A 72,089-nucleotide genomic window follows, 5' to 3' on the forward strand; every position below is an offset into this window, starting at 1 on the left:
TACAGTTGATGCCTCTTAGAATCACTGAGTTTGCAGATTTAATGGAAAGAGCTAAGATGATTGAACAAATTCTCGGAAGGGATAAAAAGTCTAAAGTTGCTCATTCGACTGAAAAACATCCCGGAATGGTTAGTTCAAGTCCGCAGCCTAAGTGGTCAAAGGAATCACGAGGTAATTGGAGATTTAGTTCTCGATCGGAAAGAAGTGATCGAGGTTGGAAAAGATAGACTACTGTGTCTACTGGCAGTATCCGAAGTCCAGTTCAGAATACTGAAATTCCAATATGTGAGCATTGTGGAAACCGGCACAAAGGGGAATGTAGAAAGTTGACTGGAGGTTGTTTCTGTTGTGGAGCTACCGATCACTTTATTAAAGATTACCCAAAGATATCTGGAACAACACCGACAGTAGTGCAAAGATCTGAATTTGCTTCTAGAGGCCGGGGATCAGGCCGAAGTAGTTCTTTTGCTAGAGGTGGTACTAGAAGAACTAGTGAGAGTGCTACACAACAATCTGAAGCTAGAGCTCCAGCTCGAGCGTATGTTGTGAGGACTCGAGAAGAGAAAGATGCTCACGATGTGGTGACAGGTATATTCTTATTGAATTCAGCACCCGTTTATGCTTTAATAGACCCTGGGTCATCACATTCATATGTTAATACGAAAGTAGTTGAGACAAAAAAATTAGAGTTTGAATTGTCTAAAGTTATGATAGAAGTGTCTAGTCCACTGGGACAAACTACTTTAGTGAACCATATATGTCAAAGATGTTCGTTAATGATTCAAGATAGAATATTCCCTGTTGATCTATTGATTATGCCATTTGGCGACTTTGATGTTATTTTGGGAATGGACTGGTTATCAGAACATGGAGTGATTTTAGACTGTTATAAGAAGAAGTTTATTGTTCAGAATGAAAGTGAAGATAGAATTGAAGTAAATGGTATTCGGACTAGTGGATCAATTCGTATTGTTTCGGCCATTAAAGCTAGCAAGCTTCTTCATCGAGGTTGTAATGCTTTCTTAGCATGTGATTAATTCAGATTCAGTTGAAAGTCAGTGTAGTAAAATTCGGACTGTATGTGAATTTTTTGATGTATTCCGTGAGGAATTACCTAGATTACCCCCTGAGCGAGAAGTAGAATTTGTGATTGAAGTCTACCCAGGTACAGATCCGGTATCGATACCTCCGTACCGTATGGCACCTACTGAGCTAAAGGAATTAAAAGTACAGTTACAAGACTTATTGGACAGAGGTTTTATACGACCTAGTACATCACCATGGGGAGCTCCAATGTTATTTATTAAGAAGAAAGATGGGTCGATGCGGTTGTGCATTGATTATCGACAACTCAACAAATTGACTGTCAAGAACAAGTATCCACTTCCCCGAATAGATGATTTGTTTGATCAACAGAAAGGAGCTTCCGTATTTTTAAAGATTGATCTGAGGTCGGGATAGTATCAGCTGAAAGTAAAAGAGTGCAACATATTGAAGACGGCATTCCGTACGAGGTATGGGCATTATGAATTCTTAGTAATGCCATTTGGACTGACAAATGCCCCTGCTGCTTTTATGGATCTTATGAATCAGATTTTTCAGCCATACTTGGATCAGTTCGTAGTAGTTTTTATCGACGATATTTTGGTGTATTCCAAGTCAGAAAAAGATCATGAGCAACATCTCCAGATTGTTTTGCAAATACTACAAGAAAAGCAATTGTACGGAAAATTGAGCAAGTGTGAATTCTGGTTATCAGAAGTTGTGTTTCTTGGTCATGTCGTATCAGCGGATGGAATTAGAGAGGATCCAAAGAAGATTGAAGCAGTTATTCAGTGGAAAGTTCCTGAGAATGTATCAGAGGTACGAAGTTTTCTCGGATTGGCTGGTTACTATCGAAGATTCGTCAACGGATTTTCAAAGATAGCCTTACCGATGACCAAGCTACTACAGAAGAATATTCCATTTGTTTGGAATGAGAAATGTTAGAAAAGTTTTGAAGCATTAAAACGAATGTTAACAGAGGCACCGGTGTTGACTTTACCAGAATCAGAAAGAGATTTTGTAGTGTACAGTGATGCTTCATTGAGTGGACTAGGATGTGTACTGATGCAGAACGGGAAAGTCATTGCTTATGCTTCACGGCAACTGAAACCACATGAACGCAACTATCCAACTCATGATTTAGAATTAGCAGCTGTAATTTTTGCCTTGAAGATTTGGAGGTACTATCTTTATGGTGAAAAGTGCTATGTTTATACGGATCATAAAAGTTTGAAGTATCTGCTTTCGCAAAAAGAATTGAATCTGAGACAAAGGCATTGGATAGAGCTTCTAAAAGACTATGATTGTGTCATAGACTATCATCTAGGGAAGGCTAATGTAGTAGCCGATGCACTGAGTAGAAAAGCTGCGATTAAATTACGAGCAATGTTTGCATAACTTAGTATCACTGAAGATGGAAGCCTTTTGACTGAATTAAGAATAAAGCCAGTAATGTTTGATCGAATCAGATCAGCACAGTTAGAAGATGATAAGTTGTTAAAGAAAAGAGAGATGATTCAGAATGGTACAACAGAAAATTTTAGCATTGATGGAAATGGCTATCTAAGATTTCAGAATCGACTTTGCATTCCGAATAATTCTGAGTTGAAAGAGTTAATTCTTCAAGAAGCTCATAATAGTCTATTTGCATTTCATCCTGGAGGTATGAAAATGTATCGTGATTTGCGTGAATTGTATTGGTGGTCGGGAATGAAAAAGGATATAACTGAATATGTGGCAAAGTGTTTGACTTGTCAACGAGTGAAGGCAGAACATCAAGTTCCATCGGGATTACTTCAACCTATCAATATTCCTGAATGGAAATGGGACCGAATAATGATGGACTTTGTGACGGGATTACCGATGTCTACAAGCAAAAAGAATGCTATTTGGGGTTTATGTTCAGGAAATCATTAGATTACATGGTATTCCAAAATCAATAATTTCTGACAGAGATCCAAGGTTTACGTCAAGGTTTTGGAAGCAATTACATGAATCTTTCGGTACTCGACTTCATTTTAGTGCAGCTTTTCATCCACAGACTGATGGTCAATCTGAACGGGTAATACAAATTTTAGAAGATATGCTTCGAGCCTGTATGATTGATTTTGAGTCTAACTGGGAATATTATTTGTCATTAGCCGAATTTGTATATAATAATAGTTTCCAGTCAAGTATATAGATGGCACCGTATGAGGCTTTGTATGGACGAAGATGCCGATCACCCGTATGTTGGACAGAACTGAATGAGAAGAAGATGATTGGACCTGAATTGGTTCAAGAAACAGAAAGTACAGTTAAGAAAATTCGGGAATGATTGAAAACTGCTTTTTATAGACAGAAATCGTATGCAGATTTGAAACGACGAGATATTGAATACCTAGTCAGGGATAAAGTATTTTTAAAGGTTTCACCTTGGAAGAAAATTCTAAGATTTGGTCAAAAAGGAAAATTAAGTCCTCGTTTTATTGGGCCTTACGAAGTTATTGAGAGAATTGGACCAGTAGCGTATCGATTGGCCTTACCTCCTGAACTACAGAAAATGCACGATGTCTTCCATGTTTCTATGCTAAGAAGATATCGATCAGATCCTTCACATGTTATTACTACTGAGAATGTAGAGATTCGACCTGACTTATCGTATGAAGAAGAACCAGTTGAGATTCTAGCACGAGAGGTCAAAGAATTACGTAATAAACGTATTCCTTTAGTAAAAGTGCTATGGCGAAGTCACAGTGTTGAAGAAGCTACGTGGGAACCGGAAGAAACGATGAGATCTCAATATCCCCATCTCTTTTCAGGGAAATTTCGAGGACAAAATTTATTAAGGGGGAGAGAATTGTAATGAACCGAAAGTTACGGTATCGGAAATTGAGTCTTGAGTACTGTTTCCGTGAAATTAATTCATGAATATTTATTAGAAATATTTATGAATTATAGTTGAATGGTTATTTAGTGTTTAATTAAGTGAAGTAGCTTGAATTTAGTTTAAAGGACTAAATTGCATACGGTATAAAAGTTTAATTATAGATTAAAGATTAATAAAGGAACTAATCTAGCAATTAGACCCTAAGTGATATGTGTGTGTTAATATTGAATAACATGTGTAATAGTTGGTAAAGATATTAAATGTGTTAAAGTAGTTTTTCTTATAGATTAAGTTATTTTATTAGAATAATATTATATTATTAATATTAGTATATTGAATATAGATTTATGAGTAAGTTAAAAAAAAAAGAGAAAGAAAGAAAGATAGAAAAGTTACAGAGAGCAAACGTGAGAAAGAAAGAAGGAAAGAAAGAAAGAAATAGAAAAGGAAAATTTGAGGATTAAGGCCCTAAAGTTTAATTGGTAAGTTGTTTTAGCTCATTTTCTTATGATTTTTATGTTTATGGATGCCTAATTCAAAGTTCTACATGTATGAGGTTAAAATGAAGAAAAATAGAAAATTTTTAGATATTGATTTAGTTGAACAAATTGAGGTTTTATGGGTTAAATTGATAGAAATTGAAGTTAGAAGTGAAAATTGAGTGATTTATTAAAAGAATTCTAAGTTAAGTTTAAATAGGGATTAAGTTGAATAGAGCTCAAAATTTATGTTTTATAATGAATTTTATGAGTTAGAAATTGTTAATGAGTTGATTAAAAGAGAATATGAAGCTTAAGTTAAAGAAAAAAAGATTAGTAATGGAAAAAGGACGAAATTGGAATTTTTGTAAAAGTTTGATAGAAAGTGAAAATGTGTTTTATGAATTAGTATATTGATGATTTTTAATTATATGATTGTTAGTAGGAAACGTAGCACCGGGTACGTCATCAAAGAAGGGAAAAGAGAAAGTGAACGAAGATATCGATTAAATTCGATAAATAGTGGTTTGTATTTCTATAAACCGAGCTTAATCGTTATTGCTATATTTGATATTTATATTGTATGAAAATGTGAATGAGGTAAGTATTTTTACCATATTGAAATGAATGTGATTTTGAATACCCTATTAGCAGTGTCGGGCTAGTCGGATATAGTTGACATGTCATAGGAATTGGAAGTATTGGGATATTCCGACATTGAGTCGATGAGACACTATGTGTCGACTACTGTTAAAGTTCCGGATTTTTTCCGATGAAGTACTTTGTGTACTATAATGTTAAAGTTCCGGATTTGTTCCGATGAAGCACTATTTGCTTATCCCGGAGTGTGGGTTGGATCCGTGTATCCGTCAGTGTCCGAGTTATGTTAGTAAGGGTAAATAAAATAAAGATTATTAAAGTACTGATTGATATTGAATAATAGCAATAATGTGTTTGAATTACCATGTTTTAAAGTTGATTAAGCTATTGTTTATAGAAATACCACTGAGAGTATTCTCAGCGTACGGTTTGTTTCCGTGCGCAGGCTAGGTACAAAAGTATAAGGACTCAGCATACAAGCCGATCCCCGAACTCAAATTGGTGAAGTTTCTATCTTTTTGGAAAATGGCATTGTACCTAGGATGTCTTTTGGTCATTTTGAAAGTATCTAAGTTGTTAAGTGATATTTTGGTATGTTTTGTAAATGTTACCAAAACCTTAAGTATGGTATGTTTTGATATGTTAGTGATGAGTAATAAGAGGAATTGTTGGTAAATGTTGTAGAGAGAAGAAATGAAGATGTTATAAACTTAGTTATCAACATTTTTTACTAAAGCAGATTTGGACAGTAGCGGTAGTCCAACTTTGAAAATATACCAAAAATTGTATAAAGTGAATTAGATAATGAATAAAATTTTTAATTGAATCTTAATGAATCTATTTTATATGGAAGTAACAAAATAGGTAAAAGAGTTGTACTTTATGAGATATTTGCGTTTTGGTGAAACAGGGTTAGAACAATTTTTGGATTCTCTATTCTAAATTTAGAAATTCACCATAAATTGTGTATTAAGAATTAGGACTCAAACTTTATTTGTATGGATTCCTTATTGAGTCTATTTTTAATTGAAACAAATGGCATAGTCATTGCATTTCTTTACAGGAAGAAATTTGATTCATAGTGCACAAGGGTCAGAGTAGCTGAACCCTGAAATAGGGGAGACTTCTTTTAATAATCTGTACTAATTGGCCTGACCAAAAATTCTAGAAAAAAATTAGTAAGTAGATATATGAGTCTAGTTTCAGGGAAAATTTACAGAATTGGATTTCAAGTTTTGTAACTCGAGATATGATTTTTTTAGCGACCGTGACGCAGTTGGATAGTTTACTACGAAAACTGTTTAAGTGCTAAGATAAGTTTTGTAATGTCTCCTGCTTGACTCCGGCAACGGTCTCAGGTAGGGGGACGTTACAGTAATGGATCTTAAACGAGCTGTAGCGGACGACATAGAAAGTAACGCGCCAATTCCCGCTCAAGGAGCAGCGCCTATTGAATCTAGACCTGTGATGAGTAGTCATGGGGGTGAGGCTAAAGAAGCCTTCTTTAAGATATTAAATGAGTGGTTCACACAGTATATACATATGAACCCGACTATTCCGTAACCTCCACCCCCAACTGATTCCAGTAGTTCCTCAAGGTACCAATTTTCTGCGATTGAATAAACTACCTGTTGATAGAATACAGAAACACGGGGCTGAGGAATTTAGTGCTACTGCTAATGATGACCCTGAAAAGGTTGAATTTTGGCTTGAGAACATGATTCAGGTGTTCGATGAATTGTCCTGCACACCTGAAGAATGTATGAAGTGTGTGGTATCATTGCTGAGAGATACTACGTATTAGTGGTGGAATACTTTGATATCTGTAGTTCCGCCAGAGTGAGTAACTTGAGATTTCTTCCAAGTTGAATTTAGAAAGAAATATATTAGTCAAAGATTTATCGATTAGAAGAGAAAAGAATTCCTTGAATTGAAGTAGGGTCGTATGTCGATCACTGAATATGAAAGAGAGTTTGTACAACTCAGCAAATATGCCTGTGAATGTGTATCATCTGAAGCTATAATGTGTAAACGATTCGAGGATGAATTGAATGAAGAAATCAGAATGTTGGTGGGAATTCTTGAGCTAAAAGAGTTTGTTATTTTGTTTGATCGAGCCTGTAAGGCCGAAGATCTGTGTAAAGAGAAAAGAAAAGCTGATTCTGAGGCTAGAGAGTCTAGAAAAAATTTACGGGTAAATTACATCAATTAGCATCAAAGAAATTTAAAGAATATCACCCTCATTCTATAACTTCTGCGGGAATTTCTATCAAAGATAGAAATGCAAGACAATCAAGTTCAAAACCTCAGGCAACATCTGTGGCCAGTGATAGAAGTGTCAGAAATGATGTATCTGAATGTAAACATTGCAATAAGCGACATTACGGTGAATACAGATTAGTGAGTGGAGCTTGTTTTAAATGTGGATCTTTGGATCATTTTCTCCATGATTTTCCAGAAAAGTTCATAGCTGAAAGAGAACAACCAGTGAAAATAAGTAACACGACTGCTAGAGGGAGACCGCCCCGAAACACCAAAAATGTGAGTGGTAATCGAGGTGCTACGAGAGATTCGACTATGAGATCCGAGGCACGAGCACCTGCCAGGGCTTATGCTATACGTGTACGAGAAGAAGCATCATCACCTAACGTTATCACCGATACTTTTTCTCTTTTTGATACTAATATAGTTGCATTGATAGATCCTGGACAACCCATTTATATATCTGTATGAATTTAGTATTTAAAAAGAGTTTACATGTCGAGTCTACATAATTTGTAATTAAAGTATCGACTCCCTTAGGAAAGTTTGTTTTAGTTGATAAAATTTGTAAGAATTGTCCTTTGATGATCCGAGGTTACTGTTTTTGGGCTTATTTGATGCTTCTACCATTTGATGAGTTTAATGTGATTCTGGGTATGGACTGGCTGACTATGCACGATGCAGTTGTGAATTGTAGACAGAAGATAATAGAATTGAAATGTCAAAATGGTGAGATTCTTTGGATTAATTTTAATGATTCGAATGGATCACCTATTGTAATATGGTCTATGTTAGCTCAGAAATACTTGAGAAAAGGCTATGATGCATATCTTGCATATATAATCAAAGATTGAATCCGTACCAGTTGTTTGTGAGTTCTCGGATGTATTTCCAGAAGAATTACTGGGATTACCATCGATCAGAGAAGTTGAATTTAGTATTGAGTTCATACCGAGAACAACTCCGATATCAATAGCTCCGTACAGAATGGCTCCAACAGAATTAAAAGAGTTGAAAGCTCAGTTGCAAAAATTGACAGACAAAGGTTTTGTACAACCGAGTTATTCTCCTTGGGGTGCACTAGTACTATTTGTGAAAAAGAAAGATGGCTCAATGTGTATGTGTATCGACTATAGACAGTTGAATAAAGTGACTATAAAGAAAAAATACCCTCTACCACGAATTGATGACTTATTTGATCAGTTGAAAGGGGCTACATTATTTTTGAAGATTGATGTGAGATCGGGTTACTACCAGTTACGAGTTAAAGAGTCGGATGTTTCAAAAACTACTTTCAGAACGAGGTATGGTCATTATGAATTCCTTGTTATGCCTTTCGGTTTAACTAATGCTCCTGCCATTTTTATGGACTTGATGAATCGTACATTCAAACCGTATTTAGACAGATTTGTTGTGGTATTTGTTGATGATATTCTGATCTATTTACAAGATGAATTTGAGCATACCGAGCATTTGAGAATTGTGTTTCAAACTCTACATTATAAGAAGTTTTTTGCAAAATTCAGTAAATGTGTATTCTGGCTTAAAGAAGTTAAATTCTTGGGGCATATTGTTTCAGCCGATGGTATTAGAGTTGATTCGAGCAAGATTTCTGCTATTGCTGACTGGAAACCTCCAAGAAACTATCTGAATTCCGTAGCTTTTTGGGCTTAGCGGGCTATTATCGAAGATTTGTGAAAGGCTTCTCATTAGTTGTGACACCGATGACTCGACTACGACAAAAAGATGTTATGTTTGAATGGTCAGAAAAATGTCAGCAGAGTTTTGAGCAGTTGAAAGCATTGTGAACTGAAGCACCAGTTTTGGTTCAACCTGAATCGGGTAAGGAATTCGTAATTTATAGTGATGCATCACTAAACGGATTGGGCTGTGTTTTGATACAACAGTGAAAAGTTATAGCTTATACTTCTCGACAGTTGAAACTGTATGAAAAGAATTATCCGATGCATGATTTAGAATTGGCTGCGATTGTATTTGCATTAAAAATTTGGCAACACTATTTATACGGTGAAACATGCCACATTTATATGGATCATAAGAGCTTGAAATATCTAATATCACAGAAACATCTAAATTTGAGGCAATGAAGATCACTTGAGTTATTAAAAGATTATGATTTTGTGATTGATTATCACTTGGGAAAAGCTAATGTAGTTACTGATGCTTTGAGCTGAAAATCATTGTTTGCATTACGAGCCACTCAGTTGATGATATGTAATGATGGATCTATTTTATCTGAATTGAAAGCTAAACCGGTATTTCTGCAACAAATATGTGAAGCTCAGAGAAATGAAAGTGGATTGTAAGCTAAACGAATTCAATATGAGTCTATTTCTAATTCAGAATTTCATATTAGAATTTATGATTGTTTAATGTTCCGAAAATAGAATTTGTGTACCGAAAAATACAGGGCTTATTCAAAAAATTTTGCATGAAGCACACAGTAGTCGCTTTTCTGTTCATCCGGGTAGTACCAAGATGTATAATGATTTGAAATAGTAGTATTGGTGGTCAGGAATGAAACGAGATATATCGGAGTTTGCATCGAAATGTTTGATTTTTCAACAAGTGAAAGCTGAACATCAAGTACCATCTGGTTTACTACAGCCTGTATTGATTCCTGAATGAAAATGGGATAGAGTCACTATAGACTTCGTATCGGGACTGCCCCTAACTCCAAAAAAGAAAGATGTTATATGGGTTTTCGTTGATCGACTAATAAAATCTGCTCATTTCATACCGGTAAGTATAGATTACTCTTTGGATAGACTAGCTAAATTGTACTTATTTGAGATCGTATGATTACATGGTGTACTACTGTCTATTATCTCTGATAGAGATCCGAGATTTACATTAAGATTCTGGAAGAAATTACAAGAAGCTTTTGGAACAAAATTGAATTTTAGCATAGCTTTTCATCCCCAGACGGATGGTCAATACAGATGCTTGAAGATATGTTGTGTTGTTGCATTCTCGAGTTTGAAGGTAACTGGGAGAAATACTTGCCTTTGATTGAATTTGCATATAACAACAGTTTTTAAACAAGTATAAAAATGGCACCGTATGAAGCTTTAAATGGTCACAAATTTTGAACACTGTTATACTGGATTGAATTGGGTGAGAAAAAGATTCACGGGTTGAATTAATCAGAGTAACAGAAGAAAAAGTAAAAACGATTTGTGATAGTTTAAAAGCAGTTTCAGATCGACAGAAATCTTATGCAGATTTGAAACGTAGTGAGATTGAATTTCAAGTCAGAGACAAAGTGTTTCTAAAAGTGTCAACGTAGAGAAAGGTTCTTCGGTTCGGTCGTAAAGGAAAGTTAAGCCCGAGATTTATTGGGCCGTATAATATTGTTGAAAGAATAGAGCCTGTAGCATATCGACAATCGTTACCATCTGAGCTAGAAAAGATACATAATTTTTTTCATGTTTCGATGCTGCGTCGGTATAGATCGGAACCGTCACATGTGATTTCTCCCGTTGATGTTGAGATACAGTTTGATTTATCGTATAACGAAGAACCGATCAGGATTCTGACTCGGGAGATTAAAGAATTGAGGAATAAACATATAGCTCTTGTCAAAGTTCTTTAGAATAAACACAGAATTGAGGAAGCTACATGAGAACCCGAGGAAGCTATGCGAAAATAGTACCCTAACACCTCTTTATCGGTAAGATTTTCGGGGATGAAAATCCCTTGGGGGAGAGTTGTAACAGCCCGTTTTTAGGTTAAATCGGAACAGTGATTTTGAGACCACAAATCTGAAGTCAAAATATTTATTTTATTATTTAATAAGGTCTGCAACATGATATATAAATTTTGTGGAAGTTTCTTAAAGAAATTTTACCGTTTAAATGCTTAATTCGGTAAAAAGGACTAAATCGCGTAACGCGTAAAAGTAGAGTTCTATTGTTTAAAAGTATTATATGACTATAGCTTAAAATATGGGAGTCCTTGCATGTCAATTTGGCCAATATAACGGTTAGTGGAAGTTGTTAGCTTAGTATTTTTGAAATTATTAAAGTTTATTAAGGTTAATTTGGTAATTGGATAATAAATGGTTTAATAAACAAAACTAAAGTTCATTTTAAATTATCATCATCTTCCTTGGCCGACTCTAGCAAGGAGAAAAGAGGAAATTCTAGGTTTTACATTCGGCCAAGCTTGAGAGAGCAATTAAGGTACGATTTTGACTCGATTTTTAATGATTTCTATGTTTTTGAGCTCGTTACAGCTTAATCTAGCTAGCCCGTACCTTCGTTTTTGAAACTGTTATAGATTTTGAGATATGCCATTATTGAATACTTAGGTATTTTGAAGGTTCTTTTTAGATTATTGATGGTTGTTAATAGTTATACAAGTTTTATAAAGTGATTATTGACAAAAATGAGAATTAGGGATTAAATTGTAAAAGATAGAATTGTTGTGGTTGAAAAAGTGAATAAAATGTAAATATGGTCTTTTATGTGATTATGTTAAATTCGACTATACATGGGTTAAGGGTAAATTGCATAAATTTGCCATTTTGTGTAAAAATGATTAAATTGCAAAGTAGTCAAAAGTCTAGGGTAAATTTGTAATTTGGCCAAAAATGAATGTTTTAGGCCAATTTGAGTTGAATGAAAATTAAATGAGTTAATTTGATGTCATATAGATCAAGATAAGCAAATATTGGAATTAGATCGGGGGAAACAAAAAATAGAGAGTAAATGCTAGTTTTTATCTGAGCAACCCGAGGTAAGTTTGTATAATTAGAATTGAACTTTCCTATACTTGCAATGGTTGAATTGAATGTATATAATTGAATTATTTGAGATATGATTGTATTGATGATATATCGAATCTGTTACTGAGCCTTTATTGAACTATGTGAATTCATTGGATAACAAGTGGCGTACTAGAATTATCGAAATGGTCGAGCTCCTGCATTTTTTGCGAACTCACCATAGCTCGTATGAGCTTACTATTTTAGCTCGCAAAAGCTTATTGTTCAGCTCAATAGAGCTTACCGTTTTCAGCTCAATAGAGCTTACTGTTATCAACTCATGAAGAGCTTACTGGCCATGTCTCGAAAGAGCGTGTATGATGATGAATTGACGAATTTTTGGCATTGTTCACTCGATTATCCTTTGAAGTTCTAATAGATTCAACGAGCCTAAATAATGTTATATGAACAAGTTATGGATTATGTATTAGTTAAAAGACTAACATGTGATGATATTGTGTGATTAAGATGCTTATATTGAATGGTTGGCATTATATTGTTGCTTTGATTACTTTAAATGGTAAGTTTAATTCTGAATTATACGGGCTTACTAAGCTTAGAAGCTTACTCTGTTTCTGTTTCTATGTCTCATAGAGGTTCATTAGCTCGCTCGTTCCAGACAAGTCGGAGTTGCACGTCATACTATCCAAATTTCCATTTGGTATTTTGAACTTATGAACTTATGTAAATATGGCATATATAGGCTATTTTGATAGTAAAAGTTATGTTTAAAGTATTTGATGAGTCAAAAGGAGTTGAACTTGAGGCAACGTTGGTGGCTAGAGTTTATGAAAGATTATGAGCTGTTGAAAGATTATGAGCTGATGATTGATTATCACCCAGCAAAAGCAAATGTTGTCGTGTCACACCCAAATTTTTTTCAAGACCTAGATTTAAAGGAATTTTGGAAGTTAATTGAGCAAATTTTTCGGGTAAATAATTAGATTTTAATTCTAGTTTGGTTAAGATGAAACCAGCTAGTTCCAAAGTGAGAGACATAATAATTATCGATGATTGGCTAAAAGAGATTGAGAGACTGTGCATAGGAGTTATATATATATATAGGTGTAAAGAGAACATTCTTGCAAAAGGAAATCCTCCCCAATTCTGTCTACAAAATTTCTTTTTACTTGTGTTGTCTTCTTCGGTTATTCCGAAGGAGAGAATGACATAGGAGAGCTCTGCATGAAGTTGGTTTTGTGATAATCAAAGTTTAAAAGTAGAGAAATCGAGAAACTGGTAAGCTTTTCAACTTTTCTGTACTAAAAAAATTGAGAAAAGAATGAAGGCTAGGACTTCTAATAAGTTTCGATCAACCTGGTTCTAGGTTTAAAGTTGAATACCTTTGGATTAATTTATATTGGGTTCGCGTTCTAGGCTTAATTTTTATTCTACATGAGCCCAATATGGTATTAATTATCTCTTATTATTTTATTATTTTATTATTACAATTTTTTTTTGTAATTATTAAGTATTTTAAGTTATTTAGGAGTTTTATATTAACAAGAATGTCTTGTTTAAAACTACTTCTTATTTAGATTAATTAGAGCTTTAGTATACTTTAGAGTTTTATTTGGATGTACTTTGTTAGCCTATATAAAGGCTTCTTCATTGTTCATTAAAGACACAATTGTTTTCATTAATAAAGTTTTCAACTCTAGGAGTTTGTTTCTTTGAGCAAGATTTCTTTCTTGTGAATTTTAGAAGTAGTTTTCTTCTCGATTTTCTTCAATGAGTAGTGGGAATTAATTTTTCACCCTTCAATTTGCTAAGGATTATTTCTTGGAGGGTTTATTAGAGCCATTAATTAAGTTTGTTGGGATTTATATCTCAAAGGGTTTAATCGGACATTTATCCTTCTATCCATCATAGTCGTTGATTTATCGTTCCATCTTTTACTTTTAAATTTCGTCTATTTATTTATTTATTTATATATTACCATTTTTATTTGTTCTTTGTCCTCAAATTTTCTTCTTTTACTTTTCAAGTTGAACAACTTGAATACGATCTTTCTTTTGCTTCCTCAGCCTTCATTCCATAACTTCATCAAATATTTTGTCATCAAGTCTCTATTCTAAACTAAGTTCGTAGCACCCAGGGTAAGTCTCTATCTTGTTAGGATTGATTGTCTAGAAAGTCGGGTTTGCTTGCATGTGTGAATTCTGAAAGTTCTATCTTCTTAGTAATCTATGTGTTTATTTATATTGCGAACCAGCCAGACCATCTACCAGCAAGGATAAAGGCAAGGCCAAGCTTGTTTAGTTTTTCATTTTTTCGGTGAATGGTTAAGAATTGCCATAAGTATGCTAACTAATATGTTTTTCAGTTTGAATGTTTAACGGTTCGTATCTTGTGTGTGAAATGTGATGGTTTTCAAGAACTTTGTTTTTCAAACAAGTTCCAAGAGTAAGTTTTCTACAAAACTCTATTTTCAAGAGACATTTTTAAGTTATATTTTAAAGATATGTTTTATGTGAGCTCCTAAGTTAGCCTATGTTTTAAGTTATGTTTTTAAATTACAGTTTTACAAACTGTGTTTTCGCGAGCTTCTTGTACGAGCTCTATATGAATAAGTGTTTTCAAGAAAGCTCTTTATGTGAGCTTTATATGATAAGCTTCTGTGCGTGCTCATTAGCAAGTCTTTACATTGAATATAATGGCATGCCAGAGGATTGTGAGTAGTCACCATAAGTTTTCAGTGGTTTGGGCGTCTAAGCCCTAGGACATGTGGACAGATAAGGGAATGTCGAGCTGTGCTCCATTCAAAGGGACATGTTGGTGTATAGGTGAGTGCATTGCTTTGCGCTGCACTTATGAGACATGTCAAGGACTCTTTGAGTCATTCTAAGGTGTTAGAAAGAGATCTGCATATCCAACAGATTCTAACAAGTGTGTTAAGTGAGAGAACATATCTTATGTATCTTGGCCATTCTGATAAGACAAGTATGTGGGCATGTTTCATGCTATACAAGTTTTGTTTATGAGCTAAGTTTTCAAGTATGATTTTTCTACAAGCACAATTGAATTGTTTTTACAAACTTATATGTTTTAATGACAAGCAGGCAAAATGACGATTTGGGTCTCGCATCTTTAGGGTGAACCCAACTTGTGACATGAGTTTTAGACTAAGTCTTCTTTCTATTTTAAACTCTGTATTTTTAGCATAATCTATCGATTTTCTTCTAGACCGAGATTGAAAGGAATTTTGGAAGTTAATTGAGCAAAGAAGAGAGTTAGCGGACTCTATTGGGAACTTTTGGAAAGTTTTGTGTCTGTAGGGCAAATAATTAGATTTAAATTCTAGTTTGGTTAGGATGGAACCAACTAGTTCCAAAGTGGAAGATATAATAATTACCGATGGTTGGCTAAAATAGATTGGGAGACCATGTATAGGAGTTATATATATATAAGTGTAAAGAGAACATTCTTGCAAAAAGAAATCCTCCCCAATTCTGTATACAAAATATCTTTTTACTTGTGCTATCTTCGTCAATTATTCCGAAGGAGATGAGGACATAGGAGAACTTTGCTGGAGTTGATTTCGTCAGAATTAAAGCTGAAAAGTAAAGAAATCGAGAAACTGGTAAGCTTTTCAACTTTTTTTGTGCTTGAAAATTTGAGAAAAGAATGAGGGCTAGGACTCTTAATAAGTTTTTGTAAAACGAGTTTTAGGTTTAAGGTTGAATATCTTCGGATTAATTTATAATTGATTGTCATCCTTAGCTACTAGGATGAAGATGACTCTGGTGGTTAGATGAGTTAAGCTGACTAGGATCAAGGAAGCAAGTTGTATAACTCCCCAAACTTGGCCCGATGAATTAGAACCGAATCTCGAGTGCTACCACAATAATACAAAGTAATTAAGCCTAATTATTCAAACTACAAACGTTTACAACTACTAAATTTCAAACTTTTTAATAAAATACAAAAGTGTAAATAATGAGGAAATTCAAATGGTATACATAGAGAATTTACTTACAATTAGGATTGAACTGATGCTCCAGTTATAGTTATCCCCCATAGAAATTACTATAAAATGTATCAACTCAGACTTGATCCCTTCATCAAATTTGCGCTATATGCATAATAGCCTAATACGTCACTCCTTCGATGTAGTCTTGGCGTCGTCCCTCCAAGCAAAACCCTTAAAAATCCACTTGAAACATAACACACAAAGATAAGTTCGAAGGGACTTAGTGAGGCAAAGACCATTTACTTGAATCATACTTGTGCGTTGCATCTAATGTTATCATACTTGCACATCACATCTAATGTTTCAAGAACCATCTTATTGCTCTTATTCTTCATATCATCTCAAACAAAATTTCCCTCCATTTCTGTTTCTTTATTCATGTTCGTTACCATGCCTTATTTTAAGACTATTTCTTTCTCTTCAGTGCCTTTGAGACCTTACCTGCATTCTCCATTGACTAAGCCATAATGTCCTCAACTTCAGGAAGACATCCATACACAGATGATCAATATTTCCTTTCAGGCATATCATGTTTACATTCATTTTCAGAATACATCCTCATTACCTCGCTATGTCTTTTAAAATTTTCATCTCTATACAAATCTTAATCATATCGAGTACCTTACAATAATACTCAAAGATACATTTCATACTTACTAATCCCACTGCTTGCAGTTAGAAATAATAAGAAATACATCGATTACTTTGTATAGAGTCAATCTAAAGAGTGTCCTTTATGGTTCATCATTGGAAGCCCTTCCAGATTACGCCATAGGAGTAGCCCATCCTGTGTGCGCCATAAAAACCTTCGTTGTAGAATTCACCATAAAGGTTGTTTCTTCACAATTTGTCGCAGGGGCATTTCTTTCATACATTACTACTAAGACTTTAATTTCAGAGATTACCTTTCATAGTGTTTTTCCAAATTCCACCAAAAATTCCATTCTTTCAGAGTTCGTCATACATTCCATTTCTTTCAACCAAGGTCCGCCACATAGGTGTTTCCTTCAGAAGGTTACCACAAGGTGCATTCTTTAGAGTGCGCCACAAAGGAATCCTTTACAAGATTTTCCATGAAGACTTCCATTTCTTAAATTGCCAAAAAGGTTTCCATCTCTTAGATCGCCCCAAAAGCTTTCATCTATCAAATCACCACAAAGGCTTCTATTTTTCTGGTATTTTTACGATAGGGATTCGCCTAGACTCACATTTTGTGAGGTTTGCCCCTCATCATTCTAGGTTCAATAGAGAACCCCATTAGGTAATAACCTTCCTTTGGTTTTTCCCATATGATGTCATAGCCCACCAATTATGGTATTACACGATATGGTGTCATAACCATGGTCTTTTCCTTTAGAGATAGTGTTTAAAGTCCCGATGAACCCTTTTAGATGACTCCACCATAGTGAACAAACACACTCACTTAACAGACCTTTCATACATTAGCACTAGACTTAACACCCATCTCATTTAACACATTCCAGACATATTCATACAATCATATTATCAATTTCAGGTTTTTTATCACATACTTTATACTTGTCAGATACTACACGAATTGCACAAAGAAGCCTCGTTTAACATTCATAACACATACCATCATCCTATCATACTTTCCTAACTTCAAATTCGTAGTGTGACTACTTTTTACTTTCTACAAAAACATCTCAAATAATACTATGCATGCAAAAGTCAACTTAGGGACTCACTTGACAAAAATGTGTAGTAGCTTGAGTTCCAGATCAAGTGTAATAGCCTGATTTTGGGGATAGTCGAAATAGTGGAATCAAGACCACAAATTTGGAGTCAAGTAAATTATTTTATTATTATTTTGGAGTCATAGCATGTTTATTATAGTACATGAAAAATTTGGTGAGCTAATTTTAACGTTTGTGTGCACAATTGTGAAAAAGGACTAAATCGCATAAAGTGCAAAAGTCTTAAATTGATAGCTAAGGGTGTTAAATAGCTAGAGAACCAAAATTGGGGGTCTTTAAAGGGCAATTAGCCCCTTAAAAGAAAGCATAGCCGGCCATAGGAGACAAATTAAAGAGAAAGTCAAAATTAGGTGAAGATTAGGTCACCAATTTTGACTAGTTGTCTTTTTAATAAAACAAAAAGGAAAAGCTATCATTTTTCTCTCTTCTTAGACAAAAATATCAGCCATTTTAGGGGTTTGAAAGTTTAAAAAATTTTAGTAACTTTGAGCCCTCTCAAATCAAGAATTGCCAAATCCAAACCTAGACCGGGGGAAAACCAAGCAAGTCAACTAAATCGACTCGTCGTATACGTTTTGTAATTTGAGGTAAGTTGTATATAAATAATACAACTACATTACTAATGTATGTGTTGAATTGTATTTGAATTAATATAGCATGAATTGCTTGATTTTGGAATTGAGATAGCATGATGATAATAGAGATAGTAGAATTCCCGTTTGAACCTAGGAAATAAATCGGATATTCATGCCGTGACATATGGGTTATTGTTGGCTAGTGTAAGACATGTCTAGGACATGCATTGGCCACATTATGAGATCCAGTGTAAGACCATGTCTAGGACATGGCATCGGCATTGAGACGAGAGCTAGTCTAAGACATGTCTGGGACATGCATCGGCTATGAGATGATGGTCAGTGTAAGATCATGTCTGGGACATGGCATCGACTTGATATATAAGCCAGTGTAAGACCATGTTTGGGACATGGCATCGGCACCTTACCCACATCTGAGGCTTAATGAATATCCGTTAGTGTTCCAAATGGTTCAACAATGAACGTTATGTTCTAAGCTAATGAGGAAAGTATAACAGTGAATGTTAGTGTTCCAAACAAGTATCCTTTGCCAAGGATAGATGATTTCTTCGATCAGTTGAAGGGAGCCACAGTGTTCTCTAAGATAGACTTGAGGACTGATTATTATCAGTTGAGAGTTAAAGAGCAAGATGTATCGAATACTGCTTTTCGGACGAGATACAGGCATTATGAGTTCCTCGTCATGCCCTTTGGTTTGACTAATGCCCCGGTGGTGTTTATGGATTTGATGAACTGTATTTTCTAACTGTATCTAGATAAGTTTGTCATTGTCATTTTCGATGACATATTGATTTATTCGCGTGATGAGAGTGAACACGGAGAGCATTTGATAACTGTGTTACAGACTTTGAGAGATAAGCAACTTTACGCCAAGTTCAGCAAGAGTGAATTTTGGCTTAAAGAGGTTGGATTTTTAGGGTATAATGTGTCGGATGCCGGGATCTGAGTTGACCTAAGCAAGATCTCGGCTATTGTAGAGTGGAAACCAACGAGGAATGTGACTGAGGTCCGAAGCATTTTGGGTTTAGCCGGATATTATAGACGGTTTGTAAATAGATTCTCTATGATAGCTACGTCGATAAGAAGGCTACTGCAAAAGGATGTCAAGTTTGAATGGACAGAAAAGTGCCAGCAGAGTTTCAAAAAATTAAAGGCTTGTTGACCAAAGCCCTAGTGTTAGTGCAACCGGAGTCGGGCAAAGAGTTTGTGGTATATAGCGACGCCTTCTTAAATGGTTTGGGGTGTGTGCTTATGCAAGAAGGTAAGGTCATAGCTTACACTTCAAGGAAACTAAAGCCACATGAGAAAAATTACTCGACGCATGAGTTAGAGTTGGTTGCCATCGTATTCATGTTGAAATTTTGGAGACACCATCTGTATGGCGAGAAATGTCAAGTATTCACTGACCATAAGAGCTTAAAGTACTTGATGACTCAAAAGGAATTGAATTTGGGGCAACGATGATGGTTAGAGCTAATAAAGGATTACGAGTTGATTATCGACTACCACCCGGAAAAAGCGAACGTGGTCGCCGATGCATTGAGTAGAAAATCATTATTTGTGCTGAGAGCAATGAATGTCAGTATGGCTTGGTCTGATGATGGTTCAGTTCTAATAGAGTTGAGAGCTAGACCGATGTTTCTTTAAGAGATCTGAGAAGCTCAAAAAGGTGATGAGAAATTGCAAACCAAGAGAACTTAAGGTGAGTCGGGAATTGAATCAGATTTTCGTATTAGTACCGATGGATGTATAAGGTTCAAAGACAGAGTTTGTGTACCCAAGAACAATGAGCTTATTCAAAAGATTCTGAGAGAGGCACATAGTGGTTGTTTGTTCGTCTACCCGGGCAGTATGAAAATGTACAATGACCTCAAAAAAATGTATTGGTGGTCGGACATGAAAAGAGACATTTCAGAGTTTGTGTCTAAGTGCCTAGTGTGTCAACAAGTGAAGGCTGAACACCAAGTACCTTCGGGTCTATTTCAGCCTATCATGGTCCTCAAGTGGAAGTGGGATCGGATCACTATAGATTTTATGATGGATTTGCTGGTAACCCCGAAAAAAAAGATGTTGTTTGGGTTGTTGTGGATAGGCTAACCAAGTCAGCACATTTTATACCGATATGTACTGACTACTCCCTTGAGAGATTAGTCGACTTGTACGTTTCTGAGATTGTGAGGCTTCATGGAGTGCCATTGTCAATTATCTCATATCAAGACCCAAGGTTTCCCTCGAGGTTTTGGGAAAAGTTACAAGAGGAATTGGGAACAAAGTTGAGTTTTAGCACAGCTTTCCATCCGCAAACCGACGGTCAGTCAAAGAGAGTAATTCAGATGTTAGAGGACATGTTACAATGTTGTATCCTTGAGTTCCAAGGCAGTTGGGAAAAGTATCTATCGTTGGTTGAATTCGCCTATAATAACAGTTATCAGACAAGTCTGAAAATGGCACCTTATGAGGCTTTGTATGGGCGAAAGTGTCGAATGCCCTTATATTGGACTAAGCTCAGAGAGAGTCAGGTTCACGGGGTCGATTTAGTCAGAGAGACTAAAGAGAAAGTTAAAGTAATTCGTGATTGCTTGAAGACCACGTCGGATAGACAGAAATCCTATGCGGATTTGAAACGAAAGAAAATTGAATTTCAAGTCGGTGATAAGGTATTTTTGAAAGTGTCCCCGTGAAGGAAAGTTCTCAAATTTGGTAGAAGGGGTAAATTGAGTCCTCATTTCATAGGGCCTTATGAGATTGTCGAGAGAGTAGGAACGGTCGCCTATCAATTGGCTTTACTACTGGAGTTAGAGAAGATTCACGACGTGTTTCATGTGTCCATGCTACGTCGATATAGATCAGACCCTTCACATGTGATTACGCCGTCAGAGGTTGAGATTCATCCGGACATGACTTATGGTGAAGAGCCGGTCAAGATTTTAGCCCGGGAAGTCAAATAGTTGAGAAATAAGAGTATAGCACTGGTGAAATTTTTGTGGCATAGACATGGAGTCGAGTAAGCCATATGGGAACCTAAACAGACTATGAGAGATCAGTACCCGAACTTATTCACCGGTAAGATTTTCGAGTACGAAAATCCCTAAGGGGGAGAAATGTAACAGCTTGATTTTGGGGCTAGTCAGAATAGTGGTCTCGGGACCACAAATTCAGAGTTGAGTAAATTATTTTATTATTATTTTGGAGTCATAGTATGTTTATTATAGTACATGAAAAATTTGGTGAGCTAATTTTAACGTTTGTGTGCACAATTGTGAAAAAAGGACTAAATCGCATAAAGTACAAAAGTCTTAAATTGATAGCTAAGGGTGTTAAATAGCTAGAGAACCAAAATTGGGGGTCTTTAAAGGGAAATAATCCCCTTAAAATAAAGCATAGCCGACCATGGGAGACAAATTGGAGAGAAGGTCAAAATTAGGTGAAGCTTAGGTCACCAATTTTGACTAGTTGTCTTTTTAATAAAACAAAAAGGAAGAGCTATCATTTTTCTCTTTTCTTAGCCAGAAATATCAGCCATTGTAGGGGTTTGAAAGCTTCAAAAATTTCAGCAACTTTGAGCCCTCTTAAATCAAGAATTGCCAAATCCAAACCTAGACCGGGGGAAAACCAAGCAAGTCGATTAAACCGACTCGTCATATACGTTTTGTAATTCGAGGTAAGTTGTATATAAATAATACAACTACATTACTAATGTATGTGTTGAATTGTATTTGAATTAATATACCATGAATTGCTTGATTGTGGAATTGAGATAGCATGATGATAATAGAGATAGTAGAATTCCCGTTTGAACCTGGGAAATAAATCGGATATTCATGTCGTGACATATGGGTTATTGTTGGCTAGTGTAAGACATGTCTGGGACATGCATCAGCCATATTATGAGAGCCAGTGTAAGACCATGTCTGGGACATGGCATCGGCATTGAGAAGAGAGCTAGTGTAAGACATGTCTGGGACATGCATCGGCTACGAGATGATAGTCAGTGTAAGACCATGTCTGGGACATGGCATCAGGACCTTACCCACGTCTGAGGCTTAATGAATATCCTGTAGTGTTCCAAATGGTTCAACGGTGAACGTTATGTTCTAAGCTAATGAGAAAAGTATAACCGTGTTGTGAGTGGTACACGTACCTAATTGGCACGTATGAGATATGAACTCATTGAACATTATGTGACTAGTATGGATAGTGATGAGTAAGTTATCCCTATGTCTACCTTGGTATCATGAGCATGCTGATGTCAGAAATAGAATGTCCATGTTTTTGCACATGGGCTAGGACACGGGCGTGTCATGGTCTGTGAGGGACACGGGCCATTGACACGGGCGTGTGTCTGGCCGTGTGAAAACCCTTATGGGTGTGAATTAGAAATTAATTCTACACGGGTGTGGGACACGGGCGTGTCCCAGGGTGCTTAGGCCGTGTGAGCAACACAGGCCATCATCACGACCATGTCGAAATAGTCACATGGGCGTGTTACTCTTCCACACAGGCGTGTGCCCTATTTTAAAGGCAAATTTCTTAAGGTTGATTTAAGGACCAGGAATGGCTCCAAATAGCTTCCAATGATTGATTTTGGGTTCGTAGGCCCATAATAAGAAGTTTAAGGTAGATATTAAAAAAGTTTTAAGTTTGAATCAAGTCTCGGTGATTTGAGATTGGTTGTAGGCATGAGATCAAGTTAGGTAATTCCTTGTACTCCTCCCTGGCGTGGGTTACGAGTATAGGGTGTTACACCAAGACCCACTCAAAAACTGTAGCAACCACTGCCTTTTTAAAATAAAAGGACACCATCAAAATTCATTCAAATAACATTTCCTATCATTTCAAACACAAATAACCCATACATAAGGCCCTACTTCTTCAAGCATTCATGTAGATCTACTAGAGCCATAAAACTCACATTGACATGGAGAAATCACTAATAGAATCTAGGGTTTCAGACCCAACATAAAGGAATGTTTTTATTCCCTCTAGACTTAGTTTTCAATGTTTGAAGAGAGAAGAAGAGAACTCCCTTTATTTAAACTAGAAACCCTATTATTATAATCTAAGTCTTTATTGAAACTTGGCAAATGTCACATCATTATTGTATTGTCTTATCAAAGTCTACAACTTCCAAAAAACCTAATTGAGTATTTCCCCTCGTCATTTAACTATCTTAGTTCACATTTAGTTAGACCCTAACCAGCTTACCTTGTAACTTAACCTGCACGGTACCACAGAGAAAAGGGTGCATTATACCTCTGATGTGGACTCATACTCTCAATATCAATTTACTTAAGTACATCATATTTCTAAAAAATCATAACAATCTAGCACAAACCCTCACTAACTTAAACACAAAAATGTATCTGCCAACTCAGTACACCAAAATGTGTACTTAGGCAAATACCACTCTGCCAACATATTTTAAAAGACTACGTCAGAACTTGTGCTTGCCAGAACTGGGGCATTACAATTCTTTCCCCCTTAATAAAATTTCATCCTCAAAATTTTCATCCCTAATAAGATTTCTATTACTAGGATGAATTTGGTTGTTCCCACACTTTGAGTTTTTCCCTCTTACTGGCATACCCTTCAAAAGTCTTAAAAAGATATCATCATATTGCTTTTCTGAACGAAATCAAATTTTGGTAGTTAAACACTCAGGTATAGACACCGTATGTTTACCTCTTTGACAGATGTCAAGCTTGCTTTGGAGAATGCAAACTATTTTCACAAGGTAACTCTTCTTGAGCACGTTTATCTCTATAGAACAAAAACTTTAAATTTTCTCTTACACCTTCGTCAAACCTTTTACATTTCCTTAACAGTTGTCCTAACTTCTCTTTTTGCCATTGTCTTCTCCGATTTTCCAAATTCCTTTTAAGTAATCCTATTTCCTCTTATTTCACATTCCTTTTTCTTATTTTCATACAAGAATGTCAAGGATGAGTATTCACGGTAAAGGTCATAACCAGAGTAGCCAAATTCTAACCCCCACAAATTACTCCATCTTTAGACCCCAAGAGCTTGAAAATACTCCTCCTCGAGGTTCCACTCCTATGTATGAATATGGAACAACCTAGGAAGAAACTACTTGATTCTTGATAGTGACAGGCTTCCATCGTCTGAACTTTGCCTACGACATCGAAATACCACCGAGGTGTCATCTCAATGACAACACTCAAGGTTTCATCCTTCCTCTTATTCTGTTAGAAGCTGGATTCTACCTGCCCCTACATCCGTTCTTCTATTCAGTGCTTTCAAAGTACAACATTGCACCAAGGCAGTTATCAGCCTTGTCCTGGTGGATCCTTGTAGCCTATTTCCTAGACTGCTGCCAAAGAAATGAACCTCCACTCTTGGGAGTTTTCCAAAACTTTTACCAACTAAAAATCACCAAATAAGGGGTCAGTGTTGGTTCTGCCCACTTCAGCGTTCGTCAAGATTTCCACCCAACCATTCAAAATAAACTCTCTAATCTATATTAGAGAAAGGAAAATTTATAAGAGCCACTTGTAAGCTTGAGGATGGGTTTGGTTTTCCCATTTGCTGGTCACTTCCCAATGAGTCTGTTTGTTCCCAAAGTTATCTTGTGGACTCAAAGGTTGCCAATAAGAAGTTCAAGCATCTAAACAGGGGGCATACTCTTGAATTAGTAGAATTGGTTACAGTAAAAAATGTTTTCCAATACTGCCTATCAAATCAAAGCCCCAATGGTTGCAAAAAAAACTGACCGTATTAATTGGCTAGATGTTTGCAACATTTTTTCAACCTCTAACGCTTGGCCACACAATGGCATGGGGTGTTACAAAACATCTCAATTTGACACCAAATCAATTCAACAACTTAATAAGTTGTACAAACTCACGTAACATGTTTTCTATTCAACCAAGTTAAAACTTTTCCCTATTCATATTTAAATTATGCCATTGAAATTTTAACTTGTCATTCATATTTATTCCCTTATATAACCTATCATATTGTCCAAAACATTTATTAGTGCATATATGAATATTAGATTCCCACCAACAAGTATTAAACAAGATTTCAACTAAACCATTCATCCATAAGATGTTACATAAATAAACACCTATATACATGATTCAAAACATATTGTTTCAATCTATTCATTTTCACTTACCAATAATCAAAGCTTAATTAAGTTTCAACTATACCAGCATTCAAACTGAACAATCACATAACAACTATGTACATGCCAAAAAAACCAAGCTTAAAATGATAGAAAGGCTACCGAATCAATAATAGGATAGTGTGAACTTCTCAACGATTCACTTAACATGTTCCACAAGTTGGCAATCTACAGGGAAAAGGAAAACAATTGAGTAAGCATATTGAATGTTTAGTAAGTTCATAAGCATAAAACAACAACTTAACAAAAATTACAACTTTATTCCATAAGAAATTAGCTCTTTACGAAAATGCCTAAACATTCCAACCACATATCAACAAGGTGAGTATTAATATATATCACATCGTATAGTAATTCAAGCATATAACATCCCCAAACACTTACAATTAACATTTCAATTCCGTATCATTTTCCATATATTATCAACAATACATCCAAATTCGATATAATGTCATTGACTATTTTGTTTCATTATTTGAATTCCGAATCAAAATCATCAATTCATCACATTTCTATCTCGGCCCTTTGAGCTCGTATAATAAATTTGCATGGTCTTTCATAAATCACAAGATGTATTTGTATCATCAAATCATATTATCAGCTCAATTTGTATATCATTTATCCCATTTGCTTTTTATTCCCATATTAACCTGACTCAGACTCGAACGGATATACGAATCCAACCAACACACTAATTTGGCATACAGTGCCTCATCGGACAATGCCAAAGTAAATTGTTTGTGCCCAATGCTTATTAATGTGTTTGGCACCCAATGCCTCATTGGTATAAATGAAGTAAAAGTTGTATCCAAAACTCATTGGCATGTAGTCGAAGTAACCCGTACTTTATCTATCCTGTGGCATGCCAACTATATCCGACTCTGCCCGAATAGTTAATAGACTAACCAATAATCAAATTTCTTTATAGTTCGATCATCATTTTATCAATCTCAATATAATCAATTCATCAATCAAGACATCATTTAATACATAGCATACCATTATTCTTTACAATACTAAGCCAATTTCACAATTTCATCAATTTATACTAGTTTTAATTCTATTCAATTTACTCTTTTATCTAAAAAATTAAACATAATCATATCAAATTGATTCAATTCAAATAATCAATCTCATATTGCAATTCATTATATTCAATTTATTAGTCAATTTTTCATTTCTTTACAATTTAGTCTATATCTCACATCTGTACTAAATTGCAAACAATTCAAACTACTACTTAACAAACATAATTCATAAATCAAATATACAACAATTTAAATGCAATCATACTGTATGAACTTACCTAGTCAAAACAGTAAACAACCAATTTTTCAAGGACTAATCAGTAATTTTACATTTTTTTTATTATCCCGGGTTTGGTTCAATTCTCGATCTATCCGATTATTCAATTCAATTTATCAATTCCAACCTTCTTATTTAATCCTATTATAAGTATATATCAGCTCAATTTCACCATTCAAATTCCCCTAAAATTTTGCATTTTATCCAATTTAGTTTCTAAAACTAAAATTGCAATATCTTTCAAATTTGAGCCTCGATTTCAAAATCGGTCTCAATGACATCCTTTGAAGACCTTCTACTATCCATAATTATAGAAATTTCATACCAAATTCAAAATATTTACACTTTAGTTCTTATGTTCAAAATTAACAATTTACACTTTATAAACTAGTCCTTTTTATATCTAAGCTTAAAATCTAACAGTTTAGTACCAAAAGCTTGAAGATTCAATAATGGAAACTTTTAAAAACTTTAACAATTTTATAAATTGGTACACGGGTTAGCTAAATCAAGCTTCGAGAACCTAAAAACATAAAAATTACAAAAAAAAAAACTTGAATTATCTATCCAAATCTTGACCGAAAGCTTGGAACCCTTGCTTGGCTTTCTCCTTTTGTTTTACTTACACATTCGGTGATGAAGAAGAAACAAGGATGACAATCATCCACTTTCTCCATTTTTATACTTAATTTAAGTTACTAATTAATTATACTTATCTTAATTAACTAGTAATTAACTAAAAATAATATTATTTAATCAATTTGATGGATGATGGGTGTCCACCACATTCCACTATATTAAAAAGGATCAACTGTTTAATTGGTCCTTCAATTAATTAAAAATTTCTAACGATTAACTTGAGTTATTTTTACAATTTAATTCTTATACTTTAATTAACTATCAATTTAATAAAATTTCTATATTAAAATTTAATATAATATTAAAATAGACTTATAAATATTAATTAATAATATTTACAGACTCAATCGTCGAAATTGAGATTCCGAAATCATCGTTTTTGACACCACTAATTTTCGGGTCGTTACAATATTAATAAATTCTATTTAGATTTTAATTTTTTTATTCAAATATAATTTGATTTTTTAGTATTTAGGTTTAAATATCTTTTTTATTTTATTTAAGTTCGGTATAAGTTTTACATGTTGGTAGATTTACTTTTTATATTTTAGGTTTCTAGGGTTTAAATAGGTACGAATTTTAGATTTTTTTTTTAGTTTTAGAATTTAAAATTTTAGGATTTGATGAGAATTTACAGTTTTAGGCTTTAATAGATTTAATTAATTATTAATTTAATATTTAGGTTATTTTCTTTCATTTTTAGCCTTAGAATCTTGATTATTACGTTTTATTAAATTTTCATTTAGCGTTTGATTTATTTTATTTTTTAACTTTAGAATTTAGAATTTTATGTTTTAATAGATTTAATTAGATTTTATTTGCAGTGGGGTTTATTTCATTTTTTAGCATTAGAGATTAAAATTTAGGATTTCCTAGGTTTAATGGATTGTAGTTTAAAATTTAGGTTGTGTATTCATTAGATTAAAATTTTTCATCTTTATTGTAGATTTAGAATTTGGATATTAAGTTCTTATTAGATTTAATTTGATTATGGTTTTAAATTTAGATTTCAAAAGTTATTGGAGTCAACTTTGTTAGTCATTTATAAGTATTAAATTGTAATTTTTTTTCCAATATTTTAAAATTTTTAAGTTATTGGTATTTTAAGTTAGATTTAATCTTAATATTTAGGTTGTTAGTATTTTAAGGTTTTAGGTAATAATTTTACTGATTTATTCTTAACTCGATTAGTATGAGCATTGTTGTCAATGCAGAAGGACGTGGGTTCGATTGCACTGACGCGCAATATCCTCCTATTTATGAGTTGAAGAGGGGCTATGGATCGTTAGGTTTTAGGTAAATAATTTTGGAGCCTTACTATTGAAGTTTAGTCACGAGTTTTAGGTCTAGCTTTCTTTAGCACTTGAAAATAGATTCATTTGAGTTGAGATTAGAAATTTGAAGTTAAAAACCTTAAAATACGAAAGCTTTATAGGAATATCTTTGTATAGATATTATAGGGGTGTTTTACTCTTCCTTACACATAACCGTACCCTTGAATCAATATATGATTGCAAGATTGAGTCTTGGTTTTTTAAGATTTTCCTTAGATTAGTTTTAGGATTAGTCTTAAAACTTTAGGCGATGAGTGACTAATCGACTTATCTCGAATTGGTTAGTGGTGACTTTTTTTTTAGGTTTTCGTGTCTAGCTTACTAAGTTTTTTGTTGACAAACCCAGTTTTAAAACTAATTCTGATTATGTGAGTTTGGAGTGCCTTGACTTTTCTTGCAGGCTAGAAGATTTGTTTAATTTTGGATTTGAACTCAAGGATCGTAGATTTTGATGAAACAATATGTTAAGATTTTAAAATTGATTCTAGGATATCTAGGAATCCATGAAATCAGAAAATGGTGTTCTAATCCTATTCGTTTTTCATAAACACTTGGTTTATGATGGGAACAAGTTTTGATGCAGATCAAACGAGTTCATGTGGTTGAAGATCCAAATAATGCCTTGGAACAAATTTTGTAACCTACTTGCAATTTTTTCTTTTTTAAAGATGGAATCATGTAAATCTTTGGCTACTTAGAGTTGATTTTATTTTTTTAATTGTTAGATAAATATTATTGATATTTGTATGATTCTTGTTAAGATTATCTCATGATAACTTATAAAAAACATAATATTATAGATGCTGAGTTAATAATTATACGCTCAAGATTATTTTGACACAAGATTCTAATTAAGGGAACAATGGCTAAAGTAGAACAACTATTAATGTGGAATCTTATGATTTATTATTTTTATCTTTAAAATTTAAATATGTTAAATATTTTTTTTTCACTAACACCGGCAAAAAAGTTTATATAAATTTTGATATCCCTGACACAAATATAATTTTGAAAAAAAAAATACAAAACTCCAACACGCTAGGCTCATACTTTAGAGAGTAGAATCATTATTGTCGAATGCCAAGTAGATCGAGAAGGGCATAGGAACATTCATCTTCAGTCAAATTGGGTTTTCTTGATCTTCAGTCAGATTCTGAAATCTAATCTAATCTAATCACGTTTTTGGCCGTCATACTTATTATTTTGTGCATGGTAAAGATTGCTGTTATTCGCACCATTGCTTTGCTTTCGTTCCAACTCCTATGTGTGTCCCAACCTATTTGGAGTAACTCTTCAGAGATTCTTTTTTAGTTTATGTATCAATGTCATGATTTGCAATGGATTCCGGAATCAACCTCATCTTCACGTGCTTTTCTCATACAACCATACTATCCAGCCTCTGATGAATCAAAGAAACAAAAACAAGCACATATATTGTATAAAATGAAACAAGTTCAACCTTGAGTCTCTATTGTAAGCTCTTCACAGTGAAACATTAATTCGTTTTCAAATCTTTGCAAAACAAAACGCTCTTCCGACAATATAATATTGGTAACATAGTATTTCTTATCTGAAAAAGGCTTTCTACACGTTCTTCCAGCCCGATGTAAATAATCGATAGCAGTTTTTGGGAGGTCGAAGTTGTATATGTGAGTAGTTTCTGGTAGATCAATCCCCCTAGCTACAATATCTGTAGACACAAGGAGATAGCCATCTCCTTTCCTCACATCCTGCAATTTTTTCAGAATAAGAATGTTTTAATAAAATGATTGAACTACAAATAACACATGCTGGTATGAATTTCAACTGTAAATTTGGAAAGAAATAATTATATCTTTCCCCTTTCCATTCTCCCCTACAATCCTTAACATAAGAGTCAAACAATAGGGAATTGTTAAAAAACAACTTTTGATAGAGGAAGGAAGAGGTAAAAGTTACATAAAAACTTCTCCTATTCTCCCTTTCCAACATCTCTCTGCTAACTAGTATTCTTCATACACCAGAACTACCACAGTGCTTTTTATCTACCCCAACTGCGTTCATTTTTCTTCTTTTTTCTTTTCACATAAAAGGAATCATATAGTTTTGTTAGAAAAATCAACTAAATTAATTAGCAAAAATCTCAGCATGCTTTTATTTAGAGGGAATGGGAGAGGCCGCACTCAATCATAGAAGAAATAGAGAACATTTACTGTGAGTGAAGCTGCACGTGAATTGAAATTCATGTCTTCCTCCAAAAGAAGGATATCTAAAGAACCTTCATACGAAGCCCTCAAGAAATCAATTACAGCAGTTGTTGAGGGAGCTTGTCCAGACTTTTTTGACTTCTCAGACTGCACAGAATTGCAGAGAAATAACTAGTTGTGAAATCATCAGAGAAACCCAGAAAGTTGGACCTAAAGATTGTGGAAGTTCATATTAAAACCTATTGCAATCCTACTTTTCCTTTCATCCATGAACACATAAAACTCTATACTTTATACATCTTTATATAGAGAGATTTAGACTGGAACCAGCAGGTATCATGATCATATCCAGAAAATGTCCTTCATTGAATATCAAGTTGAAGTAAAGCATTCATACCAAAAAGAGAAACCGAAACCTATTTTCAGGATAACAAAATATATAAATTGCATCATCTCAGAAATCAACACTTGAAGAAGGATTAAGCCATACATACCTGCTCACCAACAAAAATAATACCAGACTCAGGCAGATCTGATTGTAATAAAGATAACAATACTTGATGTTTCGCTTTTCTACCACATATCTGTGAAGATCATAAACAATCAAGGGTTCATAGACCAAAAGCAAGATGCTAGAACCGAAAATAGCATTTGGTAAAACATAATCATAGTAAATACATATGATACTCAAAATTTTCTTACCACAAATCTATGATATAGGCATGCTGGCATTGGCATAATTCGATTGACATGGACATGAACAACATCTCCCTGTAGGTAATATAGAAATAGTAATGCAAGAGTGAAAACCAAAAACAGAAATAGTCTCAAACAGAATGACACAAAAAGAATTGTTAACAAATTAACCTTTGTCCACTTCTGCTGAATGCAGTCGTGTCTAAATCGTCTATGCTGGAGAATGGATGCACTGGCAAAAACAGTTTGACGGTTGTTACACGAGGAATATGATGTCAAAAGCTTCCGGAGAGAACTAAGTTGTTTGGATGATTTGAATAAAAAATCAACCTAACAGAGGAAAAAAAGAGTATGAGACCTCATTCTTCAAAATAAATAAGTTTCAATGAAACTTGAATACACTGAAAATTACAAATATCATTCAAACAACTGTGGTGTTCAGCTTGAAATTCTAGGTTGAAAGTTTACATGCAAATGTTGCTCTCAGTCAGATACAGATTATAAACAAGTTAACTAATTAGAAGAGGAAGAAGCTTATAGTAATTTAAATACCTCATCAACCACCAATACTCGCAAAGAATCAAGCTTCAATATCTGCTTTTCAAGCAGCTGGCTCAAACTTCCAATTGTTGCTACCACAATAGCAGGTGGTTCTGCCTGAAAAATGTAAACATTGGAGGAAAATAAATGAACGAATTAAATATGGTAAAACATGATCATGCCATCCATTTTCATGTATACTGCCATGAATTTTTGCACAAAAAGAAGAGCTTTCAAAAAAAAAAATTTACTTCAATGTTAAGAGAACACCTTGAAGATAATAGGTCATCAAACTTTACCCAAGGGACACTTTCATTGTTGCTCAATAAAATTAGAAAGGATTGAAAGAGAGCTGAGTTCCATTCTTTATCAATTACTTATCAGATAGTTATACATTGTCAAAACTAATCACTTCCTATTGGACAATCTTTTTAACTACTTTAGAATGATGATAATGTTTTGAAAAAACTATCCTGTTATCTAGACGGACATCTAGACTTTACTTGGTATGAAAGATAAAAGAGGAGTGACGAGAAAGTTTGTTAATGAAATGGTTAAGCTACAAAGTAGGAAAGTGGTTGTGAATCTTAACCATTTTGATTAAGAAACTCTCCATTCTCGCTCCTTCCCAAACTCATACCAGGTAAAAAGCCTTAACAAACAGCATAAAAAGAACAAAGCACCTTGAGCCAACTTTTATGTCTCCTCAACATTCCTCCATCTAAAAGCGCCATAACAGTATATGACTTCTGTTCTAGTTCGGGACCCATGTGTCTTGCAGCAGCCAACATCCTAGCCACTTTCGTGATCTTGATCATACAACAAACACCAAAATTTCCATAATAATACTGCTACTATCACATTCACTTCATAGAATCCAATTCAGTAAACTACATATTTGTCCGAAATAGCACATAGATAAGCAATAGAACTTGAAATATTAAAATAATAAAAATGAAAAGTCTTACTTGCATGCCAAGTTCCCTGGTGGGAACCACAATTAGAGCTTGAACAGCCGATTTTTTAGGATTTATTTGAGAATAAATTAACAACAAGTAAGTCAGCGTCTTCCCTGAACCTGTCTAGAGCACCACTAATAAACCAAACGTTAGATTAAATCATCATCTCAGCCAAATCGTTTTCTTTTTTTCCAAATATATATAATTACGAATTCGATTTATAGAAACTATTTTAACCGTATGAAAAAAGATAAAACCACATGAACATTGAAATTAATAATAGAAATTACATAAAACAATGATTTGGAAGAAAAGGAACCTGAGCATGAAGAATGCAATCGTTTCCAGAGAAGAGAACAGGCAAAGCTTCCTTCTGTACATCTGTTGGCACTAAATATCCAACCTCTTCCAGTCTGAAACGCCACCGCATCAGTGAGAAACATACCTCCAATATTTTAAGAAATTAACAAAACAAAAGGGAGGTACAAATTGTAGAAGGCGATGGAGGTGGAGCAGAAACTTGCCTACGTAGCACATTGCCCGGCACATGATCCAGGCAAATTTCACGAAGGGTTGGAGAATGATTATTACTATTCCTTTCCTCCAGCTCTTTAGCTAGTAGAAAAGATTTAGAATTGGGCAAGCAGAAGAGAGCATTATCATTTGAGAATTTTTGGGATAAACAACAAAGATTGAGGTAAGGTCTTCGTGATTGAAGGAAACGAGAAGCCATTGGTTTCGAGTACGGTGCCGTTTTGGTTATAGCCAGAATCTGGGAGGCCGAATTTGAAGCCATTTTCCTGGTATTTAGAGTGGAGAGGGAATGGGATGATGATTGTAGACATCAAAAGTTTTTACGGTAAATCCTACATCTCATAGATTATTTAGGGCTGAAAAAGCCGAGGAGTGAGCTCCTTAAAATAAGTTTATATATATATATATAAAACAAGGTTTTATGTCAAATTCATTTCCACTGTCCATCTTCCTCTCACGTTGGATAATTTATTTATCCTATTTTGGAGTAAAGATAGAGAGAGTAAACTAAGTTTCCTTTTTAAGTTTGTAATTACATTTTTATCCTATTAAATTTTTCATAGATTATTTTATAAAAAAATAGTTAAAAAATATCATTATAATCTATTGTATCTGTTACTTTCCCTTTTTTTTTGATACATTAATAACAATTACACATTAACAATAATACCCTAAGCTAGAGGAAGAATTCTCTCTTTGTAATTGATCTATTATCACTAAAGGTATATCCTGAAAAACATGTGGATCAATAGGAAATTGCTTCATCAATCCGGCAAAAGCATATGCAATCGTATTAGCCTCTCTCGAGACATATTGGATCACTACCTTCCATTGTTTTTGACACAGTTCAATAATTTTTATACCTAAATCCCTATTCAGTTGGCCTTGAAATCTACCTTGAATGGATTCTATAACAAGAACACAATTTGTTTCTACAATGACATTTTTGCATTTTGCCTTCCATGCAAACTGGAGGCCATCATAAATAGCCTTAACTCAGCTTGCTCAACATTACTTCTCCCAATGTTTCTTTCGATTCCCCAAAGCCAATTGTCGCATTCCTCCCTAGCCATGGTCACCAAAAACTCTAGCCCCGAATAAGGATTACGTGCCCCACCTGTATACATTTTAATGGATCATGGCGTAGGTGGCTTCCATTAATGATTATGAATCTACCTCATATTTATACCATCTATTCCTCCCAACCTATGCTTGGTGAATTTCACCCAACACCAACTAGATTGGATAATTTGAGTACTGTTAAACTGCTCATCTTGGAAAACACATAAGTTTCTTTGTTTCCAAATTTTATAGCATAAAATCCCAAAAAATAACTACTAATAAACCTCATGAAAAACTAGTTCAAATTTTCCAGTCTATTCTTGATTGATTGGTTGTCGATTATATTGAAATGCTTAATACGTTAGAATTGACACCTCTAGCGGAAAACCTAGATAAATGAGACCAAGATGAGAGTTTATCCTTAGATAGTTTGATATAATCATGCCGATAGTGAGACTGAGAGGTAATCTATATGCCTAGGTGAAACCGAGAGGTAATCTTAGGTGGTATCTTTTAGTCTAGGATGAGACCAAGAGGAGATTCCTAACTAAGAGTGGTAACCAATAGGTTCATTAGTTTCATTAGCACTCAACTAATCAATCGACCATCGTTTAGATATTTACATTATCTAAAACATTAGGAAGGAAGTTTAGCTTAGTTAGTATAATTAATAGTTTAATTTTAGTTTATAAACAATTTTATTTAGACTTGCACTAATAATTTCTAACTCGATTAGATTAGTAATTATTTAACTTGTAATTAACTTAATAAACACATTTACCCACTTGGTAATCCTTTGGGTTCGACCCCTTGGAATACTCCAGTGTTCCATCGGACACTATAAATATTACAACTGACATTGTCCGCTTGTAGTTAAAACCCGCTTTTTAAATTGTTTCATAAAATTATTTTTTTTCTCCGCACAAGCGCGTGCTGGTCAAGTGCCAAATCCACCACCCAACAAGTATGTGCCCTTCCCACCATCCAACGAGACTGAGGAGGGAGAAGAGGACGCTGGTGACAATAAAGAAGACGAGGGAGATGATGATGATAATGATGAACCTTTCCCAACCTACAACTACGAGGCAACGTTTCAACCTTAACGTCCCTTGACGAAGGATCTTCGCATCTGTATTCCAAGCTAACAAATCCTAACCCAATCTTAGGGTAAGAGGGCTACCAAGACATTTGTGGGTCAGGATCAAGGAAAGGGGAAGGAGACGATGGTTGAGGAGTTGAGGCCCAACTTTGATTAAATTGAAAATTTTTAATTTTTATGGGACTTGGATGATTTTTATTTTTATTCTTTTGTTAGATTCTATTTTTATTTGTTTTAACTAATGAAAAAATGTGTCTTTTTCTGTATAGGAATGTAACAGCCCGATTTTGGGCTTAGTCAGAACAGTGGTTTCGGGACAACTAACCCGAGGTCAGAGAAATTATTTTTGATATTATTTTATGTGTGATGGCATGTTTATAAAGGTGCATGAGTGGATTAATTTTAGCATTTGTGAGCTTAATTGCGAAAAAGGACTAAATTGCATAAAGTGCAAAAGTCTTATTTTGATAGCTAAGGGAGTTAAATTGCCATGAAACTTAAATTGGGGGTCTTTAAAGGGAAAATAGACCCTTAGACTATAGCTTGGCCGGCCATATGGCAAAGAAAATCTAATGGTCAAGGTACTAGGTATGTGATGACATAATGTGCAATAAAATAATACCCTAAAAGCCTAGTCATCATCTTTTTCCTCCATTCTTTCTTCTTGACCGAAAATATCATCCATTAGAGGGGTTTTTGAAGCTTGAATTTTCAGCCATTTAGTCTCTCCACAAGTAAGTGATTTTGATGATTTTTGTACTTTTACAACCTTTGTAACATAAGTTTTCAAATGAGGAGACTATTTTGCAAAACAGTTGAAAGTCTAGGGTTTTACCATGAGTGTGTTCATGTTTTTTTTCTGAAATTTCATGTAAGAAAATGAATCATAGTGGTGAAATAAACAACTTTTGTGAAGAGATTTCCCATGGAAACCCTAAAAAGGACCATTTTGCATAAGTTATAAAATAAGTGATAAATGTGTGAAATAATGGAAATTTTTGGGTTGCTATAAGAGTAAAAAGGGTTTGACTAGGCTTAAGATTTGAAGAAATTCGATAAATATCAATTTTTGAGCATAGGGGTAAAATGGCCATTTTGCCCAATTATGATTTTTTGGGTGTCTAGATTAATGTGCTGATAAAACGAGTGAATTTTGTTATTATAGATCAAGAAATTCAAAATCTGAACCTAGATCAGGGGAATGCTAAGCGAGTAGATTAGACCAACGAATCGTCATATTCTGGAAGCCGAGGTAAGTTGTATGTAAATAATACAACTACTTTGTTATTATATGTGCTGAATTGATATGACATGAAGTGCTTGATTGTGGAAATAAAAACGCATGATGATAATTAAAATAGTAGAATTCTCATTTAAACCATAGGGAATAAATCGAATATTCATGCAATGACGTATGGGTTATTGTGAGCTAGTGCAAGACATGTCTGGGACATGCATCGGCCACATTATGAGAGCCAGTGTAAGACCATGTCTGGAACATGGCATCGGCATTGAGACAAGAGCTAGTGTAAGACATGTCTGGGACATGCATCGACCTCGTGAAGTAAGCCAGTGTAAGACCATGTCTGGGACATGGCATTGGCACGGATATGCGAGAGCTAGTGTAAGACCATGTCTGGGACATGACATCAGCCTCAATGACGATAGTCAGTGTAAGACCATGTCTAGGACATGGCATCAACTTGAGACATGAGCCAATGTAAGACCATGTCTGGGACATGGCATCAGCATTACACCTTATTTCTGAGGCTTAGTGAATATCTGATAATATTCCAAATGGTTCAACGGTGAGAGTTGTAATTTAAGTTAAACGAGAAAATTATAACCATGCTGTGAGTGGTACAGGTACCTATTTGAAATATAAGAGATATGAGCTCAATATATGCTATGTGATTTGTACTGGATAGTGACGAGTAAGTTGTGCTTATGCCTTCTTTTGTATTATGAGCATGCTTCTTTTGTATTATGAGCACGTTGACGAATGGTAGAATTGTTGTTATGTTTATTTACATGCAACTCACTAAGATTTATGCTTACTCCCTCTCCTTTCCATTTTCTTATAGCACTGCCTAATCAGCTCGAGGTTCATCAGACGTCGGAAGCATCGATCAAACTATCAACCAAAGCACTTGGTATAGTTGGTTTTACTTTTTGAAATATGGCATGTATAGGGCTTAGACTTTTGATGTTTGTGCCATGTTAAATTGGCCAAATGTGTTGGCTTGGGATGAATCCCTTCATTTTGTATTAAACCTTGAAATAGATGTTCATTATTGATAAATGCAATAATGATATTTTCATGAATGAGATAATGCCTTGTGTAGCTAATTATACCTTGTATTTTTGAATGGATGTTGTTATATTATGTTTCAAGGTGGCAAGGGCTTGGTAGATAGCCCTATATTTTCCACACGGGTAGACACATGGGGGTGTGTGACATTCGGCCAGCCATATGGGCTTGTTGTCCGACCGTGTGTCCTCTGCACGTAAAATTTGCAAGTCAGCATGTATAGTAGTAAACACACGGGTAGAGACACGGCCATGTGTCTCAGTCGTGTAAAGGGGATGGCCTAGCACACGGGCGTGTGCCTTGGCCGTGTGGCCCTAGAGAATTGCTGACGTCAAAAACATAATGTCTAGGTTTCTACACACGGGCGTGTGTCAGGCCGTGTGAAAGCCCCTGTAGGTTCGAATTTGAAATTAATTCCACACGGGTAAAGGATACGGGCGTGTCCCTAAATGCTTAGGCCGTATGAACCACACGGGCCATCAGCACGACCATGTTGATATGGTCACATGGGAGTGTTGCCCTTCTCACACGGGCATGTGCCCCTATGTCACGTGTTATTTTTAAAAGTTCTTAAAATGACCCAAATCGGTCCCAAATGGTTTCAAATGAATGTTTTGCGCCTCGTAGTCCCATATTAAGGAGTGTATGGTAAAGTTGGGAAAATTTTCAAATTTGACCAATTCTTGGTGACTCGGATAATGTGTGAATATATGTGTTCAAGTTAGGTAACACCTCATATTCCATCCTCTTGTAGGGTACGGGTGTGGGGTGTTACATTTAGTGGTATCAGAGTATGGTTTAGTCTGTTCTAGGACTAACCCAGCGTGAGTACGAGTCTAGCTATACATGCCATAACTTTATATTGATAGTGTGACAACTCCTGACGATTATAAATTATGTTCTTCATATAGTAAATGAATCCTGACGTAGCTACGGCGGATGATGTAGAGAGTAATGCGCCGGCTCCCGCTAAAGGGACTGCACCAGTGGATAATGGGCCCGTGACAATGAGTCAGGACGGAGGGGCTAGAGAGGTTTACCTCCATATGATGGACGCGTGGTACTTAGAGTTTATTCGAGCAAACCTGAATACTCCACCTCCCCCACCTCCCCCAATTCCTCAACTAGTTCATATAGCTCCTCAAGGAGCAGAGATGGCTAGGAGAGAGAAACCTCCAGTAGATAGAATTCAAAAACATGAGGCCTAAAAATTTCAGGAAAACACTGATGATGACCTCGAAAGGGCCGAGTTTTGGTTGAAAAATACCATCAGGGTATTTGATGAATTATCGTGTACACCGAAGGAGTGTATGAAGTGCATAGTGTCACTCCTACAAGATTCAGCTTACCAATGGTGGAATACTCTCGAGTCAGTCGTATAGAGAGAGTGGATAATGTGGGAATTCTTTCAGGAAGAGTTCCGAAAGAAGTAGATTAGCCAGAGGTTTATAGACCAAAAAAGGAAAGAGTTTTTAGAGTTGAAGCAAGGCCGTAGAACAGTGACTGAATACGAGTGTGAGTTTGTGAGACTCAGCAAGTATGTACGAGAGTGCGTATCTACAGAAGCCATTATGTGCAAGAGTTTTAAAGATGGTCTAAACGAAGACATCCGTTTATTAGTTGGCATCTTGGAGATAAGAGAATTTGTGGTACTTATGGAGAGAGCATGTAAGGCCGAGAAATTAGCCAAAGAGAAGAGAAAAGCATACATCGAGTCCCGAGACTCAAGAGAAAGACAGATAGGGAAATCACAGAAGACCTCATCTAAGCGATCGAGAGAGTTTTCTACCTAAACGAATGCTTCGGTAGGGTTCCCAAATAGAAACAAGAACTAGCAGAACACGACTTCTAGAGCTCAAACCACTTCTATAGCTAGTGTTGGTAGTGCTCGGCCAAATAGGCCAGAGTGTTCACGTGTGGTAGACGTCATTTAGGCGAATGCCAAGGGAATGAGAGGGGCTACTTCAAATGTGGATCACTAGACCACTTCATCCGAGATCGATTTTGATGGTAGAGAAAAAAGAAAGATGTGAAGGCAAGTAGTGCTCCTTTGAGGGGTATACCACAAAAGAATCCTGGAAGTGGGGCTAGTACCAGAGGTGCGCCAAGAGATGCTGTAGTGATGTCCAAGGGCAGAGCGCCTACAAGGACTTATGCTGTACATGTTCGTGAAGAGGCAGAGTCTCCCGATGTGAATACAGTTCTTTTTCTATCCATGATATATATTGCGTTGCTTTAATTAACCCGAGGTCTACCCACTTTTATATTTGTATGAAATTGATATCCCGTATGAACATGCTAGTAAAGTCCACTGAATTTGTGGTAAAAGTGTCCAACCCTTTAGGCAGACATGTGCTAGTTGACCAAATGTGTAGAAATTGTCCTTTGACAATTAGAGGTCATTATTTTCTAGCTAACTTGATGTTATTGCCGTTTAATGAATTTGAGATAATCCTGGGGATAGATTGGTTAACTTCTCATAGTGTTGTAGTGGACTGTGGAAGAAAAGTTATTGAGTTGAAATGTGAAGACGGGAATGTTCTTCGGATTGGACCAAATGAATTGGATAACTTGTCTGTAATAATATAGTCCTTAACTACTGAGAAGTATTTGAGGAAGAGATTGAGGCTTATCTCACTTTTGTGTTGAATACTCAACTATCTAAGTCAAAGGTTGAATTAGTACCGGTGGTTTGTGAGTTTATAGATGTGTTTTCAAAAGAGTTTCCCGGATTATCGCCAACCAGAGAAGTCGAGTTTGGAATTGAGTTAGTCCCTGGTACGGCACCCATTTTGATTGCTCCGTACAAGATGGCTCGTACGGAGTTAAACGAGTTGAAAGTTCAACTGTAAGAGTTAACTGACAAGGGTTTTGTAAGACCGAGTTTTTCTCCATGGGTGCCCCAGTACTATTTGTGAAGAAAAAGGATGGGTTTATGAGATTGTGCATAGACTACCGACAACTCAACAAAGTGACTATGAAGAACAAGCATCCCTTGCCAAGGATCGATGATTTGTTCGATCAGTTGAAGGGAGCCACTGTGTTTTCTAAGATCGACTTAAGGTCTGGCTACTACCAGTTAAGGGTTAAGGAGCAAGACGTTTCGAAGACCGCTTTTCGAACGAGGTACAGCTATTATGAGTTCCTCGTTATGCCCTTTGGCTTAACGAATGCCCCAGCGATTTTTATGGACCTGATGAACCGCATTTTCTGACCGTACCTGGATAAATTCGTCGTCATTTTTATTGATGACATATTGATTTATTCGCGTGATGAGAGTGAGCACTCGGAGCATTTGAGAACAGTTTTACAAACCTTGAGAGACAAACAGTTGTACGCCAAATTCAGTAAGAGTGAATTCTGGCTTAAGGAGGTAGGATTTCTATGACATATTGTGTCGAGTGACGGGATTAGAGTTGACCCGAGTAAAATCTCATCTATTGTTAAATGGAAACCCGAGGAATGTGACAGAGGTTCGAAGCTTTTTGGGTTTGGCCGAATATTACAGAAGATTTGTGAATGAATTCTCAATGATAGCAACTTCGATAACAAGGTTGTTGCAAAAAGATGTCAAGTTTGAATAGATGGAGAAATGCCAATAGAGTTTGGAGAAATTAAAGGCTTTGTTGACCGAGGCCCTAGTATTAGTGCAACCGGAATCGAGAAAAGAGTTTGTGGTATATAGCGACGCCTCCTTAAATGGATTGGGGTGCATGCTCATGCAAGAAGGTAAAGTCATAGCTTACGCTTCGAGGTAGCTGAAACCACATGAGAAAAACTACCCGATGCACGATTTAGAGTTGGCCGCCATCGTGTTGACGTTTAAAATTTGGAGACACCATTTGTATGGCGAGAAATGCCTAGTGTTCATTGACCATAAAAGTCTTAAGCACCTGATGACTCAAAAAGATTTAAATTTGAGACAACGGAGATGGTTAGAATTATTAAAAGATTATGAGTTGATTATCGACTACCATCCAGGAAAGGTGAATGTGGTTGCCGATGCATTGAGTAGAAAATCATTATATGCATTGAGAATAATGAATTCCCAATTGGCCTTGTTAGATGACGGTTCAATTTTAGCAGAATTGAGAGCTAGGCCGGTGTTTCTACAAGAGATCCATGAAGCTCAGAAAGATGATAAGGATTTGCAAGCCATGAGAACTCAGTATGAGTCAGGGGTTGAATCAGAGTTTTCGATTGGTACTAATGGGTGTATAATGTTCAAAGATAGAGTTTGTGTACCCAAGGATAGTGAGCTTATTCAGAAGATATAACGAGTGGCACATAGTGGTTGTTTGTTTATCCACTCGGGTAGTGTGAAAATATACAATGACTTGAAGAAAATGTATTGGTGATCGGGAATGAAAAGAGACATTTCAGAGTTTGTTTCCAAGTGTCTTATGTGTTAGCAAGTGAAGGTTGAACACCAAGTACCATCGGGTCTACTTCAGCCTATCACGGTCCCTTAGTGGAAGTAGGATAAATTACTATGGATTTTGTGACAGGTTTGCTGATAACCCCAAAGAAAGAGGATGCTATTTGGGTTGTTGTGGATAGGCTAACAAAGTCGACACATTTTATACCAGTACGTACCGACTACTCCCTTAAGAAACTGGCTAACTTGTACTTTTTCGAGATTGTGAGGCTTCATGGAGTGCCTTTGTCAATTATTTCAAATAGAAACCCGAGGTTTACCTTGAGGTTTTGGAAGAAGTTCCAAGAGGCATTGGGAACTAAACTGAATTTTAGTACAGCATTTGACCCGCAAACTGACGGTCAGTCAGAAAGAGTGATTCAGATTTTAGAAGACATGTTACGGTGTTATGTTCTCAAGTTCCACGGTAGTTGGGAAAAGTACTTACCATTAGTTGAATTCACCTACAACAATAGTTATCAGTCAAGTGTGAAGATGGCACCCTATGAGGCTTTGTATGGGCATAAGTCCCAAACACCTTTATATTGGATCGAGCTGAGAGAGAATCAGATTCACTGGGTCAACTTAGTCAAAGAGACTGAAGAAAAGGTTAAAGTTCGTGATTGCATAAAGACCACATCGAATAGAAAAAATCATACGCAGATTTAAAATGAAAAGAAATCAAATTTCAAGGCGGTGATCGAGTGTTTTTGAAAGTATCCCCATAGAGGAAAGTCCTCAGATTTGGTAAAAGAGGCAAGTTGAGTTCTCGTTTCATAAGACCTTATGAGGTTACTGAGAGAGGAGGGCTTGTGGCCTATCTATTGGTTTTGCCATCCGAATTGGAAAAGATTCATGATGTGTTTCATATGTCCATGTTGTGTCGATATAGATCAGACTCTTCGCATGTGATTGCGCCATCAGAGGTAGAGATTCATCCGGAATGACTTATGGCAAAGAGCCAATCAGGATTTTGGCTCAGAAAGTCAAACAGTTGAGGAATAAGAGTATAGCACTTGTGAAAGCCTTATGGCATAGACATGGAGTTGAGGAAGCTACATGGGAACCTGAGGAAACTATGAGAGACCAATACCCGAATTTATTCACCGGTAAGATTTTCGAGGACGAAAATCCCTAAGGGGGAGAATTGTAACAACCCAATTTTGGGCTTAGTCGGAACAGTGGTTTCAGGGCCACTAACCTGAGGTCGGAGAAATTATTTTTAATATTATTTTTTGTGTGATGGCATGTTTATAAAGGTGCATGAAAATTTGGTGGATTAATTTTAACGTTTGTTGCGAAAAAAGACTAAATCGCATAAAGTGCAAAAGTCTTATTTTGATAGCTAAAGGAGTTAAAATGCCATGAAACTTAAATTGGGGGTCTTTAAATTAGACCCTTAGACTATAGCTTGGCCGGCCATGTGACAAAGAAAATCTAATGGTCAAGGTATTAGGTATGTGATGACATAATGTGCAATACAATAATACCCTAAAAGCCTACTCATCATCTTTTTCCTCCATTCTTTCTTCTTGATCGAAAATATCAGCCATTAGAGGGGTTTTTGAAGCTTGAATTTTCAGCCATTTAGTCTCTCCACAAGTAAGTGATTTTGATGATTTTTCTTGATGATTTTTGTACTTTTAGAACCCTTGTAACATGAGCTTTCAAATGAGGGGACTATTTTGCAAAACAGTTGAAAGTCTAGGGTTTTACCATGAGTGTGTTCATGCTGTTTTTTGAAATTTCATGTAAGAAAATGAATCATAGTGGTGAAATAAACAACTTTTGTGAAGAGATTTCTCATGGAAACCCTAAAAAGGACCATTTTGCGTAAGTTGTAAAATAAGTGATAAATGTGTGAAATAATGGAAATTTTGGGTTGCTATAAGAGTAAAAAGGGTTTGACTAGGCTTAGGATTTGAAGAAATTCGATAAATATTAATTTTTGAGCATAGGGGTAAAATGGCCATTTTGCCCAATTATAATTTTTTGGGTGTCTAGATTAATGTGCTGATAAAACGAGTGAATTTTGTTATTATAGATCAAGAAATTCAAAATTTGAACCTAGATCGAGGGAATGCCAAGCGAGTAGATTAGACCAACGAATCGTCATATTCTGGAAGTCGAGGTAAGTTGTATGTAAATAATACAACTACTTTGTTATTATATGTGCTGAATTGATATGACATGAAGTGCTTGATTGTGGAAATAAGAACGCATGATGATAATTAAAATAGTAGAATTCTCGTTTAAACCATAGGGAATAAATCGAATATTCATGCCATGACGTATGGGTTATTGTGAGCTAGTGCAAGACATGTCTAGGACATGCATCGGCCATATTATGAGAGCCAGTGTAAGACCATGTCCGGAACATGGCATCGGCATTGAGACGAGAGCTAGTGTAAGACATGTCTGGGACATGCATCGACCTCGTGAAGTAAGCCAGTGTAAGACCATGTCTGGGACATGGCATTGGCACGGATATGCGAGAGCTAGTGTAAGACCATGTCTGGGACATGACATCAGCCTCAATGACGATAGTCAGTGTAAGACCATGTCTTGGACATGGCATCAACTTGAGACATGAGCCAATGTAAGACCATGTCTGGGACATGGCATCAGCATTACACCTTATGTCTGAGGCTTAGTGAATATCCAATAATATTCCAAATGGTTCAACGGTGAGAGTTGTAATTTAAGTTAAACGAGAAAATTATAACCATGCTGTGAGTGGTACAGGTACCTATTTGAAATATAAGAGATATGAGCTCAATATATGCTATGTGATTTGTACTGGATGTGACGAGTAAGTTGTGCTTATGCCTTCTTTTGTATTATGAGCATGCTTCTTTTGTATTATGAGCACGTTGACGAATGGTAGAATTATTGTTATGTTTATTTACATGCAACTCACTAAGATTTATGCTTACTCCCTCTCCTTTCCATTTTCTTATAGCACTGCCTAATCAGCTCAAGGTTCATCAGACGTCGGAAGCATCGATCACACTATCAACCAAAGCACTTGGTATAGTTGGTTTTACTTTTTGAAATATGGCATGTATAGGGCTTAGACTTTTGATGTTTGTGTCATGTTAAATTGGCCAAATGTGTTGGCTTGGGATGAATCCTTTCATTTTGTATTAAGCCTTGGAATAGTGGCTAATGTTCATTATTGATATATGCAATGATGATATTTTCATGAATGAGAGAATGCCTTATGTTGTTATATTATGTTTTAGGGTGGTAAGGGCTTGGTAGATAACCCTATATTGTCCACACCGGTAGACACATAGGCGTGTGTCACATACGGATCCCCATGGGTGTGTTGTCCAATCGTGTGTCCCCTGCACATAATATTTGCAAGTCAATATGTATAGTAGTAAACACACGGGCAGAGAAACGACCGTGTGTCTCAGCCGTGTAAAGGGCACGGCCTACATACAGGCGTGTGCCTTAGCCGTGTGGCCCTTGAGAATTGCTGACGTCAGAAACAGAATGTCTAGGTTTCTGCACACAGGCTAGAACATGAGTGTGTATGGCCATGTGAGGGACACGTGCGTGTGTCAGGCCGTGTGAAAACCCCTGTAGGTTTGAATTGGAAATTAATTCCACACAGGTAAAGGATACAGGCGTATCCTTAAATGCTTAGGCCGTGTGAACCACACAGGCCATCAGCACGACAATGATGATATGGTCACACGGGCGGGTTGCCCTTCTCACACGGGCGTGTGCCCCTGTGTCACGTGTTATTTTTCAAAGTTCATAAAATGACCCAAATTGATCCCAAATGGTTTCAAATGAATGTTTTGTGCCTCGTAGGCCCGCATTAAGGAGTTTATGGCAAAATTGGGAAAAGTTTTAAATTTGACCAATTCTTGGTGACTCGGTTAACGTGTGAATGTATGTGTTCAAGTTAGGTAACACCTCGTATTTCATCTTGGCATAGGGTACATGTGTGGGGTGTTACAAGGAACCCCATATTTTGGATGACACAAATATTTGGAGCTAAATTAGAAAGGATAAGACAATCTAACAACAATTGCGACACTAACATGCCAAAATGGGTAATTTCGTTCCTTAATTTTATTTTGAGCATATTAGGGACAATGTGACAAATACAGTGTGGGGGTGACATGGAATTTTCAATTTTCATCATTATTTATGTTTAATTTTAGAAATTTTTAGATTTAACTTTTTTATGTTTGTGCTTGAACTTGTAGAAATACAATTGATTGGTTAGGAGCATGTATATAGGTTGTTTATTTAAACTGTAAATTTAGCTTGGGAATAAATGATTTTAGGTTATTAGCATTTAGACTAGTTAGTTCAATTTGTTAAATTGTGAATAGGAAAACAAATGACATAAGTATATTCAAGTAGGTATATATGTTTGTTGAATTCTAGGTTGTTTAAATTCGAATACCTCGGTGATTAAATCCATGGTTATTGAAATGGTATAATATAATAAGTACAAAATCCTTACAAATGTGTGCCTTAAATGAAAATTAATGAGCGGACAAAAGCATTGTGAGGGTTAAACGGATAAAAGCTAAGAGAGTGAAGAGTGATCACAATGATCATAGTGAAAAATATGAGGAATTGAGAAAATCTCACTTATATTGGCACAAATACTCATAAATTGCTTGTACTTGGAAATATTGTATTAGAGTTCAAAGCATGGATAAAGAAATTGAGTAATTAGACTTTGAACTGTCTGTACTCTTCGACCATAGATGCTATACTCATACATATCTTTTGATAGAACCATATGTTTACTTTCTTTAACCTGTTTGCTTTGTAATATATTGAACGGACATGTTTGAATGTGAAAATTGTACATCATTTAAAAATCTAGCTAGAATTACTTGTTTAGAAAATTTTCCTATTGTCATCACTCTGATCCAATCTCGTGTACTAAGCATGCTCAAGTCCTTTAGTTTAGTCGCGTGTTTTTGTTTTATTGTTATTTTGTTTTTTTTGTTTTCTTTTTCATTTTCTTGAGGACAAGTAACAACTTAAGTGTGGGGGTATTTGACCTACCACAAGTCGTAGTGGCAGTTTAGGTACTTTTCTGGACTTAAAGAGCTTGTTTTCTAGCCATTTTAGCAACTTTTATTACATATTCAGTTCTTTTAGCTTAAAATTAAATTTTTACAAAATAAGTGTTTTTCACACAATATTTCGAGTTAGTTGACCCATTGGGCCAATATCGACCTTAAGGTAGTTTTAATGTTTTAACTAAGTGTGCAAGACACCTATTTTTAAGCCCCAAAACATCAAGAACGAAAGTCAAGTTGCAACACAAGCTTTTAGGGTTGCAACACAACCCAACCAATTCAAGAAGTCACATTCAAAGTTGTGTGTGGCAACACGAATAAGTCAATGTCGCAACACAGGTCTGACAGAGGGTAAAAATTCATTAAGAGTGTTTTCATTCGCACAACCTATATTTAGTGTGATTAAGGCTTGTATTTGACCTAAATTGAGCAACTATATTTGCCTATATATAGTTAAACATAGGTTAAGCTTAGGAGTTATAACACCCATAACCCGTACCCATCGCCAGATTAGGGTTATGACATATTACAGTACAATCCAGAACAATCAATAACAAATAGCATCAAGTTTACCAAATTAATTAACATAATTTCATAAATAATTTAGATTGGACTAATACACACATTTATGGGCCTTAAATCGAGTTTATGTGGCTTTAAAAATAGTTTAGGAACAAGCAAGGACCAATTAAAAGCAAATCAAAAAGTTTAGGGAAAAACTAAAAATTTTCAAAATAGGGGTCACACCTCCGCTTGTCCAGGCCGTGTGACAGAACCCAAATAGTGTGGTTCAAGACATGGCTGCGTGGCGAACCACACGCTCGTGTGCGCAAGCATGTAACTCACTGTACTCGTGTAGTAGAAGGTTACACAGTCGTGTCGCTAGGCGGTATCGTCAGGCTGTGTAACTCTCTGTGCCCGAGTGGATCAACCTGTACCATAACATGTTAGAGACACATGCTCTTGTGGGTTGCCCGTGTCTGACACACAACTATGTGACAACCTGTGTCCCAGGCCATAAATGTCTCAAAACATGCTAATTTCAGAAAAAAAAATGCTTAAGTGCCTGACTATACACTTACACACATGTTCACAAGACTTTGGAATGCGTTGTAAACTACTCAAATCAAGTTAAACAACCAACCTAGGCGCCTAACCAATGTGCCATCAATGACACCACATCCTCAATCGCCTAACATTTCACTAATTTAGTTACATTACACAAGCCAGAACACATTCAAATATAACTTACATTCACTTCCTTTATACCACACCCAATTCAAACCACACTTACCATTTCATGCTTGTTCACTTATGCTTAAACATGGAATTAAACATACATACCACATTAACTACTCATACCACAACATCAAAATGCACAACCCGAACACATTACATGTACTTATGAAACATTACGGAACATGATCAATGGTCCTATTACATGCCATATAAGCCAAATCGAATTCATAATTTACCAAAGAACCTCGGATAGTGTGATTTCTTTGAGTTGATCCGATCGTCCGATTTCCCATAAAATGTTATCTATAAGAAAGCACAACAAATCACGAGTAAGCTTTTATAAAGCTTAGTAAGTTCGTCAACTAAACGATAAGGCTTATCAAATTAAACATAATAATTCAAATAACAAGATTAATAAACCAAGTTCCTATCAACAAGGTTCTTAACAGAATTCTTGTCAATCACAGATCACAATAGGTGAGTAATGCTCAAATAATAGTACAAATTAATTTTCCACATTTCAATAACATTCAATGATTAGTAAAATCATGCCCGATGAATGATATACAGATACAAGTATACGGTTAATAATCTGAGAACACATCAAACATTCATATGAGCTAATCCAACCGATAACACACCCCAGCACCAAGTGCCTAGCCCGTAGGCTAACGTCTAACCCCAGTAACACACGAAAAAAGCACTAAAATATAACACGATAGTCCGCAACAAATGCATGATATCAATATTTTAGTGAACAAGAGGTGTATTGAAATCCTCATCACATCCTATTCCAAGCCCATGCCGAGTGCAAATAATCTATTGGCATGCCAATCATACTCTATCCTACATTCATCGGCTTAGAGTATGTAACAGCCCAATTTTCAGTGGTGTTAGAAATAGTAGTTCGAGTCCACCAAATCTGACAAGTAAGCTCGTAAATTTTATTATTAATATTTACAAGTCAAATATAGTTTTAAAAAGGTTTTTAAAATAGTAATTTGTTTTTTATAAAGATTTATTCGGTTAAGTGGTTTTAGAAAAGAGGTATCGAGACCTTGTTTCTATTAAACTGAGTGGTAAATATTTTTATAAATATTTATGGAGTGTCATTAAGGTAGTATTAAAGTTTCATTAAAAAATTTTAATGTTTCGATAGTTAATTAATTAAAATGACTAAATTGAAAAATGTGCAAAACTTGCTAATTAAAATATTTAAGTGATTAAATAGCTTGATTAATAAATGAGGAAGGACTTAAATAGTAAATATTTCTAAATGAATAGGATGAGACGGCATAACAAGAAAAAATAATAAAAAAGGCCATTTAATGGAAAAATGGTAATTATTATGAAATTAAAAGTACAAATTGAAATTTTAAAAGTTTCTAGACAATTTCTTCTCCCAATTTTGGTTCAAAATAGACATGGGAGAGCTCCTTGAGTTGGTTCTTCAATTTTGCTTCATGTAAGTTCAATTCTTGCCATTTTCTTATAATTTTTATGCTTTTAAGACTTTTACAATTAAGTCCAACTTAATATTACCTTAGTTTTTTATTTTGTTAAAGATTTTGGATGTTTCAATTGATGAATCTATATGATTTTCTATGCTAAATGATGAATTTGATATATTAGTTGTTATTTAAAAGTATTTTGTTAAGTGATTTTGTTGAATTTTTTGATTAAGGATTAATTTGTTAAATAAAAAAATACAAGGATTTGTTGTGAAATTATTGCAAACATGGGTTGTATTGAATGCAATGAATATTTAGCTAGCTTGGGTTTGCATTAAAAATGGTTAATTTGCATGTTTTGGGCTCAGAGACTAAATTGAATAAAAGTAAAACTTTAGGGACAATTTTGTAAAAATGTCAAAATAACCAAATTGAATAAATTGATTTTTTTATTGTCTAAATTGATATATTGAATGAAATTATTAATTTAGATCAAGATCGAGTGGAAAATCGAGGAAAATAGAAAATTACCAAAATGCCCTTGATCTTGGTATTTCGACAATTTAGTCAAGTATGTTTGTATAGTTAAAATTTAATGTTTATTTATTAAATTGATGAATAGTATTATGTATTTATTCATATCTATTGTTGAAAATAAAATTATTATTGAATTATGAAATTGAATTAAATGTTCAAAATGAGTACAATGCAAGATTAAGTACAATCGTTTTATGGCAAAGGAGGAATTGATGGATAAGACCATGGTTGGACCATGGAAGTCCTTATATGTAAGACCATAGCTGGGCTATGGCATATTAATGAAAAGATCATAACTGGGTTATGGCACTTTAAACGTAAAACCATGGTTGGACTATGACAGTAATTATATGTAAGACCATAGCTGGGCTATGGCATTCTGACAATAAGACCATAACTAGGTTATGGCACTACGAATGTAAGACCATGGCTGGTCCATGGCAATGCATGTGTAAGGCCATAGTTGGACTATGGCACAAAGAAAATGATGTACTCATATCCGTAAGCCGTTCTCCGATTTAGAAAGACTTGGTAAGTGACATATGAAATTAATATTGAAAGACTCATAGTTATTATCGGTATTAATCTGAAATAAGTGTATCCATCGATATTTAAATGATTTAACGGGAAAAGTTCTGATATGAGATAACATGAGTTCGAAATGAACTATTACCGATATATACACGAAATTCATGAAAATGAATGAAATATTGATATAATGAAATGAATGATATATGTTTATTAAGAAACAACAAGAGAATGATATGTATCATGACATGTAAATATGTGATATATCTTTGATATGTTGATACATGGAAATTATGTATGTTATGACGAGTATAAATTCAAGTGTGACATGCTACGAAAATAAGTTTATCAATGTTGAATTTGTATGTAATATGTGCAAGTATGCTAACCAGTGCCGTTGCTTGATGCTTAGGCAAATGCCAAGCTATTGGTTGAATGGTAATATGTTTATTTATATGATGCATTGAAATGGTAAGTATTTAAGTGAAAATATGCTAGTGCTCATGAAAAACTAGTAAGGTTTAAATTAAGTAATTTCTTATGAAATGACTTATTATGTGATCAATTCGGGGAAAAAAAAGGCTTTAGTTAAATGCACCAACTTGTGACCATGGCTGAATGATATGATTATGACTTGTGTGTCAAGCATATGAAATAAGTGTGGAAAGTAAAGAAATGAAAATGAAAATAAAGAAATTTGGAAGAGTTAAAATTATATAAAATCCTATTAAGCTTGGGATAATATGCGTAAGTGATAATGTGAATTTATTCACCTTGTGAATTAATGACTATAGCTTCATGAGTATTGTAGTATCAATATTGAATTATTTTTTATATGCAGAAATTTTATATTTGAAATGGATTGATATGATTAAAGTTCATACAAGCTTACTAAGCATTCATTGCTTACGTTTTTGTTTTCCTTTACTTTTCAGATTATTAGAAGCTCGATTAGGTTGGAAGTTTGTCGGAGTTATATCACACTATCTATTGGTTCTATCGGTACTTTCAAATGTTTTTGATTTGGTTATAATGGCATGTATAGGTATTCTGGTTAATGTTGGCCTATATGAGTTTTGTTAATATTAGCCATTTATTTGGCTTGTGTTTTGGCACATATTGGTTTGGTGCATATTTGTCTTATATGTTTGATGTGTGCTTTGGTTTATGGTTGTATGGTGAAAGGTAAAATGTTAGATAAAAGTGCATTTATAAAGATGCATTTTGGGATGCAACTAATTGATCATGAATTAGTACCTTGATATGTAAGGTATATGTATAACTAAATATGTTAGTATTTAAAATACATTTTGGCATAAAATGGTAAGTTTTGGTAGGTAAGTAACTTGGTTAGAAATAATTCAAATCAACTTGGTAAACTTTAGGTACAAATATGCATATAAGTTAGTTATACCTATGAATATATTGAATATATGAATATACTTGTTATAATATAATATTTGAAAGCATATTGATTGTAAACGAGAACACTAAATGTTTAAAGATTGATTTTGACTTGTTTTGGATATCTAATTATGGCTTGTAGATATACACAAAGTTAATTCTAGGTTGACACTAAAATGGGTGAGAAATATGGTCTATAAAATGGCTTATTTTCGTCCACACGGGTAGAGACACGGGCGTGTGTCTCAGCCGTGTGTGACATATGGCCAGGTAATACGGCCGTGTGTTCTCTGTATCTTTTAAATAAATGCAAATCAGTAGTTACACTGCCTTAGACACGGGCGTGTCTTTTCACCGTGTGAGTCACACGGCCTGTTCACACGGCCATGTTATAACACCCTTAACCCGTATCAGTCGCCGGACTAGGGTTAAGTGGCATTATCGGACATATAGAATATTATGCATTCATTTTACAATTGTTATAGTATCATAGTCACACATCATTATAGAGTCCCTTATATAGGTCAACGGGACCTTAAACATGCTTTAGAAAAGGGTTAAGGCTAAACCGGGCACATACAAAATTTTTCAAAACTTAAACATTTTTCAAAGTTATAAAGGTCATACGCCTGTGTGAGCAAGCCGTGTGCCTCACACGGCATTAAATACGCCCGTAAGTCTATGCCGTGGCAAAACAGGCCATGTAACACCCCGTACCCGAGTCCGTCGCCGGAGTCGGACACGAGGGGTTTGCAGACTTAAATCACTTCTTTGCACAATCCATTTTAAAATTTTCCAGGCAAGCTGGCTAACTGCGTCACTGTCACCTTAAAAATCATATCTTGAGTTTCACAACTCAAAAATCAGCTTCGTGATTTTTCCCTGAAACTAGACTCATATATGCATCTACAAATTTTTTTCTAGAATTTTTTGTTGGGCCAATTAGTACAGTTTATTAGTCAAAGTCTCCCATGTTACAGGGATCGACTACACTGACCTTTGCACATTACGACTTGGATATCTCCCTGTACAGGGCTTCAATATTGATGTCGTTTGTTTCTATAGAAACTAGACTCAAATAGGAATCTATACATATATTGCATGACTTCTAAATGTCTCTGGTTAATTTATAATGAATTTCCAAATTCAGATCAGGGGATCCAGAAACCGTTCTGGCCCTGTCTCACGAGAACTTTAACATCTCATAATATACTATTCATATGAACGTTTAGTTACTTTCCTATGAAAATAGATTCATCAAGGTTCGATTACATAATTTATTCACTATTTAATTCTATTCCTACTATTTTTAGTGATTTTTCACATTCACGTCACTGCTGCTATCAGCATCTATTTTTAAGGTAAACTTTACCTATTTCATGATCCTCCATGGATCAACTAGAGTTTGTCATACATATACCAAAAGTGATCATGAATGACCATTCCCATGGCTAACCGTTACCAACATTTCCATACCTCTCGACAAACAACATACAAAACGATTTTAATGCTATGATCAAAGTATATTTAAGCCATTTTCGCATGGCTATCCAAATTTACACAAAACCGAAGGATACATGACCAACAACAAAAAGGGTAGTCCTATACATGCCATTTTCAGAGTTCAACCAAAAGTGTACCAAAAGGGCTTTGATAGTGTGGGCGACTTCGACTTCAATAATCCCGAGTCCGATAGCTGACGAACCAAAATCTATAAAACAGAGATTCAAAGAACGGAGTAAGCATTTAATGCTTAGTAAGTTTTAAGCAAAACAAAGTGTTCTCAATCACTATCATTGGTCATTCATTTCAACTGTTCGATGAAGTTAATCTAGAGCTTCATCTCGATCTATAATATCATTAAACGCAACACTTGGCTGCCATATATATACTTTCGAATAATAATGACCTAGATGGTCAAATATTTCCAAAGCACATTCTTCATCGATTTTCAACTTTCAATAATCCTTTCCACTTGTTCATAATCACATCCATACTTTTAAGTATTTCAACATGACAAGTACTAAATTACCATAGGCACATAAAGAACCAAACATATTCCTTATCACATATACGTAAGCTTACAAATCATAATCCTTACCTTGTACTGGCACATCTAGCTCAACCCAACCCATACTCAAATCATAAGGCTTTTGGGCAGAATATGCACTAATACATAAGAATATTTCATCGCATACTTTATTATACAAACATACCATTACCAATTAGATCATTCTCATATTTGGAGTTATAATATTAATCACATTTACCTACCTCTTTGATACTAATAATTCACCTCAAAATCACTCCACCGATGAGTAAGTAATACGTACCTGAACATCTTAAATACGTAATACTTATTTGATGGTAACTTAATGCAGATACTCAATATCAAAGTCTTACTTGAATCCTAGCATTTAGCCGTCGGGTCTTTAAAGCTCGGATATAGTACGAGCACGAAGCCTACGGACATTAATCAGGATAATATTCTCGCATAAAGCCTGCGGGGTTTTAACCCGGATATAGTACTGACACAAATGCCCTTCGGGACTTATCACATTTATACACTTTCACATCCATCACATTGGCCATTCGGCATTATCACATATATACACTTTCACATTCATCACATTGGCCATTAGGTCTTATCTCATATATACACGTTCACATTCATCACATTGGCCATTCGGCCTTATCACATATATACACTTTCACATTCATCACGTTGGTCACTCGACCCTATCACATATATACACTTTCACATTCATCACGTTGGCCACTCGGCCCTATCACATATATATATACTTTCACATTCATCACATTGGCCACTCGGCCCTATCACATATATATACTTGTACGTCAATTTCATCATAACAAAATTGACTAGCTATACTAGTCATTTGTGGCTTATAGCTTCACTTTAATACGGATTTGGTACTTTGATTACCAATGTTTAATCGATAGCTTATAAGCAACTCAAATGGTTTTATTAAAGTTTACAACAAAATCCCAAATTCAGCACAAGCTGTTTTTCCTAAGAAACAGTCATTAAATTATTCGTAAATGGAGCTACGAAACTCCAAATGAAGTGCCGTTAATTTTCCCTGAAAATAGACTCAAACATATCTTATCCAAAAAATTTTCAGAATTTTTGGTTTGGCCAATCAATACCATATTTTTCTTAAAGTTTCCCCTGTTTCACTGTTTGACTAATCTGACCACTCTTCACTACGAATCAAATTTCTCATTGTACGGAATTAAAAATGTGTTCTATTTGATTTCATTTGAAACTAGACTCATTAAGGAGTCTAGGCATATAAATTTTATCTTATAACCATTTTCGTACAAATTATAATGATTTTTCTAAAAACAGAACAGGGGATTTCGGAGTCATTCTGACACTGTCCCACACAACTTTAAATATCTCTTTATAGGAAATTTCTTTGCTTCCACGGTCTCTTTTATAAGAAACTAGACTAAATAAGCTTTGATTACATATTTTATTCAGCCTATAATTCCACACCAACAATTTATAGTGATTTTCTAAAATCACATTACTGCTGCTGTCCAAAGCAAATTATTACAATTTGCTCTTAAATTTCCAAGTCCAAACACTTATGAACTTACCATTTGAGTTTAAGACATATCATGGCCACATCATATCTTATTAAATCAACTCATTATGTCCTATTATGACTGAATTTACTCAACGTTTAATCACTTAAAACTTACCTCGGATGTGGTCGAACGATCTCGGCGGCTATTCGATCACTTTTTTCCTTCCCTTATCCAACTTTGGTCCTCTAAGCTCTTGAGCTAATTCAAACAAATTTAACTTATTAAAGTCTCATTATGCTAGCTTATGGCCGAATATGACAAGGAGTTTGATAGGTCATATGGCCACCTTTAGCTCAAACACAAAATGGTCATACGCATTTTTAATCACATTGAGCAATTTAATACAATTAATCTAACATTTCCTCATGTGCACCTTTATGACCGAATACATGCAACACCAAGCTATCTATTCATTCATGTGTGCATCTTGTTTAAGCATGTATATCCACAATCGAATTCATCATATAAATATCTATGATCTCACTCAAATAATCTTATTACAACACATGGTGCTCCAACCATTATTTAAATTCAAAGCTCGGCTAGTACACATATATACACTAGCAATCAAATACTAACATTTGCACTTCATCTTAATAGCTAGCTCAGCAAACCTTAATTTAACACATAATTCATACATATCACATTCCAAGCATTCACTCAATTCTATCACTTAAAACACACACATTACTCAATAACTTCATAGTTCAAATTCGGCAACTACACCACTAATATTCAAATCATATTCAGCCTTAGTACTCCCTTGTTAGCCGATTTTTTCTTCATTTAGCAACTAGTGCACATATGTGCTCATTTGCTAGACTCTACTTCACCCAACTACCCTTTCTCATCCAATTAACATGAACAGCATTTTCTCATGACATCAAGCATTCTTTAATTCGGCTATTACTAGTATGAACTTTAACCATTCATATTTTTAGAAAGACCAAGTTCTTTCCTCAATACATTCATCATCAAGATTCAAGTAAAGCAATCAAAATTTCTTCCCTTATAACCTTAGCCGAAGGCTCTATTCACCCATCATTAGTGGAAATTTTTGCATGGGCTAAGCAAGAACCATGATTATTTACCTAAAACAAGTAATTATTTCACAATTTCAACACAATGTACTAACCTTCCTAAGGATTCAAGTGACCGAATTTTCTTCCCCTCCTTTGCTTCTTCTATTCGGCCAAGTTGAACAAAAAAAGAAAGAACTTTGTTTTTCTCCTCTTTCACTAGTCACGGCAATGGGGAGTAAGGGGGAGACAACTTTGGTTTCTCCTCCCACTCACCTCATGTTTTATCATTCTTAATTTATTCTTTTATTTTCTAAACTCATAGTGCTAATAAAAGAATTCATATTATCATCAATGACCCATCCATGGCCGGCCACTACTCATTAATAATGGATATTTGACATGCAAACCCTTTATTCATATGACATGCACTAATTGATCCTTATAGATTAACTATCACATTTTAAAAGTGTCACACATAAGTCCCATTGACTAAATTCACATGCAATTTACTAAATCAAAGCTTAAAACTTTCACACATTCGTATTCACATATAATAGTCATAAAATATGACGGCTAATTATTTTTATGACTTGATTTTGTGGTCCCGAAACCACTTTTTGACTAGGGTCAAATTAGGGGTGTCACAGGGCATACATACTGACTTGTCCACAAGGCCACAAGACATGCCCGTGTGCCAAACCGTGTGAAAATTAGGGAGGTTACTGACTTGGGTCACACGACTGACCACACGCCCATGTGTCAGCCCGTATGCCATACACGACTGGTAGACATGCCCGTGTGTCTAGGCCGTGTCAGAACTGTAGGGTATACTAACTTTAAATCATAGGGTACCCCAAGGGACACACGGCCGTGTAATATAACCGTGTGTCGCTCACAATTGAGATACACGCCCGCGTCTCTGCCCATGTGGACAAAAATAGGCTATTTGCAAAGAAAAATTGCCGCCCATTTTGGGCCATCCCTACAATCATCAAAACCAAAACATTTTATACCAAATTTTCAACCAATTCACAACCAAAATATAAACCATTCATGCCATATCATTATCAACAATTTCATCCTCAATATACAAACCAAAAAATATCAAATCCTAAGCCAAAGTCATACCAAATATGAGTTTCATAACCTCAATTCATTTCATTCAATCTCATGCCATAAACTTACCAATTCCTCAAATAAGCACATACCAAAAACTAACCAAATTGACCAATTCACTTGGCCATTCATGAACATATCATATTGACCATAATGCATCACATAGCTTATAGCCATAATTCATTCTTATTCACAACCAAATCTAAGCCATATCACATGGCTAGATATACACAATACAAAACATATTCAAATACTTGTAGCCTATACATGCCATACTTCAATATTCATATTTTCAAGAAGTACCAAAATAGAGTTCGATAGTGAGGTGATGATCCTCGATGATCCCCGAGCTTTCGCTAGCTTCGATATCTATAAAACAGTTGAAACCACACACAAAGTAAGCTTTCAAAAGCTTAGTAAGCCATATACAAATAAACTTAACACATAACATCAATCTAGATCAATTCATTCATATAACTCAAGGAAAAATACATTTACATAGCCATATGTCTCTTATAGTTCATTTGATCATGATTCACATATATATATCATATCTCATTCTCATAGCAACTCCTACTTATATCATATGTTCACAAAGGTATATGTACTTACCTTTCATTCTCAAACATGGTATAATATTCAAACGTACCTGAATCGGATAAATATTCACATAGTCATCCATTTTCTCGAAATGCCCATTGAACCGTTCGAGATCAATAAGGATACTCGAATAGCTCGGAAAGCTCATACAATGCCAACGTCCCTGACGTGGTCTTACATGTAATCAAATATCGATGCCACTGTCCAAGACAGAGTCTTACACAAAATCAAATATGATTTTAATGTCCCAAACATCGTCTTACACGTAAATCATAAGTCGATGCCAACGTCCCAGACGTGGTCTTACACAAAATCACATATCAAAAATCCTACGCAATGACATATGTATCCTAACTATTCCTATGGTTCGTACGGGGTTTTCGAACATCGTCACATTATTAGAACTTTCTCGGATATCACATATTCAGCTCTTATATAGCCATTCAACACAGTTCAATGCCATATAAACATAAATAAATCAACTCAAACACGTTTATTTGTATATTGACTTACCTCGTACGGATTTGAATGGACGGAATCGACTACTCAACAACTTTCGACTTTCCCTGGTCTAATTCTATTTTCTTTGGTTCTTGATCTAAACACATTCAAATTTGACTTATTCAATCACACATTCATTCAAATCAATCCATATACACACATTTAGGGCATTTTATAAATTTGCCCTCACATTTTTACATTTTAACACTTTAGTCCCTAATTCACAAAATCACAAAATACACAAAATTTCCTTATACACATGCTTAGCCAAATTTTCATGGAGTTCATATAAGACCACATATTTGATTTATTTCACATCTTAGTCCCTCAATTTCTTATTTTTACAATTTAGCCCAAATTACTCAAATTCATCAAATATTCAAAGACAAAAATAGTAATCTAACATATATCTTTCATTTACTATCATCAAACCTCATAAAACTCACATTATCAATAATGGAATAACTAAAAATCATCATCAAAATCAGAAATTTAGACATGGGCTTGATAGCTTACTAAGCAATGATCACAAAAACGTAGAAATTATCAAAAATAGATCAAAAACCATACCTTAATCACCAATATCAATAGCCAAACTCTAAAAGCTCTTGTTCTTTCTTTTTCTTTTTGATTTGTGGCACTAGGTGATGAATTTGGAAGAAAATATGGCTTTTGTTTTATTTAATTCCTAATAATACATCATTTACCATATTATCCTTACTTAAAACATTATAAAATCGCTTAACAAATGGCTATTAATGTCCATTAACCTCATCAATGGCCTAATAACATCATAAGGACCCCACAATTAAAAAGCCACAACAAATAGGCACTTAATCAACTAGAATGTCACTTTTACATTTTATGTTATTAGGTTCTTTTATCAAATTGAGCACACAAACGATTAAATTTTCATATGAAACTTTCACACATGCTTAATCACATACTGTAAACACGAAAAATAATATTAAAATATTTTTTTGACTCAGATTTTTAGTCCTGAAACCACTATTCTGACTAGGGTCTAAGCCGGGCTGTTACACGTGTGACCCCTACAGTGTTAGAAATATTACATGTTTTTCTAAAAAAATTAGAGTTTCTGATTTAGTCCCTATTTGATGCGTAATTTGGGCCTCGAGGGATCTTATAAGGGACAATATGTATTATTGTAATTGGTTTTTGACATGAACGATATAAAATATGAAATGTTTGCATTTTCTATCTATTTGATTTTTAAACTTCGGTAATGTTCCGTAACCTTGTTCTGGAGACGGACTTAGGTTAGGTGTGTTACATTTATTAGTATCAGAGCTACGATTTGTTAGTTCTCGGACTGAACGTAGCATATGTGAAGTCTAGAAATACATTACATTATATAACCAGTGATAGTGTGATATCTCCCGACTCTAATGAGATTTGTTTTACTTATAGACAAAGATGTTTTCCAAACGAGCTAATTTCGATAATGCTGAAAGAAAAACTCAAGTATCTGAGTCAAAATGTTGTTTATGATGAGTCAGAAGTCATAAAGGTATGAATAAAATTTCATAATATTATGTTGATGATAAATGCTATGTTATACGTGTGTATAGATATGAGAGTAAAATTCTGAGGCTTTACGACCTCCACCCTCTCACCTATATGTCTTATACAATGGAATTCGCAATATTTATATTGATTAAGTTCACAAGTGTGAAACTGAAAAGTTCAGTGGCTGAATGATTAACAATGTGGTCAGAACTGAGAATGGGTTAGCAACTAAAGGAAGTTCTAAAAAAGATATCAGATTATTATGAGATTATTTGGGATACATAATGTTATTATTAAAGAAGAAATTATTCACGAATAATCGACTTATTCAGGTATGGTATTTAAAGAACGGGTTAATCGAAAATTCCTCTGAATTGATTTCTTTAGTGATTAGGATATGTGGAATCATTGATGATTGTAGTAGTCAGTGGGATAGTGTTGAAATTACAAAGATATCTGAATGCAGCTATTATAGTCGGGTATCTTACAGTGACTTTTTCTGGGTATTCAATTTGTTCTTTTATCCTCAGAGGTATATGCAACTGTTCATTTTCAAATGTGACTCTTATCATATAGAAAGATCAGCTAATCATAGTATTAGACGGAATTATTGTTAATCTGGTTGATTCATGATCGGCATTGCTCTATCTTTCTTTGGCTTTCTAATCCATTATGTTCGATAGAAGACTTGATGATAAGACTCATATGATGCTATTTTCTACTTCTACTGGTTAAAGCTCTGAATTACATATATGCGGTTTACATTGTCTCTATCACAATTGTTTCTAGTGCGTATGAATGATATTCTTCTAGACTTTCTCTGGGATATCATCGATCTCTTTATTATTCAATATGGATTTTATTCTCAGAAATTTAGTATAGCTTCACATCTTGAATTTCATTATCTTAGATTTCTTGTCATTCTTATGGCCTAATCTTATCTATTAAACATGGTTCATCTGTAAAAGATATTCGTTGGCCGGAGGTAATTACATTTATTACTATTATAAATCCTGGTTTGATCATGGGAACACGATGATGCAGATCCCAGATTATAAAAGTTGTATTACTGCACTGGTTATTATTGGAACTACTTTCGGTTTTTCTTTTTTTATTTTGGAGTACACTATTGATGTTGAGCTATTGTTCTATCTATACTATTGAAATGTCGGTCCTATTATAGCACTATGGTTCTTAGTTTATCAGAAGGTTGTGGTTTTAGAATATTTCAAAGCTTGATGATAATAATTGAAGTAGCTTTATTATACATAATTCCTTTCTAGTTCTCGTGACAAGGGTTGACATTGGCAAAAATGTAGATGGAGTGCACTATTGACATTGGCAAAACTGGTATATCTGGATTGTCTTGACAACAAGAAGAAGGGATTATTCTAAAATGTTATTATCTAATAGATAAAAATCGACTTAATTATTCTAATCAGAGTGGGTTATTCATTTGAAAGGTTAATTGAGTTATACGCATATGAGTCTATCCTCAAGTCCGGGAATAAATTTTGTGCAATCATGGATAAATAGATGGACAGTTAGAATGAGAAATTCAGTTTCTAGAAGACATGATACAAAAATATATCTATCAGTTCAGTTCTAATCAGGAAATGTTATTATGAGTTAAAATCGTCCCGATTATTGAAGCTATCACACTTGTATAAAATGATATTGCTGGATGCTTTTCAAGAAAATGGGAAATAGATATCAATTACAGATACAAATATGTTGGAAGCATCAGTTAGAGTTTGGTAATTCAAGTTTCTCAGTTATGTTTCGACAGACGATCACTGAGAATTTCTTAGTAGTTATACTACTAATAATAAAGTTGTGACAGGAGAACATCATGGCTATTCAGTTAAACTTGATATAATATCAAGTTTTGATATGACTTCCGATACGAGTTCTAATCTGAAATGAGTTGTGACGGATCTATATGTGGTTTACCATTGAGAAGAAAATAGAAAGACTTGATTTTCATGACTTTTATCAGATGAGAAATTTCGAGGATGAAATTTCCTAAGCGGGGAGAGTTGTAATAGCCCGATTTCCAGTGGTGTCGGAAATAGTAGTTTGAGGCCACCAAATTCGACAAGTAAGCTCGTAAATTCTATTATTTAATATTTACGAGTCAAATATGGTTTTAAAAAGGTTTTTAAATTAGTAATTTGTGTTTTATAAAGATTTATTCGGTTAAGTGGTTTTAAAAACTGAGGTATCGAGACCTCGTTTCTATTAAATCGAGCGGTAAATATTTTTATAAATATTTACGGATTATCATAAGGTAGTTAATTAATTAAAAAGGACTAAATTGAAAAAGGTACAAAACTTGCTAATTGAAATATTTAAGTGATTAAATGGCTTGATTAATAAATGAGGGAGGACTTAAATAGTAAATATATCCAAATGAATAGGATGAGGAGGCATAACAAGAAAAAAATAATAAAAAGGACCATTTAATGGCAAAATGGTAATTATTATGAAATTAAAAGTACAAATTGAAATTTTAAAAGTTTCTAGACAATTTCTTCTCCCAATTTTAGTTCAAAACAAACATGGGAGCTCCTTGAGTTGGTTCTTCAATTTTGCTTCATGTGAGTTCAATTCTTACCCTTTTCTTGTAATTTTTATGTTTTTGAGACTTTTACAATTAAGTCCAACTTAATATTACCTTAGTTTTTTATTTTGTTAAAGATTTTGGATGTTTCCATTGATGAATCTATATGATTTTTTATGCTAAATGATGAATTTGAGATAGTAGTTGTTATTTAAAAGTATTTTGTTTAGTGATTTTGATGAATTTTTCGATTAAGAATTAATTTGTTAAATAAAAAATTACAAGGGTTTTTTGTGAAATTATTGTAAAAATTGGTTGTATTGAATGCCATGAATATTTAGCTAGCATGTTTTTGCATTAAAAATGATTAATTTGCATGTTTTGGGTTCAAGGACTAAATTGAATAAAAGTAAAAATTTAGGGGCAATTTTGTCAAAATAAATTATTTTATTGTCTAAATTAATATATTGAATGAAATTATTAATTTAGATCAAGATCGGGTGGAAAATCAAGGAAAATGAAAAATTACCAAAATACCCCTTAATCTTGGTATTTCTGCAATTTAGTCAAGTAAGTTCATATAGTTAAACTTTAATGTTTATTTCTTAAATTGATGAATGATATTGTGTATTTATTCATATCTATTGTTGAAAATAAAATTATTATTGAATTAAGAAATTGAAATAAATGTTCAAAATAAGTACAACGTAGGATTGAGTACAATCGATTTATGGCAAATGAGGAATTGACGGATAAGACCATAGTTGGACCATGGCAGTGTTTATATGTAAGACCATAGTTGGGCTATGGCATATTAATGAAAAGACCATAATTGGGTTATGGCACTTTGAACGTAAGACCATGGTTGGACCATGGCAGTAATTATATGTAAGACCATAGCTGGGCTATGGCATATTAATGAAAAGACCATAACTGGGTTATGGCACTACGAATGTAAGACCATGACAAGGCCATGGCAATGCATGTGTAAGACCATAGTTGGACTATGGCACAAAGAAAACGATGTACTCATATCCGTAAGCCGTTCTCCAATTCGGAAAAACTTGGTAAGTGACATATGAAATTAATATTGAAAGATTTATGGTTATTATTGGTATTAATCTGAAATAAGTGTATCCATCGATATTTAAATGATTCAACGGGAAATGTTCTAATATGAGATAACATGAGTTTGAAATGAACTATTACCGGTATATACACGAAATTCATGAAAATGATGGTACATGAAATATTGATATAATGAAATGAATGATATATGTTTATGAAGAAACAACAAGAGAATGATATGTATCATGACATGTACATATGTGATTTTCTTTGTTGATACATGGAAATTATGTATGTTGTGACAAGTATAAACTCAAGCATTCGTTTATATGTTTATGTACATATGAGATGTATAAATTTTATATTTTAAATGGATTGATATGATTAAAGTTTATACGAGCTTACTAAGCATTCGTTGCTTACATAGTTGTTTTCCTTTACTTTTCAAATTATTGGAAGCTCGATTAGGTTGGAAGCTTGTCGGAGTTATACCATACTATCTATCGGTTCTATCTGTACTTTCAAATGTTTTTGATTTGGTTATAATGGCATGTACAGGTATTCTGGTTAATGCTGGCCTATATGAGTTTTATTAATATTAGCCACTTATTTGGCTTATGTTTTGGCACATATTGGTTTGGTACATATTTGTCTTATATGTTTGATGTGTGGTTTCGTTTATGGTTGTATGGTGAAAGGTAAAATGTTAGATAAAAGTACATTTATAAAGATGCGTTTTGGGATGCAATGAATTGGTCATGAATCAGTACCATGATATTTAAGGTATGTATGGCATCAAATGGTAAGTTTGGTAGGTAAGTGACTTGGTTAGAAATAATGCAAATCAGCTTGGTAAACTTTAGGTATAAATACGCATATAAGTTAGTTATACATATGAATATACCTGTTATAATGTGATATTTGAAGTGCCTAAAGGTATATTGATTGTAAGTGACAACATTAAATGTTTAAAGATTGATTTTGACATTTTTGGATATCTAATTATGGCTTGTAGATATACACAAAGTTAATTGTAGGTTGACACTAAATTTGGTGAGAAATATGGTCTGTAAAATAACTTATTTTCGTCCACACGGGCAGAGACACAAGCGTGTGTCTCAGCCGTGTGTGACACACGGCCAGGTGATACGACCATGTGTCCCCTGTATCTTTTAAACGAATGCAAATCAGTGAGTTACACGACCTTGGACATGGGCGTGTCTTTTGGCCGTGTGACCCCTGCAGTGTTAGAAATATTAAATGTTTTTTGAAAAATTTTCTAAGTTTCTAATTTAGTCCCGATTTGTTTTTGATGCATAATTTGGGCCTCGAAGGCTCGTATAAAGGACAATATGTATGATTGTGATTGGTTTTTTACATGAATGATATATAATATAAAATGTTTTCATTTTTTTGTCTGTTTGATTTGTAAACTCCGGTAATTCTCTGTAACCTTGTTTTAGTGACGGATTCGGGTTAGGAGTCTTACAGAGTATCTTAATCAATAGAAAAACAGTGTTGTCATGTCAATATATCAGTTCTCATTTACAAAGTATCATTTGTAGTAATAAAAATTCAACAATTGAATTTCATCTATTATGCATTTAAAAATGTATTAAAAATTAACCGAACAAACTTACCAGACTAATCTACAAAAACGTCAAAGTACAGTGACTATTTTGCAACTTCTCTATGCATCGATTTCAACCCATGCTTGATCTAAAATAGTAAATTCATTCAACTCACTAATTCTAATAGAAAAATCAACTCATTTTATGCAACTAAGTCATTTTTGACATGATTATAAAATTACCCCTAATATTTCATTTTTTTTATGATTTAGTCCCTAATCTCAAACTTGCAATTTAACCAATTTTCAACCAAATTCAAGCTTAGCCAAATTTTTTGGGACCATAATACAGTCCATATTTATTGTTATAACACAACAAGTACGTGTAATTTTGCTATTTCACATTTTAATCCTTAAACATCAAAATTACCCAAAACTACTTTACAAAATAGTCATATTTGGCAATAAAGTTTAATAATCTACCATTAAAATTCAATAACACACTAAAATAATTAATAGAATAATCCACAATATTTAATAGTTTTACAAATTAGTCCCCGTGTTAGCTAAATCAAGCTAATACGAGCTAAAAAACATAAAAATTACTAAAAACGGGTGAAATTTCACTTACCAATAGGAGATTAAAGCTTGAACAAAGCTTTCCCAACCCTAACAATGGCTATTCGGGTTTTCTTCCATGAAGAAGAAAAGAAAATGTTCATATTTTCATTTAATTTTTTTAATTTTAACTTAAATTTTAATTATTTACAAAATTACCCTTTTATTACAACTTATAAAATTACTAAATCATATACATATATGTCCATAATATAATTATATGGTTTAATTACCATCTAAGGAGAGTTTAATTGCACATTTGGTCCCTCAATTATTTTAAATTATTAGTTAATTAAACTTCATTTCAATTTAACCTTAAACTAATTAGGACTAAATGACCAAATAGCCTAAACTGCTGGATTAATTATATCCACCACCGCTTGGACTTTTTTACCATGGTGTAATCTCCATTTTAGTCCTTTTACTATTTTAAATCTATAGCGATTAACTTTGACCTCTTTTACAATTTAATCATTTTACCTTAATTAAGCAACCAACAGTTAAAATTACCGGACTAAACTTTAATTCACCTAAAATACGACTCTGTAAATATTTAATAAAAATATTCACGAGCTCATTTTTCAGAAACGGGGTCCCGATACCTTATTTTCTGAAACCATTTGACTTCCAGAACAACCACTCATACTAACCATTAATTCAATTAGTTAAAATTCATCAAATTAAAATTCAATATAAAATTTTTTTTGAATCGTATAATTTAAATACTAATTATACGAACTTACTCGTCAAATTTGTGGTCCTGAAACCATTATTTCTGACACCATTGAAAAATGAGTTGTTACAGGAGTTTTTTTACCAAGTTGTTTTTAGGGTTTAGTTAGTAGATTTAGGATTTTAATTTAAGTTTTATTTTCTCTTAAAAATAGTTCTATTTCTTGTTTTTCAAGGTGGATTTGATTTGAGTCTAAGTCTTCATTGTTAAGTATTTTCATAATTTTCCTTTACGTTTCTCTTGCAAACGACAAAGGATTTTGCAGATTCGAGCACATCCATTTTTTAAACGTATCAATTTTTATCCTTCTCTCCTTTTAATTTAATTTGTGTGTTTTGGATAATTAGTTTAATTCTAATGACGATGGTAATTGAATCGATGAGTGGCTAAGTCCTTTAGGGAGATTAACAAGGAAATGTGGGAATGATTAACGGAAGAATAAGGGTTTCCAATACGAATTAGTTGGTATATATTTATGTATGCTTAAACCCCTAGGATTGATGACACTAGGAAATAATCTAGGCTAAACGAGTTCAAAAGATAAGTTTACTGAGTAAATCGTAATTTATCCCAGTCAAGAAAGTGAGGTCAAAAGATAAATGAGTACTAGTCGATTAATTAATTAGTAAAGGCCTAAAGGTAATACTAGTTAGTTAATAAGTAATTCACTAAAACAAACCTGAGTTCTGGTTTTAATTATAATCACTGAAGCAAGTTAATCTTTTGTCTGTTAATTGAGATTTTCTTCATTGATTTATTTATTTCTAGTTATTTGATTTGATTTTATTTCATAATATTAATTTTAATATTCTTATCTATCGTAATATGATTTTTGGTGATTACTTTTTAAACCTATTACTGTAAAAATAATTTTAAATTTAATCCATCCTCCCTTGGGTACAATCCTCGGAATACTTACTAGTGTTCCATTGTAACATTTCTATAGTACAATTTGACCCGTATATTTGCAGACATCGCTATTTAATTCCTTATCTTTTGTTGCAATATTTTCTATTCAAACGTTCGCACGTTTGGTGGCAGTCACACTTCTCAACTTCTTTTCATAAGAATTCATTTATCTAATAATTTTTTCAACTTTTATCAAGAATTCATTGTATCCACTACTAGAATGGTGTCATGTGTTTAATTAAAATTTTTAAGGATATGCATACAAAATTAAAAGAATATTTATAAATAAATTAATCTTATAAAAAAATAATACAATGGGAAAAAACATAAAGAGTACTTAAGCATATTCATCTTTTCCTTTTTTTAACATTAACGACCACCATGTGTAAGTTTAGTAAAAAATTACAATTTAAGGGTGGGCACAATTGGGGGATATACAAGTTAGGATGAAGTCTTGGAGCCCTAGTAGGAGGAAGGCCATGCTAGTAGCTCCACAATTGATTCTTAGTTGAATGATATGACTATAGGATCACCAGTACGTCGTGGCGAGGCGGAAAAATTATTTTGACAATCATCAACCATGGATCAATGTACAATGAACGAATCGAGTTGAAACAAAGGTCGAAAATATACCTTGTCGAAACTGGGAGAACGAAGTTGATATGATTCCTTTGAACGATGTTGATCCCAAGCTGCAACAATAACGTCTCGGCCTCTACTTAATCCATCCAGTAAAAAACGAACAGCAAAATTCTCTTGAACTTTTCAAAGAGAAAAAAAATTCAAAAACGGCTGCTAGATCTTTTGATATTATTTTTCTTGGTAACCCTAACATACTAAAGGATTATATTCCTTTTATTTTCTTTGACATCACATATCATAAATAAAATGAGATTATTCCCTTATTATTAGAGAAACAAATGAAAAGTCAAAAAATTATATTCTTTTCTAAAGAATATCAATTTCCATGTCTTTTATATTTTGACCGAAATTAATTATTATAACTATTTATATTAATAATTTCAGTAAACTATATACAATTAACATTTTGTATGAATCAAATTCATATATTAATTTTATCTATGTTCTCTATTCGTGTACAAGTTTGTACATATAATGTGTTCAATATTTAACTATCAAATTAAATTAATTCAATATTTAACTATCAACTATAGGGTGTGGTCTTGTAGGTTCTTGTAATGTTAGTAGTAATACTAGAATGTTTCTAACATTACAAGCAATGAGTGACATCTAGCAATGCATCATTGCTACCCAAGTCATAACATTTCTATTTCGACATAACATTTCTGTGATAATCTTTTCATGTATTGTATCCTTTTATCTTTAATATCTAGATTAGACACAAGTCATGGAATAGTCACACTTGTATAGTCAAATCTTATATATTTTTTATATTCTGAATAGACTACTATAAACAAATAAGTATGATATCTCATATAAACTTATTCGAGCATGGCTATGCTTTTCTAGTCTCATATAAATCTTATCTTAATCAACCATATCCTTCTACATAGATTGCGACATACCCAACATTAGTCTTTATAGTATAATCTATTATGGTAGACGTTTGACTGTGTCAAAATATACAACTCACTATGTTGGGACAGTGATGATCTCAAGTCTGAGGATAATATATGTAGTTATTACTATGAGTAATGTTGTGATTATTACATAATAATCCAATAACCGTACTCATAGTGGGTCAGCCCAGCATGTTGTTCTCTAACACATGCTTGTGTATTGATTTTGACATCCCTATATCAATGACAATACTTTGTCATCAATCAACTTCACATTAGTCTCAATGCATTATCATTGTCCAAGCCCATAATAATACTTGACTAAGGACCTTTTAAGAATAATCATATTATTTTCAGGACTTTATTATTAATTAGTTTATTTGTACACACAGAAAAAGAAACTGAAATAACAATGACAACGTCTTAAATTAACAAACAAGGTAAAACGAGTATGTGATTACAATCATCTCATGATTGGTCTTTGGGCATGCTCTAATAGTGACGATAGAAGATGTGAAAATTGATAAGGGTGAGCTGTAACACCCCAAACCCAGCCTAGACGTTATGGCCGAATCTGGTAATGTCAGAAGGAATGGGTTTTGAAAACAGCGTTGACTTGATAAACCATTCAAGTTTAATAAACGAGTTCGTTCACGAATAAACTGATAACATTATTTAATTAATTAATTTTTTCAAAACACTTATAAAAGGAGAAGTTTAATAAATTCACCATATTTTAGAAACCCGATTTATTATTTTTAGGAAAGCCTCTTTTGCGTATAAACCATCAATTTCATAAAACAATTTACCAAACATACAGAAAATCAGCAAACCAGAATCAATAGTTTAAAACCCAAAAAAGTCCAGAGAGTCCCAAAAATTACAACTCTAAAAAATGATTACCAAAAACATAAATAACCATAATTCGTGAATTTTAAACCATTTACAGTCGAGTGGTCACTGTTGAGTCTCTACCGCACCGATCCACCTAAGTCTGAGGATTGCCTGATAAAACAGACAACAGATGTGAGTTTACGAAAACTCAATGTGTAAACCAACAGAATTAAGCATGCAACCATTGAGAATTATATGCACAGTCAGATATAGATACAGATTCAAATTCATATAACAGATTCAGTTTCAGATATGTAGAATCCTACCCCCATCCTCTACACACCAACTCCGACCATCCCATCACACCATGTTGGGTTATAAACACTCACCCATCCCTACACACTACATTGTGCCATTAAGACACATATCAGATAATATGCAGCAAAGCTGCCAAAATAAAGGCGATTAACGCCGAACAAAATACTTCATCTTCATATACAAATCCCACCCTATTAACAGATACAGAAATTCAAATACAGATATAAAAAATTAAACATGCTCAACATGCTTTATACAAATACCGGATATACATACATCGGTATAGTCAGCCATACATTTAGTACCCTACTCATATTAGTCTATCAGAATATCATTGTAATAGCCCGATTTAGACCCTAGTCGGAATAGTGGTTTCGAGACCATAAATTTGAGTCAAAAAATATTTTAATATTATTTTTCTTGTTTATAATATGTGAATTGACATGTTTGAAAGTTTCGTATGAAAATTTAATCGTTTGTGTGCTTAATTTGATAAAAGGACCCAATCGCGTAAAGTGTAAAAGTTGCATGCTATATGTTAAGGGTGCCTAATTGTTATGGCTTATTAAAGTAAAGGTCCTTATGTTGATATTTGACCATGGAATGTATTAAATGACATTGATGGACATTAGTTAATGGAATTTCAAATTATAATAATAAGGTTATTTTGGTAAATTATGTATTAATGTTAATATAATTAAAATAAAACAAAAATGTGGCCATTAGTTCATCTTTTCTAACTTAAATTAAGAAAATAAATAGGGTTT

General features: G+C 34.2%; 2 protein-coding genes across 7 annotated transcripts; one reads left to right on the top strand and one right to left on the bottom strand.

Annotated features, from left to right (window-relative positions):
- The first annotated feature begins 2,496 nt into the window (after nt 1-2,496).
- On the top strand, nt 2,497-19,276 carry LOC121208002 (uncharacterized). The gene is made up of 2 exons (XM_041078534.1): nt 2,497-2,707; nt 19,086-19,276. Exons 1-2 carry the CDS (start codon nt 2,497-2,499, stop codon nt 19,274-19,276), a joined length of 402 nt encoding a protein of 133 aa, XP_040934468.1.
- A 10,882-nt stretch (nt 19,277-30,158) lies between these two features.
- Nucleotides 30,159-34,115, bottom strand: LOC107897693 (DEAD-box ATP-dependent RNA helicase 58, chloroplastic). 6 transcript variants are annotated; one of them, XM_041079284.1, is made up of 10 exons: nt 33,661-34,115; nt 33,456-33,549; nt 33,146-33,259; nt 32,861-32,986; nt 32,190-32,294; nt 31,809-31,967; nt 31,644-31,712; nt 31,436-31,525; nt 30,948-31,088; nt 30,159-30,485 (listed from the first exon to the last, which is right to left on the bottom strand). In XM_041079284.1, exons 1-10 carry the CDS (start codon nt 33,930-33,932, stop codon nt 30,210-30,212), a joined length of 1,446 nt encoding a protein of 481 aa, XP_040935218.1. In that variant the 5' UTR covers nt 33,933-34,115; the 3' UTR covers nt 30,159-30,209. The 6 variants fall into 6 exon arrangements, with proteins under 6 accessions (XP_040935218.1, XP_040935219.1, XP_040935220.1 ...); XM_041079285.1 differs by lacking the exon at nt 32,861-32,986 and having other exon boundaries at nt 33,661-34,052; XM_041079286.1 differs by lacking the exon at nt 33,661-34,115 and having other exon boundaries at nt 32,861-33,067; nt 33,146-33,255; nt 33,456-33,551.
- Between the last annotated feature and the right edge of the window lie 37,974 nt (nt 34,116-72,089).

This window comes from Gossypium hirsutum, chromosome A10 (genome assembly GCF_007990345.1).
Source record: "Gossypium hirsutum isolate 1008001.06 chromosome A10, Gossypium_hirsutum_v2.1, whole genome shotgun sequence".
NCBI lineage: Eukaryota > Viridiplantae > Streptophyta > Magnoliopsida > Malvales > Malvaceae > Gossypium > Gossypium hirsutum.

Coding starts and splice junctions, on each gene's coding strand:
- LOC121208002 (XM_041078534.1), top strand. CDS start 2,497: ATGTTTGATCGAATCAGATCAGCACAGTTAGAAGATGATAAGTTGTTA. Junction 2,708..19,085: donor ATTTGCATTTCATCCTGGAG/GTATGAAAATGT, acceptor AACTGTATCTAG/ATAAGTTTGTCATTGTCATT.
- LOC107897693 (XM_041079284.1), bottom strand. CDS start 33,932: ATGGCTTCAAATTCGGCCTCCCAGATTCTGGCTATAACCAAAACGGCA. Junction 31,526..31,643: donor GCCTATATCATAGATTTGTG/GTAAGAAAATTT, acceptor TGATCTTCACAG/ATATGTGGTAGAAAAGCGAA. Junction 30,486..30,947: donor CACGTGCAGCTTCACTCACA/GTAAATGTTCTC, acceptor AAAAAATTGCAG/GATGTGAGGAAAGGAGATGG.